At 37.8% G+C, this 72,089-nt stretch overlaps 1 protein-coding gene across 3 annotated transcripts; it reads right to left on the bottom strand.

Annotated features, from left to right (window-relative positions):
- Positions 1-30,007: 30,007 nt before the first annotated feature.
- On the bottom strand, positions 30,008-69,793 carry LOC132623739 (protein EI24 homolog). Of its 3 annotated transcripts, none has more exons than XM_060338543.1 (11): positions 69,514-69,793; positions 69,363-69,428; positions 57,584-57,734; positions 56,842-56,894; positions 36,754-36,888; positions 36,555-36,676; positions 36,354-36,439; positions 36,194-36,276; positions 35,266-35,342; positions 32,596-32,711; positions 30,008-30,284 (listed from the first exon to the last, which is right to left on the bottom strand). In XM_060338543.1, the coding sequence occupies exons 3-11, from the start codon at positions 57,682-57,684 to the stop codon at positions 30,218-30,220; spliced, it is 840 nt and encodes a 279-aa protein (XP_060194526.1). In that variant the 5' UTR covers positions 57,685-57,734; positions 69,363-69,428; positions 69,514-69,793; the 3' UTR covers positions 30,008-30,217. The 3 variants fall into 3 exon arrangements, with proteins under 3 accessions (XP_060194526.1, XP_060194524.1, XP_060194525.1); XM_060338541.1 differs by having other exon boundaries at positions 36,555-36,618; positions 69,514-69,790; XM_060338542.1 differs by lacking the exon at positions 36,754-36,888 and having other exon boundaries at positions 36,555-36,618; positions 69,514-69,791.
- Positions 69,794-72,089: the final 2,296 nt, after the last annotated feature.

Genomic DNA, 72,089 nt, shown 5'->3' with positions numbered 1-72,089 from the left:
CCGAGAGGTAGGTTTATTTCCTATCTCAAGGCAAGAAAGATGACTGCAAAGGGTTGTATTTATCATATAGTCCGAGTTCAAAATACAGAAGCATAACCACCGACCCTTCAGTCTATTCTAGTAGTTACTGAATTTCTAAATGAGCTTCTAGGCATCCCGCCAGAGTGGGAGATTGACTTTTCTATCCATGTACTACTAGATATTCACCCGATATCTATTCCTCCTTATAGAATGGCTCTTGCAGAACTATGGGAATTGAAAGAGAGATTGAAGGAATTGCTCGAGAAAGGCTTTATTAGACCTAGTACGTCACTATGGGGAGCACCAATGTTATTTTTAAGAAAGAAAGATGGATCCTTGTGAATGTGTATTGACTATAGGTAGTTGAATAAGGTGACGATAAAGAATAAGTGTCCGCTCCCGAGGATTGATGATTTATTTGATTAGTTAGGGTGCCAGATGTTTTTCGAAGATAGATCTGAGGTGAGGTTACCATCAGGTAGGGTCAAAGAGAAAGATATTCCGAAGACAGCTTTCAGAATTGGATATGGTCACTTCGAGTTTCGTGTCATGTCATTCGATTTAACTAATGCCTCAATAGTATTTATAAATTTGATGAATAACGCATTCAGGCCCTTCCTAGATCTGTTCGTGATTGTGTTTATTGATAATATCATAGTCTATTCTCGATCAGAGACTGAGCATACACATCATTTCCGTGTTGTACTCAGAGTTCTTCAGGATCAGAAGCTATATGTGAAGTTCTCGAAATGTGATTTCTGGTTGAACTCTGTGGCTTTTCGTGGTCACATTATTTCAGATGAGGGCATCAGGGTTGATATGCAGAAAACAGAGACCGTGAAGACTTGGCCTAGACCCACGACACCCACGGAGGTTCATAGTTTTCTAGGATTGGCAAGTTATTACAGGAGGTTCGTAGAGGGATTTTCTTCTTTTTCAGCACCACTGATGAAGCTGACTCAAAAAGCAGCTAAGTTCCAGTGGCTGAGGCTTGTGAGCGGAGCTTTCAGCAGTTGAAAGACAGACTGACTTTGGCGCCAGTTCTAACCCTCCTAGAGGGACCAGAGGGTTATGCTATTTATTATGGCACTTCGAGCGTAGGATTGGGTTGTGTGTTAATATAGCACATTGAGGTTATTGCTTATGCTTTGAGGCAGAGCACAAAAAAAATTATCCGACCCATGATCTAGAGTTGCCCATAGTGTTTCATGCGTTAAAGATGTAGAGGCATTACTTATATGGCGTTCATGCTGATATTTATATAGATCATAAGAACCTTCAGTACATCTTTAAGCAGAAGGAGTTGAATTGCGTTAGAGGCAATGGTTAGAGCTGTTGAAAGATTATGATGTTGATATTCTGTACCATCCAAGGAAGGCAAATGTAGTTGGAGATGCCCTTAGCCGCAGATCCATGGGTAGCCTACGTTATTTACGGCCAGAGAAAAGGAGTTAGCTCATGAGCTTTACCAGTTAGCTAGCCTAGGAGTCAGATTACTGGACTCAGGCGATGTAAGAGTTACCATTGAGGATTCAGCATCATCATCTTTAGTAGCTAAGATTAAGGAGCGCCAGAACAAGGATCCTATGTTAGTCCATTATAAAAATACATCTCCTTAGAAAGAGAAGACACCATTTGAGATTACTGGAGACAGAGTCCTCAGATATCGAGGCAGATTGTGTGTTCTTGATATTGCAGGGTTACGTCGTCAGATCATGGGTGAGGCTCATTACTCCTGCTATTCTATTCATCCAGGGACGACGAAGATGTATCATGATGTCAAAGAGGTGTATTGGTGGGATGGTATAAAGAAAGATATAGCCGAGTTCATAGCTCAGTGCCCTAATTATCAGCAGGTTAAGATGGAGCATCAAAATCCCGATGGTTTATTGCAGGCTATTGAGATTCCGACTTGGAAATGGGAAGCGATTAATATGGATTTTATTATAGGCTTTCCCCGTTCTCAACGTAAGTTCGATTCTATATGGGTGATTATTGACAAACTTATAAAATTAGCTCATTTTCTGCCTGTCAGGACTACTTATTTAGTAGAGGTTTATGCGAAGTTATACATTAAGGAGATAGTACGAGTTCATGGTGTTCCAGTATCTATCATCTCGGATAAGGGTGCACTATTCACAGCTAACTTCTAGAAGTCTTTCCAGAAGGGATTGGGGACACAGGTAAGTCTTAATACAACATTCTATCCCCAGACAGGCTGAGAGTACGATTCAGACGTTCGAGGATATGTGACGAGCATGTGTGATAGACTTCAGAGATAACTGGGATGATCATTTTCCGCTTATCGAGTTTGCGTATGATAATAGTTACCATTCCAGTATTCAGATAGCCCCGTATGAGGCTTTAAATAGCGAAAGTGTAGATCGCCTATCGGACGGTTCGAGGTTAGGAAATCTAAGTTAGTAGGGCCAGATTTGATTCAACTGGAAGTGGAGAAAGTTAAGCTTATTTAGGATAGATTATTGGCAACTCAGAGTTGTCAGAAGTCTTATGCAGATAATCATCGATGAGGTTTAGAGTTTCAGGTAGATGACTGGGTATTCCTAAAGGCATTGCCGATGAAAGTCGTTATGAGATTCGGCAAGAAGGGCAAGCTTAGCCCTCGGTACATTGGGCCTTACAAGATTATGCGTCGAGTGGGCCAGGTGGCCTATGAGTTAGGTTTACATTCAAACTTGGATTCTGTACGCCCAATCTTCCATGTGTCCATGCTCCATAAGTGCATCGGAGACCCTTCCAGAGTCGTACTTGTTGATAATGTTCAGGTTATAGAGAAACTATCGTATGAGGAAGTCCCTATTGCTATCTTAGATAGACAGGTTCGGAGATTGAGAACAAAGGATGTAGCCTCAGTTAAAGTACTTTGGAGGAACAAGAATGTCGAGGAGATGACTTGGGAAGCCGAGAAGGATATGAGATCCAGGTATCCTCACTTGTTTCCACTTCAAGAGGATATCCAGACTGAGAACCCATTGCCTTCAGGAGCGTAGTATCTCGTTACTTATGATTAGGGGTCATGTGAAGCCATTGTTGTTGTTGCTTGTTGTGGCCCTGTGCGGCATTGTATAGTTTGGGTTGCTGCGTGGCAGGTTGGTAGTAGTAAAGTTACAGAGAAGACTCTGTTGAAATTTTTGTAAGACCTTTGAGGGTTTAACATTCGTGGATAAATGTTCCTAAGGGAGGAAAGATGTTACACCTCGTAGTTTTGTATGTTGAGATTCGTCGTATGTTAGTCGTCCTAGTCTTGGACATCGGGATTATCTTCGAGGTTATACAATATTAGACATGCTTACTGTTACATCCCGTATTTTCATTCAACATATACACGACTTAGTTGATGTTGATGAATGCACATAAACGTGGGAAATGAGATTTGGGCAAATAAAAACGAGTTGCTTGCTTACCCGACGTTCCTGCTTCACCTACTTACTCTCCGTCCCACTTGCTTGAGCTACGTGATATGTATCTTAGCTACGAAGTTAGGATGAGACACGTCTTATATTCACCAGACCATCAAGTGACGCCTACTAATTAAGCAAGTAGGTGACAAGTAGGTGCATCACCTACTAGCTTAAAAAGGAAAGGACCAGATTTTATCTCAAATTTAAAAGGGAAAAAGCACCCTTTATATATCAGATTTGTATCTATATTCCCCCCCCCCCCCCCCACTTTATATCCATGACTCTTAGATATAAAGTTCTCCATAGAAGCTTCTCCAAGGCTGGCCACTCCAATCTCCCTCAAGATCTAAGTGATTTTCTCTTCTTTCCAAGTTCTAGTTGGAGGAAAACCTAAGAGTTGAAGAACCCAAATCAGGAGCAGAGTTATTCACCAAGTAAGGTGAGTATACTTCCCTATTTCATCCTCTTTTTCTGCTATAAAGGTGGGAAATCTATTCCATAAGAGTAAGAACTCGCGAAACGGTGACTGGAAGCCGTAAGTTGAAATTATTCGATTTGTAGTGAACTACTTTGTGGACTGTTTCGTGTTGTGTTTGATTTGTATCCTTTGCTATTGTTTCTATGGATTTTGAAGGAGAAAGGGCGTGGAGGAACGCCACATAATGGTAGGGTAGTGGGTTGGTCACTCGTTGTTACATTTCAGGTTGTTTGACACTAGTATAATTATCGTTTTGTGCAGAGTAAACTTTTAGGAGCTGCTCTTGTTGTGAATTATTTGAGGGCTGCTAATCAATGTAAGATTTTACTTCCTCTTTATGTATATGAGCTTTCGGAAGCTTTACGTATGTTGGTTTGTCAAGAACTTGTGAAACATCAACTAGAAATCGTAATCTAGTGTTGAATGTTGTTCTAATGGATTGTGAAGGTTGTTCTTGTATTATTGAGGGGCTGAATGGATGGGATTGGTTGTTGATATTGTTAATATTGTTGTTTGGTGCTTTTTGAATTCGGGGAAGTGCTGCCCAATAGTCCGTAAGAGCTACTAGCTTAAAAATGTGTTTTGAGTTCTTCCATGGCATTAACCATAGTTCTAATACCTTGATGTCGGTTGAAGTACTACGGGAAGTAGCTATTGAGTCGTTAGCAACAAAGGTATCTTAAGGTTATTCTCTTCCTTCTTTTGGCATGATCAGAATGAAACGAACATAAACGAACGATGTCCATAACAGCTCTACTCTTAGAAGTATTAGAAACTTATGTTCTTGTTCCAGTTTAATGGAATTCATGATATCTTATGATTCATTGATCCTTGAAAACGAATATTGATGATGTTAGTTCTATAATGTTAATCGGAGGTGCAACGATCTTACGTCACTCCAATAGGTTCAGATGGTCTCTTTATTATTCATGCATCTTATATATATATATATATATATAAGATGCATGACCTCACAGGCGTTATATACACGTATATTAAATGTATATGTGGAAGGTTATGTCCTTATATAAGCTCCACCACCTGATCAGCTGTTTACATGATAATGATTATGCCCACAGTGGCTGATATGATACGATGGGGTGTCCACAAAGGCTTGATGGCATTATATACACATTTATATATGTATGACCAGGCGTTAGATACGCACATGTATGATACTTATTCATATTGTTCCCTCAAAGGCTTTCAGATGTACATGTTGACTCTCTTTTGTCTCATATCACTTTCATGTCTCTATTATATTGTTTTCATGCCTTACTATTCGGTACATTATTTGTACTGACGTCCCTTTGCCTGGGGACACTGCGTTTCATCCCCGCAGGTTCATGTTGACAAGGAGACGGTCCGCACCAGTAGGTTGCCTGTTCAGCTGACATTGGAGCACTCCACTTGTTTCAGAGTTGCAGTCTAGTTTTGGTACGATGTTTTGATATACATATGGGTATGGCGCGGCCCTTTCCCGACCTTATTATGATACATACTCCGGTAGAGGCTTGTAAATAGTTTATGATACAGTCAGATGTTATGTGGCCTCTTCGGCCTTCATTTGTTGTATAGTCATCCATGGTAGCCTTGTCTCATACCTTCATGTTCAGTATGGTTATGTATATATATCTTTTGGACTTGCCCCTTTTACAGCTTATTGCCTTTGTCAGTCTGCAGGTTGTCTTATAGAGGGCCCTCGTGGCCCATCTTTAGGTATGACTATGTTATAGATGTATGTTTAGTGGTGCTCGGCAAGTAAGGCCCGGGCGCCCGTCATGTATCTCCGGTTTGGGTCGTGACACTTTATATGCTCATGCCTGTAATTGAATTCAACACATAATAGGATCAACCGAATACCAATGGTCTATAATAAAATGATATTGGTATGGATAACTTACATCAATGCAAATGGAAACCTGTACAGACATATTCTTGGTCCTGTAGTGGGGTCATTTTTGAATTGTTTAAACAATTTCAACATGCCCACCTTGTTCGTCAAGTAATCCAATGTCAGATTAAAGCATATATTTCCCCAGGGATATCTGTTAAAGCGCAACAACGAATCAACCAAGTTTATCCATTTCTTCTCAACTGTTTTAGACTTGTCATGTGACAATAAAATGCAATGAACAAACCACAGCAACGACACCTTAAGCTTGTCCAATTTGGTCAATGATTTGTTTCCAAGCTTTTCACGAGCAAATCCTGGGTAACACTTGAAACAACTTTTTTAAGTGTTTTAGTGAACTTGTCTCCTTTTGTATGGACCTTGAAACTTAACTCCTTTCCACTAGGGATGGCACCACAATTCAACCCAGTGACCAATGCAAACTCTCTTGGTCCAAAAAAACATGGCATATCCTCAATCAAAACCACATATCATTTTTTATCCTCAATGAACAAGCTTTCCATTAAATTTATCCCAATGTAACGGCAGGTCCAAGAAGTGGCTGAAACAAGTTTTACGAAACATATTTAGAAGTTTATTCTTTTGTGATTGAACTTTAAAGTCAAACCATGACTTCATAGAAGACCTTACTATGATACCGACTGGGAAATCAACACCTTCCAAAATCGGTAAGGTCAATCCAAGCCTTTCCAGCTTTTCTACGGCGATGGACTTGACATTTTCATGAACGGATAGGCGATCACTAGTGTCTTCCTCATCTTCCGGAACCTCGCATTCGCCAAATTTCTCTTATCTAGCACCACAATTGGCTACTTCTTCTTCTTCTTCTTCTTCTTCTTCTTCTTCTTCAAATCAAATTCATTAATCTCTTTGAGAATCTTATCAAGAGACGTCTCGTCTGCCTCTTCTTCATTATGGCTATTAATCACCTCATCTGGTTCTTTATGATAGCAACCGTGGAAGCTCAACTCCATTGAAGGACAAGGAAATTTTATGCCAGGGTCAATGGGATTCAATTAGCAATTAAAGAGTGTCTTGTGATGGAAGAATAAGTCCAGCCCAATCAAGATATTTTGCTCAATTCTTACACCTATTTAGAGGCCCAAATTAAAGTCCAAAGTGAGATGGAATGAGGCCCAAATTAGCCCCAAAAGAAGAAGTTTCCAGCAGCCCAAATATTAGTTTCTAGAATAAATATTTAATTATTATTTTAATCTATGTTAACTTGCATTGGTCCAAGAGTGGGTAGTCTTCTAGGTTGTTTTAATCTATGTTGACTGCATTGGTCCAAGTGTGGGAAGTCTTTCTATGCTTCTAGGGAAGGTAATTCCCATTTATTTCTATTTTGACTAGCTCCTTCCTTTACAACTTTATAAAGGGGTGATTATCCTTCATTGTAAATGAGAATTTGAAGAATATAATATAATTGAGAGTTCTTTTGAACCTTTGTGGAGAATTACTTTGGATTTATCTTTCGACCTAGCTAGTTCATTGTTCAAGGTAGTAAGATAACTTCTTTTTGACATCTTTGGTTTCTTCTTGGTATTCTTAGAAGGCAATTAGTACACATACTGATCGTTGTCTAACGTTACTCAGGAAGCGGTCAAGATCTGAATTCTAAGTTTGATTCGTTTCTCAAGTAAAGGCGTTTGGTTAATCCAATAACCAGTTCGTTGTTACTTGGATCTTTTCAATCATTAGAACTTGCGTTCTTGGAAGTTCTTGGAACTATTTCCCTAAATTTTTCATATCTTTATTTTTCAGATTATTTTCTATTTTTGCTTCCACACTTCTTATATTTTAATTCTAAATTTGGGATCTCCCTAACCTCGTTGTTATCACTTCATTTCGTCTAATAATCACATCATATGGTTCTTTATTTCGTCTATTAATCACCTCATCTGGTTCTTCATTTCGTCTATTATTTAACTATTCTTGTTTCTTTGGTCTATTATTTAACTTCTCTAGTTGTTTCTTTCCTCTATTATTTACTTCTTTGCTTGTTTCTTCTTTGGGGCTTCAGCTTCACCTATGTCGGAATCTAGGTCAATGACCTCTATTCATAACCTTTTTCTAGATGAACAAGGCCTGTTGTCAACTCTCCAAAGCGATCTGGAATGCCCTCTCGTCGTCAGCATGACTATGAACTCAAAGAATCAACAACTAAGATATGCAAAGCACAATGGAACTCAACCAACAAGACATGCAAACACAATGGAACTCAACAAAAAATCAGAATAAAAAGAAATTAGGGCTTCGCAATGACTGTAAAATAGGAATCAATAAACAATCGGAATCAATAAACAAGGGCTTCGCCATGACTGTAAACTTAGAACATCACTTTAAAAATACCATTTTAAACTCGAAAGAAATCAAAATAGGAAAAAAATTAGGGCTTCTGTAACCTGCAACTGCTCTTCAGCTGAAATAATTAAATATTGGCTCTTGAAATAGCTTTTTTCGATCCCAAAGTTGCATTCAAAGTTGTTTGGAGATGGAGGTGTGGAAAAATGTGAAGCTCAAGATCGGAGGAGTTGGAGGGAAAAAGAAGGAAAGTAAGAGGGCAAGAAAAAAAGGAACAACGAAGTTTCAAAAAATACACAAAGGCCCTCGAGTTTGCCAATCAGGTGATTAGTAATTTCTGGACCAAAAAAAAATGGAAAAGAAAACGGGGGCCCTACCACTTAGAAAAAAAGTCTTGGGATCCTGTCACCTAGTTACGTACTAGCTTTTATACTTTAGAGTTTAGTCCTTATATTTTTAAGTACAATTCGGGTCAATTGCGCATTGACCCCTCTTAATGTTTTGCATTTAACACTTTTAGTCTAAGGTCCTTTTTGGGAAGGTACACTCTATATGTACTGAGGTGAAGCTTCTTCTGGATTATGAATGAGAATCCCCAGTTCCTTTCCTTGTTCTGCATAGCTAGCTTATTTCATTCTGCAATTTCTGTTCCATTTCAATTTGTATCAGTGTAAATGTATAGTACTTCATTTGTTTGATTCCATACAGTAGTTCAACTTTTACAAAATGATGTACTGTTATTTCATTTGTTTCAATTTATATGACAAATTTGTGTAGAATTTAAGAAAGAAACAAAAAAAAAAATGATGGTCTTAAACATGTCATATCATTTGTGTGAAGTAATTTTTTTTTAAAACTTGTGGCCTTCAACATGTCATAACATTTGTGTCGTAATAAAAATTTCTTGTTAATGGTAAAATGAAAAGTGTGATAATAACGAGGTTAGGGGTGATTGTCATTCATTGTAAAGCAGATTTTGAAGAATATATTTTATTGAGAGTTCTTTTGAACCTTTGTGGCATTACTTTAGGATTTATCTTTCAACCTAACTAGTTCCTAGTTCAAGGTAGTAAGATAATTTCTTCCTTGATATCTTTGATTTCTTTTTGGTATTCTTTCGAAGGCGATTAGTTCTAAATACTAATTGTTGTCCTAAGTTACTCATAAAGCGGTCGGGATCCGAATCTACTGTTTTTGATTAGTTATCTCAAGTAAAGGCGTTAGATTTCTTCCTATAAATCTATACGTTGTTACTTGGATCTTGTCAAGACTTTAGAACTAACGTTCTTGGAAATTCGTGGATTGTTCCTTCGAATTTCCCATATCTTTTATTTTTTTAGTTTTTAGATTCTTTTCTATATTTGCTTCCGCACTTCTTATATTTTAATTATAAATTTGGGATCTCCCTAACCTCGTTATTATCAAGTGGTATCAGAGCGGTTCTATCAAGATTCCGTTCTTGATAATCTTGGGGAATTCTTGAAAAAAAAAAAAAAGAGCAAAAAAAAAAAAAAAAAGTACTGTAGCAGTGAACAGTGACGAAAAAAATTAGTGTTTGCTTTCAAGAAATTTCTTCCATCTTATTTGTTTTCTAAAGATTAAGATAGAAAACAAGAAGAGGGGATCCTAGATCTTTAAAGATAAGAAGCAATCAATTTTTTTTTCTTACTCCTTTTATCTTGTTTAAAAAAAAAAAAAAAAAAAAAGTCCTTTTGTTCGAGTCTTGTTTCAACTAAATTCTAATTCTTTCTAGGATTGGTTCTTCACTTTCTTTAGTGCCCCAAAATTCTTTATTTTACTACCAAGGGTTTGAATCTAGTGGGGTTTAATTATAAATCCATAAAGTGTTTTTCCAAAGGTTATTTGAGTGGAAAAAGGCAAGAGTGAGTGAGAACAATTGAGAAAAAAAAAAAGCCAAACTTTGAGTGATAAACTATTGTTTTTGAGATGACTAATACAGGTAGTAGTGATGATGAAAGGAGGGCTCGCCAAGAAGCCGAGATCCGAGGAAGAAATGACTTCACTCTACAAGCTATGCACCAACAATTCGAAAGATGGACCTTGCAATTTCAAGAGATCAAGGATGCCATTGCTGAACAAAATGAGACAATAGCTGAACTTAGGAGGGGAGGTCAACATGTTGTACAACCACAAAATAATCCTAGGCCTCAAAATAGAAGAAATATGCCCCATGGCCCCATTGTAAATCAAGAAAACCCTATAGATGATTTTGTTGATGATCTTGATGTAAATCTAGATAGGGTAGGGAGAGATAGGAGGGGACAACGAGGAAGAGTGGAAGATGATAACATCAATAGCATAAAGATGAAGATGCCAACTTTCAAGGGCACAAGAGATCCAGACTTGTACCTTGATTGGGAGCGGAAAGTTGAAGCCATTTTTGATTGTCACAACTATTCTGAAGCTAAGAAGGTAAAACTTGCCGTTGTTGAATTTTCTGACTATGCTTCTATTTGGTGGAAAAAGCTTACAAGGGATAGACAACAAGATGGAGAACCACCCATTGCTACTTGGGCTGAGATGAAGAGAGTCATGAAGAAGAGGTTCGTGCCTTCCCACTTTCAAAGAGACCTACAAATGCGTCTTCGAAGATTGGAGCAGGGATCTCCCTAACCTTGTTGTTATCAAAGTGTAAGTTAATTATTTTCAAATTTAAATATGTCATTCTTTTTTAAACGAACTAAAAAGAAAAGCATGTCATATAAACTGAAATAAAGTAAGTATTACAAAAAGGGAAAATGACCAAAAACGCCCCGTATCTATCAGCATTTTTTGTTAGTTAATTATTTTCAAATTTAAATGTGTGTCATTCTTTTTTAAACGAACTAAAAAAAATATATATGTCATTTAAATTGAAATAACGTAAGTATTACAAAAAGGGAAAATGACCAAAAACGTCCCTTAACCATCGGCCTTTTTTGGTTAGTTCTGAGAAGCAAATCTGAGAAAATTCTTCAACGATAAGGGTAAATTTGGGACAAACTTCAAATGGGGGGAAATTTGTTCTATTTCTCATAATTGAGGGGAAAATTTGAGCCAGTAAACTAACGATAAGGGCATTGTTATAAAAGAGAACATATTTTTAATAGTTAACTAGTTCCTGGACACGTGTGTCCCATAAATATTACAAACGATATAATCCTATTGACTTGATAATTGAATAGAAATGATTAATGGTTTACATTTAGATTTCATCAGTTACAAACATGTAAAGAAAAGATGAACATTAAGAAAAATTAAATACGAAATAATTATAGGTACAATATACGCTATAAACATATGCAGGTATCTAACAAAGAAAGCCTTATTCGTGAACTTTTCTCCCTTGTCCAAAGAAATAAAACCTTTTGAGAATTCAAATATATAAAAGCAGGAAGAACAAAAATGAAAACAAAATTTAGCATTACCAAGTTTAGGTATTGAACCAAACTGTGGAACTTACTTTTAAAATTGGTCAAAAGAATCTTAGAAAACTCAAGAGCCTCGTGAAAAAAAAAATCCTAAAAAATGCACAGCTTGTAAATCTCAAGGCTCTTTTTTTGCCTTTGACTTTCGGCATCGCCACCATCCATGATGGAAAGCTTCTTCAACCCTTAGGGTTCTTCTCCGTTGAAAACGTTTTGGCGACATCTCACCTTGTGACTTCAATTGACTTTCTTCGATATGCTGGCTCCTTCTTGACAGGCTTCTCTGCTTTTATACCCTGGACATGGATACATTAAAAAGGAAATTAGAGAACATAATGAGTTAATAACAACATGCTAATCCTGGAACAAACATTTTTCGCTAAAAGTTATCGTTTTAATCACATATTATATAGCGATAAAAATATGGTGTATCAGGGAAAAGTAAACATCGTTTTTAGCAAATCAATCAGAAACTACTGAGAAACAATTAATTACAAAGAGTAATTGAAATGCACCTTAGAAAGCTTCATATGCTAGGATCAGTGATTTGATTACATCAAATAACGTCAACAGTCGCACCTCCATTGCATCAACTAAACAAAATATCACCGGTTAGAATAACGAAAGAAAATGCTAATTAACCATCACCAAGGTGGCTATTAAGATTATATGCGTCCGTCATTCTCCATTAAGGCAGTGACCGGCTTCTTCGTTGCATTCTTCCAGTATTAATATACGAAAAGAGGAAGTCGAAGAATTTTGATTGCTTCAACTTAGACAACGGATATTAATTTATTTATTTATTTTACTCTAAGCATGACCCTCTTAATACAACGTATCAACTTCCTTGTAAGTGATATACATTGTTCTATATCCCCAATAAGTATTAAAGGAGAAAGTAGCCCCAAAATATTAAATAGACTACAATAAATGTGGTAGACACGTGAAGCTATACCACCGTTTCTCATCTACACAATTCAAAGTCGAACATGTGACATTGAGCTCTTTATTTAAGTAATGAATATAGTTCCCATCAGCAGGTGGAAGATGAAGGAAACAAATATTGAATCCACATATTAAAGATTAGTATTAACTGTAGGTGCAATTCTAAATTGAATGGATTATAATAAATGACATTAACTTTAGAAACAATGCATACGGTTAATTTTTCTTTGCAATAGGTAGTGAAAGATTAAAGCAATTCCAAATTGAATGGATTACAATAAATGGCATTTTAACTTTAGAAACATGAACAATCTGCATACAGTTCATCTTTCCCTTTATACTATCACTTTATTATTTTCTGACATGTAAATTACATTTTAGTATATAAATATTATATGAATAGGTTTGAAAATATTATATGAATAGGTTTGAAGTGAAGGGTAAAACGGTCATTCAATAATTTTATGGGCATTTTACTAATCTAACTTTACACTTTGGAGCTTCCCATTTTTAGTATAACTAGTATTCGTACCCGCGCGATGTGTAGTCTAACATATAAATTACTAATCGTAGTAAATTTTTACATATCAAGATATCAAATACATAAACTTATCACTATTAAACCTTCAAGCTCAACGATTCAATTGCCTGCAAGTCTTTAATTGATATTTTTAATGGTTTTTTATTAAAGTTGTATGCTAGTACAGGTGATTTGTCACGAAGAGTGCTTTATTCATTCTCATATACTTTCTCCGTTTCAATTAGCTTTGTCTTGTTTTTTTTTTTTTTAGTCCATTAAAAAAATAACGTTTTTTCTTTTCTTTTATGGCAACTCTTCAATTTCAACTTTTCATATGATATGTGTAAGACCACAAGATTAAAGGACATTTAGTACATTCTACATATATTTAGTTTAAGATCACATGATTCAAAAGTCTTATTTACTCTTCTGAACTCCGTGTCAAATCAAAATAAGAGAAATTAATTGAAACGGAGGGAGTAGCTATCAAGAAAAGAAATTGGCATCTGCATGTTAAATTCATATTCTAACTTATAGCTACTGTGTCCTTTGGCATAAGTAGTTTGCACTACTATGTCCTTTGGCATAAGTAGTTTGCAAATATAATTTTATCGTTCGTAGAACTTTTGGTTTAGGATGGAGAGCGTATTTATATATAGTGAGAAGATCATCTCCAAATGTAAGCCTTAATTTTCATACTGAACTTAAGCCTTATTCGTATACTTATCCCAATTTCTAGTTGCTCAATTTAATGTATTACACCATATACTACCATAGTAATAGTAATATAGGACACATACATCATATGCTGTTTTGAATTCATACAATTGTGGAATTACACACACCTAACTATTATTGCATCAAATAATGTATGAAGCTTATAAAAAAAAAAAAATCAATAAATCGTCAGAGCAACTTCATACCACTTCAATCAGCTAGCTCATGTCCTGTAGATAATAATGTATTGTACTTACTACTAATTAATATATTTACTACTATTATTATTTACTTACATAATTTTATTTTTAAATTAATTTAAAGTATAAATATTTTCACTTATCTCGATCTCCCTCTTCATAAAATTTATATCTAGAGATCAGATCTTAAATAGTCCTTTGTATTGCAAGGTAGGAACTCTATTAGCAAACTCTAATTAAGTTTTCAAATTCCAACTTAAATATGAGTAAATAAAGTATTTTGTGTCTTCTTTTTCCATTAAAAAGAGTTTTTATTGAAATTGTTTGGTTACTGACTTTGAATTAGGATAGTCGTTCAACAACAATGCATGTAGCCATTACCAAAAAAAGAGAGAAAGAAATCAGTAGCAATAACAAATCTCACAATCACTTTATTTTTTTTATGCCCCCAAATACTCAATGGGGTCGATCTAGTTATACTCCAAATATTTCACGACCAATATATGTGTTCTTCATGAAGTAATATACAACTACTTTTTGAGAAGAAAAAAAGTACGGAATATGTTATATCTTACTTATGTCAGTTGACAATGAGTCCAATCTGCTCGATTCCCTCGAATGCAACCGACAACAGCTTGAACAAAATTCTTTTTTCTGTCACAATATATTATATTACAATCCCAACAATTCACAATATACATAAACATGTTAAAATTTATCATCTACATTTACAGTAGTGCTAAGTATTGTCAAATGCATTTAAGGATTCAAAAAGCTGCATCATAGTTTGACAAAAGAAAAAGAAACAACTAAAATACTAAATGTGCATGTATGATAAAGCCAGGCTTCTTTTTACTTTTTTGGTAATATTATAGGAGAAGATATCTAAGCAGCAATATAACCTGCATTGAACTAAAAAATTTACAAAGAAGAGAACTTACTATATGAATTCTCCACAGATATTAATGAAAAGTTCATAACAGGAAAGTAACTTATGCAACAAAATAGCGGGAACAATGCAATTAGCTATAAAACGATACATCACATGATATAGTCGCATAAAATCATTCATTCAAAACGATCTAAAGATCCAGCAAAATTTCTCATTCAACCCATACAAAAAAGTCACGTCTTTATCGTTTCTCGTGACAATTGTCGCACTATGAAACACATCACCAAAAAAAAAAAAAAATCAAAAGATTGAAGACTCTTTTAACCAAAATACGGATACAATGATAGATCCTTCTATTAAAAGGGAAAGAGGGAGAAAACATAATTGTATGGAGTACTTATTTGAAAAATCTTGATAGGATTTGAAGATCCCATTTATCTGTATCCTACATTAAGGATTTTGGCTATATGAATAAGTTTACAAAAAAGTTGAATATCAATTAAAGGACATACGTTGAATAGCAATTGTGTAAACGGCTGGGAAGAAAACACTTTAATATGTCAGGAAACAGTAAATAAGAAAATATATTTTCTATTGAAACAAAAACTATTGTGTTATCTGTTTCTCGATCTGATTTCCTTTGTAATCCGGTCAAAATTCCTCTCAAAACTGGATCTAATAGATAAACAAAAGATCAAAATAATATAAGCATTAGTTTAATAAAATAATATGCAAAATATTAATAAAAGTTATCAATTAAAAAGCGACAACCCTACTAATTAAATTTTATTTTCAGGGGCAATATTTTGCATCTGCATACCGCAAAATTGATTACAAAGACTACAATAATTTTAAAAACTGATGAGCCAGTACAAATATTATCACCTACTTCATTCTTGCAAATGGATAACTTTATTTGTTCAGGCATCATCAAAGAACTAATTAAACGTATAATGCAAAATCAAATAGCAAAACCAAATGCCAAACTGCTGGACTTCATTGATATGCCAATTTATTTGAATTAATAATAATGGTGCAAAGAAAAACTTTTGGCTTTTTATGAAGTGAACACAACGTTTTAGGAGAAATGCAGAGACACATGCCAATAACCACAATTTAGATTATATGGTCATAATGCGATAATGGAGTTTGCCCCAAAATTAATGGGAGGAGACGTGTTTTCTTCCTATTTTAATTTTGTTTTGGAAAAGGAAGTTACCAAAATTTTAGGAACCCTCCACTGCACGGTTCGACTTAAATTTAAATGTAAAACTTACACAAATAACTATCTTTTAATAGGTTCTAACAATTTATAGCTACAAGTTGCAAAATTACAATTCGTAACTGCTTTTGTTGTATTTCTGGTCATTTTCGCGTTTTTGAAATACAACGAAATACAAAATCGTTGTTGAGTCTGGTCATTTTCGTGTTTTCGAAATACAGCGAAAATACAATGAAATACAAAATCGTTGTTGAGTCTGGTCATTTTCGTGTTTTCGAAATACAGCGAAAATACAATGAAATACAAAATCGTTGTTGAGTCTGGTCATTTTCGCGTTTTCGAAATACAGCGAAAATACAATGAAATACAAAATCGTTGTTGAGTCTGGTCATGTTTGCGTTTTCGAAATACAACGAAATACAAAATCGTTGTTAAGTAAAAAACGGTTGTATACACTGAAAATAGGTGTGAAAACGGCCGTATACACTGAAAATACACTTGGTGGACATGAAGCTAAAACAACAAAAACTTAGGGATTATGGGGCAACACATTTAATTAAAAAAGGTGGGGTAGTTATGAAATGTAAATTTTGAATAATATAGCTACTAAACTTAAATATTTAAAAAGGTAGTTACTATACATAATTAAGTCTTAGGAGTAGCTATGACAAGTAAAAATTCTTCATTTTTTGAATCAGTGTAGCCTACGTTTTCCTAGAAACATGGAGGCAAAAACTTGTTTTATTGGATTTTAAATATTGTAACTGTTGCCATTTTTTCTTCTTTTTTTTTTTCATTTTGTTGAAGTAGTTTGCTCCTTGATTTTATTTTATTTTTACTGTTGCAGCTTGCTTTTTTTTTTTCGTATTTCTAAATTTCAATTTTTCTGCTGATGACACTTGTCATTGTATACGGTAAAAACCGGAAGCGAGGCAAACTGGTGAAGCGAGGGGGCCGACTGATCTGCCTTCTTCGTCATTGGAACGACCAAGCCCGGTGACCCGAGCATTCGCGGCTGTTGGTCCGAGTAGCCGTTGGTCCGTGTGCCATTGGTCCGAGTAGCCGTTGGTCCGTGTGGCCGTTGGTCCGAGTAGCCGTTGGTCCGTGTGGCCGTTGGTCCGAGTAGCCGTTGGTCCGTGTGGCCGTTGGTCCGAGTGGCCGTTGGTCCGGGTGGCCGTTGCACGCGGGTCAAGCGCCAGTAACGTCCTGTCCTGGTCAACTACCCACCATGCGTGTGTCAGACGGCGCCGTCAGTCTAATCCCACCAAATCCGTGCAGAGTTATCCTTATTGCTATTATTTTATTAGCTCACATCATATGAGACCCATGGAGGTCACACTATAAATAGAGCACATCCCCCTCCTTTGTAAAGGTTGGCTCCCTGGGATCAACAACATTTTTGTACTAGAAGATATATACAAATCTCTCTCTCAATATTAGATTTTGGTCCGGAATCATTGTGTTCATCTCTATTACTTGTTCAAACAAATAATACTTATATGTTAGTAGATGTATAAATCCACAGTGGTCCTCTAAGCATCATCGTTTTCTTCACATCTTAACCATACGAATCTTGTATCCATCAAATATATCGAGATTCAAACACATATCCTATACCCACGTACACATTCAATTGATTTACCAAATTCGGGGTAAACAGTTTGGCGCCCACCGTGGGGCTAGGATAATAGTGGTCTTTGATCTTGATCTCTATCTTACCCATCAAAATCGGAAACATCTGTTGTCCGTCTCGGAAGAAACGGACCAAATGGCTAACAGTGGGCAATCTGGTCACGTCAACAACAACGAGATCGTGGCCGAAAATGAAGGCAGCGGGCCGTGAGGATTGCCAAACCCCACTGACCCTTTAAATACTAACAATTCGATTACTTTGTCCGGGACACAAGTTCGGAAAGAACCGGATACCCCGAATGATAATATTGACTTGCGTTTAATTTTTGAAATGTTGCAGGAACAGAGAGCGGCGATTGCTGAACAGGGAATCGCAATAGCCCGGTTTCAAAACGGAGGAGATGAAGCGACCCCGGGGAAGATGAAGGGTGTTGTCGAAATCGGAAGAAACGAGCCACGGATGGTCGAGAGTAACGGTTCCGGAGCCGGTTCCTCCACCGAGGTTCTAAAGATGCTCGAAACTTTGGCAAAACGGGTAGACTCGACCGAAAAGAGGGTCGAGACGTATAACTCTCGGGTGGATCAAATACCGGGGGCTCCACCTTTGCTAAAAGGGCCAAACTCGAAAAGGTACATTCAAAGGCCTTTTCCTCCGAGTGCGGCCCCGAAATTGATCCCGAAGAGGTTCAAAATGCCGGATATCCAAAAATATGACGGCACAACGGACCCTTGCGAACACGTGACCTCATACACCTATGCTATAAAAGGCAATGATATGGAAGAGGATGAAATCGAATCCGTGTTGCTGAAAAAATTCGGGGAAACTCTGGCAAAAGGAGCATTGACTTGGTACGATCATCTGCGCGAGCATTCAATCACTTCTTTCGAAACGCTCGCCGATGCCTTCATAAAAGCACACGCCGGAGCCAAAAAGGTGCAGGCTCGGAAGGCGGATATTTTCCGAATTGCCCAAAGAAACGATGAGTTACTGCGTGAATTTGTCAGCCGGTTCCAAAGGGAACGAATGGAGCTTCCCCCGGTTCCGGAGGAATGGGCTGCACAAGCTTTCACAAAAGGGCTCAATGTTCGGAGCTCGACGGCTTCGTTCAAATTAAAGGAAAGCTTGGTGGAATACGAGGCTGTGACATGGGCAGATGTCTATAACCGGTACGAGTCGAAGATTCGGGTGGAGGATGACCAACTCGAGCTTCCCCCGGGGCCCGTAAATATGAACAAAAGTCTGGAGAGACCAAGGAAGAATTACGAACCGGAGGCCAGATCGTCGAGGGAGAGGTACCGGCCATATTCTCATCCGGAGAAACCAAGCTTCAGGACGGACTAAGGTATGGACTCCTCGTGTTTTTCTATTGACCTCTTTCTTTTTTTGCAGGAAGTCAAGTACCGGATAAAGTTAGAATCTAGGTCTGAAAACACGTGTTGCACTCTTTTCCTTAGTACAGTTTTGTCCCAAAATGGGTTTTCCGACTAGGTTTTTAACGAGTCAACAAGTACAACGTGTTACTCAACAAAGATAAGGGACCAGCACCCGGAAACTCGAGGTCACACCCTCTGAAGTGGGGGCTTGATAGCACTCACCCGACCTCGCAGCTCGGATAAATACTAGGGGACTTATACCCACATCGAGGTTTACCCCGGTTAGTGGAAAACGGAGGGGCTCAACAAGTCAAGACCGGACCAAACGATCATAACGAATCGTGTCCCATTCAACATTTGCTACGGCAAAACTAAGGCCCGGCCACCAGCCACAGCCTCCGATGTAAGGACCAAACGATCATAATGAATCGTGTCCCATTCAACATTTGCTACGGCAAAACTACGGCCCGGCCACCGGCCATAGCCTCCGATGTAAGGACCAAACGATCATAATGAATCGTGTCCCATTTTTCATTTACTACAACAAGGCAGAGGGAATTAAAATTCTCATATGTACAAACATTTTGCAAACACAAAGTCATCAAAGGCTGGTATAACAAAATCTTGGGTGTCTTTCTGTTAAAAGGACTTCGCCCCGATGGTAACCGCCGTATTCCGGCACTGCCCCACTCACATACTCTATATCGAGGGTTGTGCCAGAAATTCGACAAAGGCAACAAGGTCACAATGACCCAAGCCAAAGCTCGGCAAATTCTCCCAAAACGGGGATTGCTACATCAAAAACTTTGCCAAGGTTGAAAAAATACCGACCCTGAAGAAAATGCCTATCGTAATTCGGAGACATCTGAACTTATGAAGCATCGGATAAGTCCCACGGGCACGGTGAATTAACGACTATGAGTCGACCTGTCCTAAAACGGACCAACGATCATGACCAAAATAATGGCAAACATTCAAAACGAAGAAATAAGAAGGTAACGACGAGCTGACAGGGCCACCGGTTTCGGAAGTTATCCACTCCCCGTTACTCCGATAGATCGGAGATCCGGGAAGTGTGGGGCTATCTGTATACGGTAAAAACCGGAAGCGAGGCAAACCGGTGAAGCGAGGGGGCCGACTGATCTGCCTTCTTCGTCATTGGAACGACCAAGCCCGGTGACCCGAGCATTCGCGGCTGTTGGTCCGAGTAGCCGTTGGTCCGTGTGTCGTTGGTCCGAGTAGCCGTTGGTCCGTGTGGCCGTTGGTCCGAGTAGCCGTTGGTCCGTATGGCCGTTGGTCCGAGTAGCCGTTGATCCGGGTGGCCGTTGCACGCGGGTCAAGCGCCAGTAACGTCCTGTCCTGGTCAACTACCCACCATGCGTGTGTCAGACGGCGCCGTCAGTCTAATCCCACCAAATCCGTGCAGAGTTGTCCTTATTGCTATTATTTTATTAGCTCACATCATATGAGACCCATGGAGGTCACACTATAAATAGAGCACATCCCCCTCCTTTGTAAAGGCTGGCTCCCTGGGATCAACAACATTTTTGTACTAGAAGATATATACAAATCTCTCTCTCAATATTAGATTTTGGTCCGGAATCATTGTGTTCATCTCTATTACTTGTTCAAACAAATAATACTTATATGTTAGTAGATGTATAAATCCACAGTGGTCCTCTAAGCATCATCGTTTTCTTCACATCTTAACCATACGAATCTTGTATCCATCAAATATATCGAGATTCAAACACATATCCTATACCCGCGTACAAATTCAATTGATTTACCAAATTCGGGATAAACAGTCATCACATCATGTTTTTGCCTCTCCTATTCTATATAGATAGATATGATGATTATGTTCTCAACACATACGTCTTCCTTTATGGGCGCTTGAATAGTTCACCGATACTAACAGGGACGGGGGTTTGAAGGGTTTATCTGAATTTTCTTATCAGAAGATTAGACTTTATAAAAATGGTAAACGACAAATTTTCTTGCATATATATAGTTTTAAAATTCCCTTGACGTAACAATTTTTTTTAGTATAGTAGCAAAGGGAGTCATGCCTCCACCACTACTTGGAGGGGGGGTTGATGAAGGTGCTGGAAAGGGAAATACAGTTGAATAACAGATACCTTAGACCTGAAACATCAGCGAAGCAGAATAATTAATTATAAGAATGGCAACGCTAATACGATTGAGACCTCATATATAAGTGATAGTATAATTCCCCATACACTACCATTGGTTTTAGCTCAAACTATTTATTCTTTGTTCCAACGATTTTGTATATAGATCTCGGTCCAGTTTTACCCCATTGGAAAGTAGTCTTCCTGCTGCCACATCAGGATATTACATTTGCCACTTTGTTGGACTGGTGTAGCTTCCTATTAGCTAAGAAAGCAACCAACTTTTTAATAATCAATAGCTTCCAGATACCCGAAAGTAGTTAAAAGTATTAGATATCAAATTTCTCAACATAGGAATACAAGGGAGCACCTTTTAACAAATACTTATAGTCTGTATGACAACATAAACTAATTAGTTATGACAAAATTAATGACACACCACTCACCTAAGTGAACCTTTTAATAACTTTGGATCATCTATACAGATTTGTTCAGATGAATGAATTTCCAAACCAATTACTATGTACATAATATGCAGAAAAGAACACCCAAGTTGCTATCTTCCATTTGTGATAGCAGCACATTTGGATCTACTTCTTGTTGTCACGACCCAAAACACCCGCTAGACGTGATTGACACCCAGCAAACACCACCCGCCAGGCGAACCATATATCATACTCTTAACTATTTACAAAAGCACTAAAAGAAAATAAGTGCAGGTCCAACAACGTTATTAATGATAAAATGTGAAATAGTCGTCAACCAAATCCATAATCGATTTATGAAAACCAATCAACGCTAAGGTAAAAAGAATCTCTAGCCCACATCCCACGCTAAGACCATGGAGCATCTAACAGAGTTACATGAGTTTGAGTGTCGGGCATGTAAACCCAAAACAAAAGAAATAACTAGAAATAAACTAGATAAAGCTGAAATGGCTGCCTCCACGAACAATGCGGTGGCTCACCTCAGCAACAGAATCCACTCACGAAGTCTTCAATTACCAGCCTCCTTCTCAACGACAGTATCTGCATGGACATGCAGGTAAGGAGTGAGTTATACATAAATATAACCCAGTAAGATCCTCGACCGCCACTTCAAATACCCCTGGAACAAGTGTTAGAAAATACAAACACACAAGAAGCACAAAAATATTATGCACATGAATATATCGTTATATAATAGCAACCAAGGTCCAAACCACTGTCTATCAAATATATTATATATCTCAACACAATTTACACTACGAACCGCCATAAGTGGCAGTTAAAGAATTAGACGACACTATGAATCCACGGCAACATACACAATGTGCCAAATATGTCCGGAAGCATACACAATGCTAAGGGAAGCATACACAATGCCCCAATATAATCAAGAAGCATACACAATGCTGAGGGAAGCATACACAATGCCCCAATATAATAAAAAAGCACACACAATGCTAAGGGAAGCATACACAATGCCCCAATATAATCAAGTAGCATACACAATGCTAAGGGAAGCATACACAATGCCCCAATATCATGGCTCACAGCTATATCACATCACAAAATAATTTATAAAGAGAGTTTTGGATTATTTGAAAATAAAGTATATGCGGCTGGCCTGAAGTACCACCGATTCTGCCAAGCACACGCTCGCCCCAACACATGGACCAGGCAGACAAAACATATTTTTAAAACGGGTTTTGAAAAGCAAGTACCCAAAGCTTAAAGTCTCACTTACCTCAAATTCACAATTCAAGCACACATCCCAATAATTCAAAATTGCATTCTCGAGTCTCCGGATTGCCTCAAACTACACAAAAACGGATTTAGAATGGTCAAAACCCTTAGGGTAAACCACTTCTATATTTTTAGAGGCTTAACCGGTTAAAGTCAAATTTTAAAGGACGAAAACGCCCTCTGGTCAATGTGTTCAAAACCCAACAAGACATATGTTTTCGGGAAGGCCTTAACGAGAGGATTCCAACGATATATATTAATCTAAAATCTGACAATATTTGCCCTTTCAAATCAATGATTTGATTGAAAAACCCTAGAGCTAAACTTTCTCAATTCCTCAAAATATCCCCATGTTTTCACCATAAAGATTCACCCATAATTATGTAACAAACTTAAATAAAAGATTAGAGTCATTACCTTGATGAGTTGGGTGGAAAATCTTTATTTTTATCCTCTCCCTTCCTCTCTTTTTCTCCCTTTCTTCTACTGCGTTTTTTTTTTTCCTCTTTTGCTTCTACGTTTTCTGCCTCTGCTACATTGGCTTCTTTTTTTTCTTTTAAAATCATTCTTCCCCTTTGTTTCAAATTGGGGCTTCAGCCCTTCCTTTTAATTTTTTTTCCTTTTCCTTTTTGGGCTTGGCCCACTAAATTCCTTCTTTTCTATTTTCTTTTTAATTCCTTTTTAGCAAAAATTACCAAACAAACCCTTATTTAAAAAAAATGAGTTATTACATTCTCCACCACTTAAAATAACGTTCGTCCTCGAACGTGTTCAAGAACTTTTCGAAATTGTCAGGATATGAATACTCAGTACGCATGTCCCACTCATACTATCAAAGTGATCTTTTTCTTGTAGATAGTCCTACTATAATACTTTGACCTCAGAATACTTGTTCATCCATAACCAACAAAGCCATATGTTCTAATACAGAATAACAACTTCCTACAAAAAGACGCAATTCGGATTTACCAGCACTATTTCAGTCCCAATAACATGGATCCGATCATAAATGTACTCTCGGAACGTATTCACATAATATAACATGTACCTCTTGCAGCATAGCAAGTCTCTTAGCTACCACCACAACCTATTGCCCATAATCTTATCGATAATACGCTTGCACCCCACAACTTATCCTTCTTTCAATATCTCACACAACACTGCTAACGGTAAAAGAAACCTCTAAAAGCAGTCACTCACTATAAATTTAAGTCATGAATTTTTTCTTGTTCGAAGAGAAAAGGAAACTTTACCTGCTCCAAGCTGTATTTTGGTCCAACCCAACCTTATCAGGGCCTATCACACTTGTTTTCTTAATAAAATAGCATTGTCTTCTCGAGCTCAAACAACTCAACTAGAGACGATATCGATATCCTAATAAAGCCTTAAAAAAAACATGATTTGCACACCATACTTCCACTTAAGAAACCTTGTTCGAGCTCAATTATCGCACTTGTCTTTACAATAGATATTGAACCTTCTTCGCAAGTCAAATTTTAATCTAGCTCCACTTTTTTTTTTGGACTAAATCATGGCTATCATTACGAACATATGATCTAAGCATGGACACGTGAAACACGAGATATGAACAACAGACCATCACAAAGGTAAAGCAAATTCACATGCACCAACCTGATTCGATCCTAATCCCACAAGAAACAATATACCTAAGATTTTGCCTGCCGTTCGACTGAATCTCATGACTCATTTCGTATTGAGAACTTTCAAATTACTCTCTTTCATAAGCTTCAAATCACAATCTTGTTTATCACTATAAGAGTTTTGTCTACTCTATGATATCTGAAATCGTTCCCGCATTCAATGCAACCTTCTTCAAGGCTTGCTAATCAAAGTCTAGACCCAACTACTCTGATTTAGAGTATTGAATCAACCAGATAGAGTAAGACTCCAACATTCGTATAAAACCTAAAACGACAAGATTTGCATAATGAGTTAGTAAACTAATATCATACACGAACTCGGTCAAAAGCAACTGATCATTAACCACTTATCAGGTAATATCCATCTTACTAGTGATAAGACTGGGCACCCAAGGATGGCACAATCCAAGTGCCACAACCACGATCCTATGGCGAAACATATCCACCATTCTTACATACGGTAGAGCTGAAACACCTCCAAGCACTCCTACATAATGCTCTCACGTACAACAATGTTAGAAATACATCCTTATGCTTCTACGTATCTCTCACATGTACAGTGGTGTTGGAACACATCCATACACTCCTACATAACACTTTCACATATAGCGATGCTGGAACACATCCACATGCTCCTACATAAACGTTCCATGCACTGTTACTCTTGTCAGACATGACAATATTGACATCTCATGCCATTGCATTTTCTCTGACACATAACACCATATAAGATAGTATGATATATAAAAAATAGTTCAGCTTAAATCAGGTACACAATCTCACTAAGTCAATCAATATCACCCAAGCTACAATCACGATTTTTCTGAATGAACATATAGACCAGCTACAACGTCTACATTGATCTATTTTTACTTTCTATCGGAGACAACCATGCATCGGAAATTTCGAGTCTCTAACACTCGTATTTAATATATTAACAATTTAAACACAAGAACAACATTTATGTACCCTAAATAACTTTTGTCAATTTTAACTCTCTTCCTGCGGCCCCAATGCATATTTGTGAATCTAAAAAGTAATAAATATAATAAACGTTGTATCTTTTTTAGTACAAATCTCCTTAAATCAACCACCATAGGTGTACACACATTTAACTCTTTAATTAGAATGTTCCCCTTTTTTTCCACTATCAAGTAGCCTCGTCTTTAGAGACTATCACTAATCCCCAATAAGGTCAAGACTCTCATATCGATCAACTGTGCATGTTCAAACAAAAACAATTGTAGCATAACACATGATAGAGCCTTAATGTGTGTATTAAACTCAACCTTCCATCCTTTTATTAAACACCACAAGGCTCATAACACCATGATGTAAAAAATAAACTTCACACTTTTAACCTCAGTTGTTTAATCAATATTATCCCGGCATCTTTTTCAACCACAACATATACTTCTATCGACTGAGAAGATATTCGTATATGTCATTAATAAACATAGCAAATAGAAAGCTAAGGAACATTTTTGAATACCTCAATCCTCTAGTGCATGACAATCACTAATGCATTCTCTATCCAAAAGATATCACCAGAAATTTACACTAACCAAAATAAGTCTTGGTACATGTCTTCAGATTATCCAACCCTTTCTCCTACTACTCAGCGTATCCTAATCACAAGTCTATTTTAGAATAGCATGTCACACCATGTAAACTGAAGCCACATATCATGTAATTTAGGAAAAGACATATACTTGCCCATCATATGATAAAAATTAAGTCATTTTTCTCTTAGTGATAAAAATCTGCATAGATTCAATGTTCTCCCCAACAGACAGAAATTAAGCACCTCCGGGCTCTATACTTAGTATAGTGACCTCTCAATCACGAAATCTTGTAACTTATAATTTACTTCCTTTGACTTTGCAGAGTCATTCTATAACTAAAAATAAAAAAATATACCAGATTAATGACAGCATATCAATACCCATGTTTTTAGTCGACATCCCCATTATATGGTATAATTAGTAGGTTCTCTAAAAGCATATTCAAAAACTTGGTAACCACTCACACTAACCCAATAGTTAGTTATTCAACTCTGATGCCCCGAGTTATAGTTAAATACGACCTATATCCTCCACTTATTATACAAAGAACTTTATCGACGAGGTTGCTTTATCTGCGGACATACCAAATGAATCCTTTAAACTCAATACAAACTCAATATTAGGCTCCACCGAAATGGAAAATGGAACGGTCTTTTTATGGCAATCAAAGCATAAGGCAAGACGAAGTCATTCAATCTGAATCAAAGATAACCTCAAGGTCAATAACGCCAAGGATTTTTTATTTTATTTTTACAGCACAAAAACGTATCATGACTCTGAACTGTGCCCACACATGTTCGATAGACCGGTCAATAATATTAGACTCCCCCACTTAGATCGAATCACAAATGGTTCATAAATACTCAAGTTCTCTCAGTATCTTCCTTTACACTATCACCTCATTAACGTGTTTCTCATATTACTCAAGCTTGTGCTTTACCGAAAACAACACATGTTAACAAAATTGTGTAAGCTGATTACTTTTCTCACGGATAGTCATGACGTTTTTCGTTACTCAAACTTCATTTATGGTTCATTTATTTTTCTGATGCGTGATAGTCTTAACATTCCACGTCTTTCCCTTCGACAACTAATCAAGTCACTATACACTGAGTTTTATGCTAAACATCTTACTATGTTGTTTCATAAATTCTTATAAAGTCTTATTCTCACTCACAACTTGGAATTCATCCAGGGACTTACTCCACGAACAAGCTATGCATCTCGTAGTGCCATTATCATGCTCATACTTAATACACTTAAATTATGCATTCTTACACCACAATCACACTTATGACATCACCATTACGACATTACCAATACTAGAAAATCACTTTAAGAGACATTAATCTAGAACCATACAAACACTTTGCTCAAAATATCTTTCACTATAAAGGCCAACAACCTAGGCGTGAGTATGCCATTAAACTTCACACTTTCCCGCTACCCTCTTTCTCTTTACCGATAAGACTCATAATATAGAGTCATACCAACAACCCCAAATTTGAATAGTCGCTCTTACATAAAAAAAAAAAATTATATCATTTGACCACTTTTTTCTTTTACTAGGGAACCCGCAACCGCTACCTTTCCATTCAACGATTTCTTAACGTTCAAAATTTTCACTAACTCCCGAACTTCTAAAAAAATATTTGGCAGAATTTTCTTTGTAAACAAAACTATCCCAAAGTGTACACCCGGTCCAATCTCAACTACAATCAATGCACACAACATTCCATGTACTCAGTATCACTCTCAGTTGCACATATAACGTTAAAAAAACTTTCGAATCAATCGTGACATCTAGCAGAGGAGGATATGCATGTCCTAGTCGTCTGCGGAATAAGTGTTACAACAATTAGACTAGATTCAACTCAACGCTCGAATAAGGAATGAAAGAAGGGGAACCATCCTAGATGTTCAGTAGCCTCAAGGTCATAAGTATGGGCGCCTACATACCCATGAACAAGACTCTACTAAACACTGCTCCATGACCCGGGACTTAAAGCCTAAGCTCTGATACCAACTTTGGTATCACGTCCCAAAACACCCGCTAAATGTGATTGGCACCCAGCAAACACCACCCGCCAGGCGAACCATATATCATACTCTTAACTATTTACAAAAGCACTAAAAGAAAATAAGTGCAGGTCCAACAATGTTATTAATGATAAAATGTGAAATAGTCGCCAACCAAATCTATAATCGATTTATGAAAACCAATCAACGCTAAGGTAAAAAGAATCTCTAGCCCACATCCCACGCTAAGACCATGGAGCATCTAACAGAGTTACATGAGTTTGAGTGTCGGGCATGTAAACCCAAAACAAAAGAAATAACTAGAAATAAACTAGATAAAGCTGAAATGGCTGCCTCCACGAACAATGCGGTGGCTCACCTCAGCAACAGAATCCACTCACGAAGTCTTCAATTACCAGCCTCCTTCTCAACGACAGTATCTGCATGGACATGCAGGTAAGGAGTGAGTTATACATAAATATAACCCAGTAAGATCCTCGACCGCCACTTCAAATACCCCTGGAACAAGTGTTAGAAAATACAAACACACAAGAAGCACAAAAATATTATGCACATGAATATATCGTTATATAATAGCAACCAAGGTCCAAACCACTGTCTATCAAATATATTATATATCTCAACACAATTTACATTACGAACCGCCATAAGTGGCAGTTAAAGAATTAGACGACACTATGAATCCACGGCAACATACACAATGTGCCAAATATGTCCGGAAGCATACACAATGCTAAGGGAAGCATACACAATGCCCCAATATAATCAAGAAACATACACAATGCTGAGGGAAGCATACACAATGCCCCAATATAATCAAAAAGCATACACAATGCTAAGGGAAGCATACACAATGCCCCAATATAATCAAGTAGCATACACAATGCTAAGGGAAGCATACACAATGCCCCAATATCATGGCTCACAGCTATATCACATCACAAAATAATTTATAAAGAGAGTTTTGGATTATTTGAAAATAAAGTATATGCAGCTAGCCTGAAGTATCACCGATTCTGCCAAGCACACGCTCGCCTCAACACATGGACCAGGCAGACAAAACATATTTTTAAAACGGGTTTTGAAAAGCAAGTACCCAAAGCTTAAAGTCTCACTTACCTCAAATTCACAATTCAAGCACACTTCCCAATAATTCAAAACTGCGTTCTCGAGTCTCCGGATTGCCTCAAACTACACAAAAACGAATTTAGAATGGTCAAAACCCTTAGGGTAAACCACTTCTATAGTTTTAGAGGCTTAACCGGTTAAAGTCAAATTTTAAAGGACGAAAACGCCCTCTGATCAATGTGTTCAAAACCCAACAAGACATATGTTTTCGGGAAGGCCTTAACAAGAGGATTCCAACGATATATATTAATCTAAAATCCGACAATATTTGCCCTTTCAAATCAATGATTTGATTGAAAAATCCTAGAGCTAAACTTTCTTAATTCCTCAAAATATCCCCATGTTTTCACCATAAAGATTCACCCATAATTATGTAACAAACTTAAATAAAAGATTAGAGTCATTACCTTGATGAGTTGGGTGAAAAATCTTTATTTTTATCCTCTCCCTTCTTCTCTTTTTCTCCCTTTCTTCTACTACGTTTTTTTTTTTCCTCTTTTGCTTCTACGTTTTCTGCCTCTGCTACAGTGACTTTTTTTTTTCTTTTAAAATCATTCTTCTCCTTTCTTTCAAATTGGGGCTTCAGCCCTTCCTTTTAATTTTTTTTCCTTTTCCTTTTTTGGGCTTGGCCCACTAAATTCCTTCTTTTCTATTTTCTTTTTAATTCCTTTTTAGCAAAAATTACCAAACAAACCCTTATTTAAAAAAAATGAGTTATTACACTTGCTCTCTTCCATAATGAATGATAAATTACAAGCACATGCTCATATTGTGATCATGGATTAGTGAGGAACATTGTTTGACCCACACGAATGCAAATTTCACAAAATAAAATACAGGTTATGCATGGTTATGGAGCGTTGGTAGTAGGTCAAACATGTTAGTTCTATTTCAGAGTGCCTTGTTCTCTTTCATTTGCTGGCGTGATTTCAGAGAAAAGAGTTTCAAGACTCGCATCCTGCAAAAGAAGACGAGCGAAAAAATTAGTACTAACGCATAAATGGGCAAACTGCGTGAGTCCGGCTGAAAGCAGAGTAGCTAGAAAAAGTTGGCATGAAAAAGTTATGCCATATAAGTCACGTTGTAGTATTAAGTGTATGACTGTAGGGGAGTATTGTATCTCGAGGGGTAAGCAGTAAAAAGACAAGACGATAATTTGATAAAGGGGAGATTCAATATAAGAGAGGAATTTCAGATAGGTTTAAGATATCATAGTAACACCCAGGAGGTTTATTCAGTGTGCTATGATGATTTTCAGTGGTACAATTGGTCAGATACTAAAGAATTAGGGTATAACCACTTCAAGCAAGTTTCTGGAAGGCTAGAAGAGAAGCTATGTCTTCATAAAGTTCAAGAGTGGCAGCAACAAGTAGGGCATGAAGAAAAGCCGTAGAGAATCCCACCAAGATAAGGTAAGGCTACAAGAATAACTAAATAAATGACAAAACTACATTGAACGAAAAATGTAGTTTAGGCACAACATTAAAAGACCCTTGCCGAGGGTCTTTCGGAAACAGTCGTCCTACCTTGGTAGGAGTAAGGTCTGCGTACACTCTACCCTCCCCAGACCCCACGATGTGGGATTTCACTGGGTTGTTGTTGTTGTTGTTGTATTAAAATTGTAGAAAACTAAAAATTAAATAACAAACATGTAGTAAAAGAACATAAGTTTCAAGCACAGTAACACTATAGTTACTTGTACTTTCGGCGTGTCCCTATTGAGAAGCACACTATAATTTCTATGTACTCTTAAAACTTGTGCCTAGTCGAAGTATGATACTGAAAATAGGATGAAGTGAGTATAAATACAAAATACAATTAAAGAAGTGGAAATTAAAAAGTAAACTTGGGGCACAATAGTAAGAAAACACTACTTACAGCATTAAAAAAAGGAATAGGTCCAAATTTGCCTTTGAACTTTGCAAAACAGTCCAAATTAATCCTCCAGTAATAGTTGGGGTCAAATCTACCCTTTTCGTTACAAAAGTAGGCAAGATTGCCCTTATTAACTAAGGGCGCAAGCTTTTCAACACGCACAGCCCTTTTTACAAGGGGAAGGATCAAATGTACGTTTGGACCATGCAAAATGGTTCATATTTTCCCCTGAGCTAAGCGAAATATTCCAGATCTGACCACTATCTTTCCCATCCCTTATCTCTCTAAATCATTCATCACCATAACATTGCTTCTCTCCACTCGAAGACCACCACTTCTCACTCCCACGACACTCACAAAAAGAACATCAAATTTTACATAAAAACCACCCAATTCAGGCGATCTCTCTCACACCTTCAACTTTGCCGCTTTCCCAAACACCATTTTACCTCCTCCTCAAGACCACTGGCCTTCGGCCACTATAACCCCACCTTGACTGCACCAATACTACTATAAATAATTTAGGAAGCTGAATTCTATGGAGCTCTAGCACCACTATTGGTGATCTGAGAAAATTGGTGATGGAGTTGCGTCGATGGAGTTCTGATAGAGCTGAAAATTCAACTTGGTAGTGCAACTTTAAAAAAAAAAAAAAAAAAAAAAAAATGGTAAATTGAGTTCCATTTGGGTTGATTTGAGGCTTGAGGGTGGTTATTTTGAGTTTAGTGGATAGAGACCTGTCCAGTAGAGGTTCTGGAGTGTTGAAGAAGACGGTGGTGCCGTCGCCAGAACAATGACCCTATTCTTCAAAGTTCATAAGCAAATCTGGACCATTTTGCATAGTTCAAGGACAAATTTGACCTTTTTTCCTCATAAAGGTCCACATGCTGAAAAACTACTGCCAATAAGGGAAAAATCTAACCTACTTTTGTATTGGAAAGGGTAAAGTTTACCCCAACTATAACGGAGGGCATATTTGGACCATTTCACAAAGTTTAAGAGCAAATTTGACCATTTTCCAAAGGTCAAAGAGAAATAAATATTCTCTAAGGGAAAATAATAAGAAAGGAAAATCCCTCACGCTCTTACTCTTACTCGGATATCCATTTTCCTTATTTTCTAAACTTTTCTTATTTTCTTCTCATTTCCTAAAATTTCCGTTTAGTTCTTCACTGAAGCAGAGAGGACAGGAAGAAGAAAACAAGAATGGCCTGTATGAGAAGTAGAGAAGTGGACTATGACTCCTCATGGATGTCTTCCAACAATGACGATGATAAGAACATGCTGAAAATAATAATGACAACCAAGCAAGCATTTATTATAATTTAAAGCTACAAAACCAAAACTAACAAACATATCCAAAACATCCAAAAGGCGAAGTCCAAAATACTTACGACATGTAATCAGCAATGAAAAATATTGGTACCCTTCCCAATCCAGCACCTTTCCATTTTCTTCTAGGTAAGGCAACAATTTTGTCAGCTTCCGAGCCTGTTGCAGTCAAAACAAACTACGGGACATAACAGTTAGCATGAGATAAGAAACAGCCTCAAAGTAGTACATCTGTCTATTAGCCATATTTGTATACAGACGGCAACAGAATTCAAGCACCGCAAAAGCCCTACAGGGAACAAGAATAACCATCACATCTGATATTAGCTTAGATTGTATATGAGCAGAGAATTTGCTCTAGCATGTACATATTCATGATAATTTGGGAGGAGTTAGAATCATGACATGAATTATACGCCGCCGAATGTAAACATATTTTGGAGCAAGTCTCTTCTGTATCATACTTGGAAAGAGGAAGAATGAATTGTTAGGAAAAGGGATACAATAAAGCTTTGACCATTTATCTTAATCAAGCTTGCTGGGATACAACAAGTTAATAATGAGCATGAAAAAAGAAAAATCCAACATAAAGACGCTTAAAAGCTTTATGATGCTTCCTATATTATTTTGCCATGGCTTCTTCAGTATCGTTTCTTCTGTTTTCCTAACTGCTTTGACTGTTTTTCCTTGAGCCAAGGGTCTATCGGAATCAGCCTCTCTACCTTCCAAGGTAGGGGTAAGGTCTGCGTACACTCTACCCTCCCCAGACCCCAATTTGTGGGATTACACTGGGTATGTTGTTGAAAGAAGCTTAAAAGAGAATATTTTCATCAACTTTAATAACCTTGATAAATGCTTTTAAGAAATTGAAAAGGTAATGCTTCTCAGCAAAATTAATTGGGCGACTCATTAAGGTTTCCCTTCTTTTCAAGCAGTACATCACATACAGGTCAAAAGCCTCAAGCCCACAAATGATCTATGACATCAAAAGTTCATGAAGTGCAACCTTGGAAAGAGCTACCTCTTCAACCTATTCGTGAAATTCACATTCAATAATTCAATTACCAGTTATGTTTAAATGGCTTCAAAAACCATGGATATCTAACTATTTTAGAATTCTTGATAAAACATTATTAATCTCCGGTCAATGTAGACGTCATTTGAAGTGATTCAAGAAATCTATTGACAATTATCATTCGACCACATCATAAGAATTCTTTTTGGATAACCGAGAAGTGGCGCACTGTTCGAAACTCGGTGGATAACCGGCCTGCCCGTCCGCCCTTCTCCACTTAAGAAATTATAAGAAATTGTAGAGTCCAAAGCCTCATTTTAAAAGTTACTCCAAAACTAAACCTTGGAGTGCAAGACTGAATACTTGGAGTGCAAGTTCAGTGACATAGCGCATGAGGTGGGCGTGGAAGTGAGGCTTGAGGCACAGGTCATCCAAAAGAGAGGAAGTTTTAAGTATCTTGGGTTCATTATTCAAGGAAATGGGGAGATTGATGATGATGTCACACACCGTATTGGGGCAGGGTGGATGAAATGAAGGCTCGCTTCCGGAGTCATATGTGATAAGAAAGTGCCACCAAAACTTAAAGGTAAGTTCTACAAAGTGGTGGTTAGACCAACTATGTTGTATGCGACCGAATGTTGGCCTGTCAAGAAATCTCACGTCCAGAAGATGGAAGTTGGGGAATGAGGATGTTACGATGGATGTGTGGGCATACTAGGAAGGATAGGATTAGAAATGAAGTTATCCGAGATAAGGTGGGAGTGGCTTCGGTGGAGGACAAGATGCGGGAAGTGAGGTTGAGATGGTTCCGACATGTGCAGAGGAGAGGCACAAAGGCCCCAGTGCGGAGGTGTGAGAGGTTGGCTAGGGATGGTTTCTGGAGAGGTAGAGGTAGGCCGAAGAAATATTGGGGAGAAGTGATTTAGACAGGACATGGCACAGTTGCAGCTCACCGAGGACATGACCTTAGATAGACGCTGTGGCGAACATGGATTAGGGTAGAAGGTTAATAGAAAGTGGAGCGTTGTCTCGCGGATCCTTCCATACTAGTAGGCGTAGCACTATCCTTGTAGCTTATTGCCTTTTGATTCCTGTCACTATTTGTTGTCTCTTGTACTTCGATTATCGTATCAATTTGCTGTCGTAACTGTTTCTTTTTACATTATGCTATGTTATGCTTTGTATGATATTATGCAATGATTTCTTTACTTCTATTAATTCTTATCTAACCTTTTTCCAAATGCCTTTTCTTGAGTCGGGGGTCTATCGGAAACAGCCTCCCTAGAATATACTGGGTGTGTTGTTGTTGTTAATCCAAAACTAAGACTTGTTATATGATCCATTTTGCTGCATGCTGCACAATTGGGACTATCTTCAGACAGCTAAACCAAAAGCTATGGTCCCTCAACAAGCACTGTAAGAAGCAATTTTGGATGCACTTTTCTCGTATGTGTTGAGAGGTTTCTAGCAGTTCTTCAGAATTTTTATTTCTATTTCCTTCGCAGTAAAAGGCAAAGCACACAAGGATTTTGCGTGCATCATCTCCTATGATGACGTGATGCAATAAGATTCATGCAAAAATGTAGAAAGTTGTGAGAAGACACAGAAACAGTAAAAAGAGCAAATAACAGCTTACAATTTTGACCATCATCATGCAAACCTTGTTATAAACAAAATAACTAGACAAGTAATCACAGAAATAAGAACTTGTATTTACCAGTGGAAACAATATAGCCATAACCCCACAGCTCACTAGCGGAGAGAATAAAAATATTGCCAGGACACAGGGATTTCCTGGAAAATTAAGAGACAGATTAACATTTGCAAGAAAGATCATCCACGTAACTTAAAAGAAAATGCTCAAAATGTTCAACACTAATTGGTGTTGAAATAGAAAAACGCCTCAGAAGATCTCGAAGAAATTATACAGAAACTCTAAATCACAATGTGACCACAGGACCTTCAAATTGTTGATTCGACTTTCAAAAATCTCTTGTGAGTCTCCTTTTGGATTATAATCGATGGAATCCACCATTTCGGTACATAAAGAATATTCGATTTGAACATGCCGTAAGAACTGAAATGTCACAATGTATTTAGACACATGTAAAAGTGATGGAAAACAATGAATATCTTTTTCATACCCGCCAAGTTTATCAACTTCTTGGAAAATGATAAACAGAAGGATACCTTTATTATTGTCACTCCCCACTAATCCAATCCACAAGGATGTACCAGAAAATACAACATTTTTTTTACTTGACCAGCCATCAGGAGAAGCAAATACAACAGGTATGCTAATCAATAAGATTCAAAAAGTAGCAATTAATGCAAAAACAGTCAATTGGAAAGCAAGAGTCATGCTTTTAATCCTCCAAGCTACCAACAAATGAACTTCTGTTTTAAAATGTTTACTAATGATCTAAACAGAAGCTGACAATTACCAGCAGGACACCAATGGGTCAATTTTGTACTCATGGATTTACAAGCAGTTTGGCTTCAGATATCAATCTGAGGAAAATAATGTCAAAACTAGTGAATAACTAAGAGTGCTCATGAGGTTTCTAAGACAACTACATCATATCTTTGCACATAACTGATGAACAAACATTAGAATGGAAATTGATTTGAAGGAAATATAGTACCAAAACCAGCAAAAAATGCCCAGTTTGATTCAAAGAAGTCCAGCCTCTTGTCTAAGCTTAGTCCAGACAGATTCCACTTATACCTAGAAAGTTATGCAATTTTTAATGAATATCCATATCAACACTAACTAGCAATATCGAGCTAAAAAGCAGCACTTACTCAAAACAATAGTATGCATACAACCATGACAGAAGCATAAAATTTAGAGCTTTCCCGATGTAAGGGATAAATCCAGTAACATAAACCTGCACAGTATTGAGAACCAATGGCATTTGAAGACAGGATTCGAGGAAAGGGATTAGCAAAGATATGTACAAAAAGTAGTTCACCTCCTTGGAAAAGAAATGAAAAGAAGTTCACCTCCACAAAGAAAAAAGTCAGTAAGAGGACCGAATAAAGTTGCTCTGCTATACTGATCATAACCCTACATAAAATAAGAAACAAAATAAAACTCACAACTGGTGAGTAGCAGGAACATAGCTCTGCATGGAACATATGTCTGAAGTTAGAAAATATTGCTGCTGTGTACACCATTAACCAGAGAAAAGCAGAACAATACCCTTCAAGATCAGTTGATTTTTCCCTATGAACTGTGTTTTGCGAAGTTTGGAACTCCTTTTGATCAGATAACTTTTTATCATGAGCCCCATAATTCTCCAAAGCAAAAAAACCATGTTTAGCAATGTCATTGTACCTGAGTTACAACACCCGAGGAATAAATCGTTTCAAGCATAGAAGATCTAGATTCTAGAAACTGTCCTAAGTGAGAATGTATGCATTGTAAACATAGATGTTGATGTATGCTTTCCATGGTGGTGATCACATATTGATACATATATGTGCTCACTCATGACTATTGGTTTTTTTCTTTTGCACACAAAAGGATATTGTACAATTGATGTCTTACCCTTGACAAGCTACAGAGAAGAGGGTTTCCAGTTTTGTAACAGATGTAGTCTTTGCAAAGAGAAGGAAGAGGATAACAACCATTTGTTACTCCATTGCAACTTCACAGTTATGCTATGGGGTTTGTCACCATCATGGACTAAAGTGGTGCATTCTTGGTTCCACTAATCCACTCTACAGCTCCTTCAAGGATGGCACAGAAATAATATTCAAAAGACCGCACACACCCTCTGGAACACAATTCCAGCTATGATTTGGTGGGTCGTTTGGAAGGAAAGGCAGAACAAAGAAGACTATACTTAACATCAAGAATAATTGTATATTTTTGCTTTAGCATCTTGGTGCAACATGGCTCTCCTAGATGTAAATGATAGTTCTGCCATTTGTTGACTTTATTAGCTCATTACATAGCTTGTAATGACTACTTTTTGGTAGTAACTTCTCCCAGCATGCCCTTTATGATGGTTTATGAATAAAAGTCCCACTTTACTCATCAAAAAAGGTAATCAGACACTGCTTATAGCTGTGTTAGATCTTCAACTCAAAATCGCAAAGAAATAATGTTAGGTAGGACTAGGGGTAAATTTGAGGGGAAGAACAAAGCACAGTTGGTTGGTAGTTAGTGATAAGTAATGTCAAGAAGAAAGAAACAGGGCTAGTATTTCCATAACAAGCAAAAAGTTTCTATATTCTGGTCTTTATAAACAACCGTCTTGAATAACAATGTTCCCATTTTTCCATGTTCTCAAAGTCTCTATTACCCAAAAATGAATAATTTGTATGTATGTTCTCTATCCTTTATTGATCAAATAAAGATGCTTCTCATAAGATTGGTTCGTTTTCTCCATATTAGGACAGACAACTATTTTTGAAGTGTGCCACCTTCTCGTTATAAGGTTTTGACCCATTAATAATGCAAGGATTCCCCACAGCGGTGGTCGAATATCTGTTTTTTTATTTGCTTATTTTTCTAAAGTATGGTCACTGCGGCATGAGGGTCTGTGCTGGAGGTATTCTTTACTAGTTTCAGGTTTTGGCATACTCAGTGTAAAAGAATGGTTCCACATTGCTAACAGTCAGTCCCTTTTTTTTTTTTTTTTATGAAAAGGTAACACTTGTATTTTTATCCAAAAATCAGACCTGCCACAAACAGTTACAGGTCTCATAGTTACAAAGGAGTATTCAGAAGATCTTCAATCCTATAACAAAAACTTACATAGAACCTAAGACATCCATAAATGATTCTAGATCTTCCATATACTCCTCTTTACACCAAAAGTAGAATAAAGCAAGACAGTTCATTTTCATCTTCTGTAAAGAATTACACTTATTTTCAAAACATCTAAGGTTCCTTTCACTCCACACAGACCACCAGATGCAAGCTGGTATAATTCTCCCTTTGTGGCCAGAAAGGTTGGCATAACTATTCCACGTCTCACATTATCCATGTTAACCCTTTCAAATTGATGAATAAACTCCATATCTGAAAGGTAGTCTTACCGTGAATAAAGAGGTGACTAACAGTCTCTGCTTCTTCACCGCAAAAGAAACACCTTGGACTAAAATTAAAACCCCTTTTCATGAGATTTTCCTGAGTTAGTACCCTGCTTAGCTAGCAGACAGACAAAACAAGAAACTTTGTAAGGGATCTTAACTTTCCATGGCCAGTGGTCAATCTAGTTTCTGTAAATGTTAAAAGTCTTGTATGCCTGCTTGACAGAAAACTTGCCTAGTTTGTGATTCTGCCAGATTAGGCAGTCTTTATCACCAGATGGTCCCTTAAATTGCTCCAAAGTCTTGTAGAAATCTGCTAGTCTCTAAATCTCCCAGTCATTTAGTAGTCTTCTAAAACTCGAATTCCACCCCTGACTAGACCATACCTCTGCCACAGAGGCATTTTGTTGCTGGTTGAGGATGTATATATCTGGGAATAAGAGTTTCAAATTACCTTTTTCTAACCAATTGTCTTCCCAGAAGGATATCTTCATGCCATTTCCTGCCTTTAGTTTGTAATTTCCCTTGAGATTTGGCCATTGATTCCTGATAGCTCTCCATAAACTTGTTCCATGAGTAGTAGTTACAGGTTTCATTGTCCAGTTGTTTTCCCTTTCATATTTCAAACTTATCACCTCTTTCCACAAGGATTGTTCATTGGAAGCAAATCTCCAAAGCCATTTCATCACAAGGCTTTGGTTTTGAGCTTTCAAATTCCTGATTCCCAGGCCCCCTGCCATTTTGCTTCCTATTAGAGCCTCCCATTTAACCAGGTGGATCATCATAGTGTCACTGTTACCCTCCCAAACAAGAGATCCAATCTCTCAATAACACTCTTAGGAATAGGGAATAGGGACATCATGTATGTGGGCATGGCATCCAAAACACCATTGATCAGTGTTAATCTCCCCCACAAGAATAGATATTGGCTCTTCCAGTTCACTAGCCTTTTTTCACATTTCTCAACCACCTCATTCCATATTCCTATGGACCTGCTTTTAGCACCAAGGGGCATGCCCAAATAAACAGTTGGCAATTCCCCAGATCTTCCTCCCAGCACCTCAATCAAGGAGGACAAATTAGTTACCTCATTTACTGGATATAAGAAGCTTTTATTCTAGTTAATGTGTAAACCTGAAACTGCTTCAAAAAGGATAAAGATCACCCTAAGAATATTTAGTTGCTCCCTGTCAGCATCACAAAAGATCAGAGTATCATCAGCATATTGGAGATGAGTAATCTCCATATCTTCCCCTACTCTGTTAGAAACTTTGAAACCCTTAATCCACAAATTTTCTTGAGCAGTTCTTAGCATATCATTGAGGCCTTCCATAGCAATGATAAATAGGAAAGGAGATAGAGGGTCACCCTGTCTTGAGCCTCTCTGAGAGGGGAAGAAACCTGTTGGAGATCCATTAATGAGGATAGAAAACTTCACTGAATTGATGCAAAATTTTATCCACCTAATCCATCTAGAACCAAAACCTCTCTTAGCATTTTAGAATAAAATTCCAGTTGAGATGATCATAGGCTTTCTGTATATCCAGCTTGCATATAAAATACCTGGCTCACTGCTCCTCAGTCTTGAGTCCACACACTCATTTGCCATAAGAATAGCATCCATTATCTGTCTTTCTTTGATGAAGGCTAGTTGATGGTTATCTCCCAATTTGTGCATTACCTTCTTAAGTCTTTCAATCAATAATTTGGAAATGATTTTGTAGATGCTACCTATCAGGCTGATAGGTCTGAAATCTGTCAGCTCCTTAGCTCCCATCTCTTTTGGAATCAAAGCCACATAAGTGGCATTAAAACTTTTCTCAAAGAAGCATCTATCATGAAAGTTTTTTACTGCAGCAATGACCTCCTCAGCTACCACTTCCCAGCAATGAACAAAAAAAGCCATTGTATACTCAATGCGGGTCGAAGCATCTGGTTGCCGGGTTGGTTAAATGTTTTACCTATTAGAAAGAAAAGAACTTAAATAAAAATACTTAAAAGCATGGCGATACATTTATACAAAACTTCTATCCTGAGCACACGCAATGGAACCGTAGACAGTCAAGTGAAATCCAAACTCATCAGGTCCAGGAGCTTTGTCTCCAGCACATAGTTTGACACAATTCAAGATTTCCTGGTTTTCAAATTCCTTTTGCAACATCTGGTTCTCTTCTTCTATAATTCTGAGGCCATCTCTAATACCACCAGTTGGTGTCCATGATTCAGTTTCAGAATATAGTTTCTGGTAGAATTCAACAATTTCCTTCAGGATTTTTGATAGTCTGTCCATCAACATTCAGTTCATCAATGTTGTTGAATCTTCTGTGTGAATTAGCAGTTTTACGAAAGAACTTAGTGTTCTTGTCCCCCTCCTCCAACCACAAAGCCCTTGATCTTTGTCTCCATGCCACCTCATTCTCCTTAGCAATTTCCTCAAATTCAAAAAGTAAAGCAGTTTTTGAATAGATTTCCTCTTCATTCAGGGCCCTATGTTCATGAATTGCTTCTAGTTCTGCAAGCTGGTTAAGGATGGATTGTTTCTGCAAAGCAAGATTACCTTGAGTAGTTTTATTCCACTCTCTCCGTTTGTCTTTGAGTGCTCTCATCTTGAAGGCTAAAGTGAAATCTGGCCTCCCTTCACATACAAAAGAGCACCACCATTCTTTGATTTTCTCCACAAACCCTTCGGTGAGTAGCCAGCAATTTTCAAAATTAAAGTAGGATTTCACAGGTTCCCAATTTCCACTTTGGAGCGTAATAGGTGTGTGATCAAATGTTACTCTACTAAGGACTGATGGTCTGATGTTCATGAACCCCTCATCCCATTCATCAGAAAAAAGAAATCTATCTAATCTGGCTGCTATATCATAACCATCTCCCTTTCTCCAGCTAAAATTGCCCCCTATTAAGTGAGGTTCTAGCAACCCCATATCTTTAATGAAATCAGAAAACTCAGTCATTACTCTGGTGATTCTGATACAATTCTTCTCTGAGGGGAATCTAACAATATTAAAATCCCCACAAACCACCCAAGGCCCTTTGAATAAACCTCTGGCAGACCCAACTTCCAACCATACTTCTTCTCCTTCCCCTCTATCATTAGGAGCACAGATAGCAGTTAGCTACCAAATATGTTTTTGGTTCTTACCAATAAATTTACAAGTTAGAGAATAAGCCCCCACACTACTGATATCACCTAACCAGACTCTCCCATCCCATAACATGAGAATTCCACCCCTGGTACCACTAGCTTCCAGTTGACAATTTAGCCCATCTGTTATCCCACAAATCTTTGACAAACTCCTTTATATCACCTTCAATGTCTCTTGAAAGCAATAAATATCAACCTTGAGGTTTCTCTTGCTAGTTTGGTTAAGCCCCCTCACATTCCAGTAAACAATGTTGACTGTCATTGATCACCAGGATAGTTGTATCCCCCTCTGCTCCTTGTACTATTGCTCCTTATATCCAAATTTTTTAATTCTTTGAATCCCTTAACAGTTGGAGTTGATATCAGCTTTGTTTCTGTTTTTTCAACAAAATTCTGCCTCATGCTATCAATTTTCATAAATAGCATCAAAGCTTCCTTCTTGCACCCCGATATGTCCACCTTAAATTCCTCGCTGAATTTGATGATACTTTGTTGAATCCAAATTGGGATGGCAGAATCCGACTCTTTTCCTTCCTCAGGACTCTGCTGGTCTAAAGGGACAGCATCTTCAATAGTGATCAGATGAAGATTCCCCATCACTTCTCAGTAAATTGTTCTTTTGCATGTGAGTCTTCTCCAATGGAGAAGGAACTATTGAACAATCTACAGCCCTTTCTGTTTCTTCTTGTCCATCTTGTGTTTCCCGTTCCTCGTCTTGTATAATCTCTTGGTATTGATCCATCACTTTTTCTCCTACATCATTCCTTGTTGGTGTGAGAGACGTCATTATATCCAATTCTGGAGAATTTCTGCTTAATGGTAAAGAACAAGAAGAAGAAGCAGGAAGAGTATTTTCCTTTTGCTTGCTGGTCACTCCTTCCCAAGTCGCAAAGCTCTCTAGAAATCTGGAAGCAATTTCTTTCAAATTAACAGGTATTTGTCAGGATTGGCTACTGGGAAGGTTCCTGTGGGATTAAATAATTCTGAAGGGGTCGCACGTGACCCCTCACGTGGACCACTTAAGTTTGGGTCACTTTATTTCTCTTATTGGGCCAAACAATTAAATCGGTTTGGGCCCAAAATTATATCCTTCGCCAATCCACCCAGGTACACTCCCTTATCTTTATTTGAATTAACCCCTAGCCCACGTGCCCTAGCTGGACCACGTGCAAAGTCAGTGAGGTCTGACTTTCTCTGAAAAGCTGCTCCCGTACTTTTTCCCGGTGACTTCGATAACTGCTGGATATTAGCAAACTTCTCCTCTTCTTATCCGACGGTAAGTTTCGCCAGAGACTACCCAAACTTGAAGAGTAAAGAGACATCTGCCTTGCTTCAGAGTCACACTTCTTTAGGGATCTCGCTACCATCACCTCTGATTCTGATTCTGATTCTAGCCCATTTGAGATGATTCCGAAGTTGGGTCTCTTCTTATGTCTCCACCCAGCCTCCACAATAGTCCCCAATAACTTTAAATACTTCAGATGACCAGCGGCACACCCACAACCCTAATCCATACAGAGTTTGGTAAATTTTCTTGATCGATGACCCCCGATAGAGGGGACCACCATTGGAAACTGATGTGGGATCTTTTCCAGTACCACTCTCCTTTCAGAACTTGCTCAGCAGCATCTTTGGAGGCAAACTCAAAGATAAATCCCCTTTATGCCCATCTCACAGTACGATTTTTAAGTTATCAATTGAACAGGAAAAAGACACTGTCAGATTGTTGCGTGCACATCCAGCTCTGGGTTGATTACCGTCCATTATTCGAGATGAGAGAACATAATGGCTGGAATTAGGATGAGCCACCACCTTTTTCATGTTGTAATGTTAGGACCACAAGAAAGAATGTTGAAGTCTAAATAACTTCAGGTTGCATACCCAATCTTCACCTGGCAAGTGCTCTTGAAACGGAAAAGACGGATTTCGGGGGAGTTCTGTCTCTGGGAAATACAGATATCAGCAAGGGTGTTTGATCACAAACTAAGACTTCTGATAATGTGAATCTCTAGAAGCACATCATTGAAGAATGGCTTAATTCTGAAAATATAATAAGTTAATGTGGGGAATAAAACAGGACATTAAGCTTTTGTTAGACATTTAGTAGGTCAATGGTCCTACTAAAGATCATTTTTCTCCTTATTTGCGTCAACATCCTCTGCCAATTTTCCAGTGTACTCTTTTAGTGTCATGCTCTAGCCTCTATGAATAAAGTGCTCTTGTGACTTGTACCCTGCTCTATGAATAGAGTGCTGTTGTGACTTGTGAGATGTGTCATGCTCTATGAATAGAGTGCTGTTGTGACTTGTGTCGTGCTCTATGAATAGAGTGCTGTGGTGACTTGCTACAGAGTTCAATAAAATGAATTAATCTGACTAAGGCATTTACTAAGATTGCATAAAGGAATATCTGATGGGTATCACAGATAATCCTGCAGACTTTCTTACTTATCCTATGACTTTCAAAGTTTAGACCACCATTTTGTCTGTCTTCCACTAGTGTGTTATGTCTCCTTGGTGCTATGTATATCCAGAAAGTTACTTAACCCCGTCACCCCAAAAAAGAAAAAAGAAAAGAAAAGAACTGTATAAAGGAATTTTTGACATTTATGTATGAATAAAAGTTTTTTGATTCTTTGATTTGGGGCTGAAATGGACGGCCACGACTATGTATGATAGATATTAATTCCTAGGGCGGATTACATATGAAAGATATTATTCCCTTGGGTGTTAAGAGGACCTTTAAGATGTATATGAATTTCTCGTCATTAATCCTGCCTTTAAGTGCAATTTTAGTGTGAAATTTCTTAACTACCGAAAAGACAAAGGCTGATCCTCCTTAAGTATTTCTATAGTAAAGAAGAAGTAACTTCATCAACTAATAAGGAACTTAATACCAGGCTCACAATGTTGGCAGAATCATAATCTGCTCATGGTTCATGCATATCACTTGCAAATAAAATCTAAATATGGTATGATGCTGGGCATATTTTATATATTTCATGTCATTTCCCCGATGCTTTTGCCATACATCATGATGTGATTGCGAATTAAAAATTCCCAACTTAGCTAATATATTGATTTTATGTGAATGGGTGTCGTTTGATGATTCAGGGACATTGTGGAGCAAAAATGAGAAGGAAAAAATTCGCCGAGGCTTAGAGTGCTGGAAACAAGGTGCACGCCAGGTACATGCTTCGCACCAACTCAGCGCTGGATGCTTGTATTGCTAAAATTAATCTGATGCCAAGTCCATGCCGAGCACCAAGATAGCCTCAAAGGCATGGTGCTCTGAAAACCCACGCATGCCAGCTGCAGCTAGGCGCAGACATAGCACCAATACCTGGTAGTTTTGGAGCAGCCACACGAAGCGTGCGTTGACGCGCTAATTCCTGGAACCTGACACAGTATTTTTGTCCTACAACATATATATATATATATATATATAATAAGCATAATGCAGAGGTTGGAGGAGATTATGCAACTTTGGAGACAAGATATGTACGAGAAGCAAAGGCTATTAAATTTGGCGACGAGTTCTACTTTTCTCCCATTCTCTTTCTTAGTTTATGAGTTCTTATTTTTGTTCTGAGATGAACGTTATGAGTAGCTAAATTCATTAGTTCTGGGGTGTGGAAAACCATGAATATTAACGTTTGACAATATTTCTGTCTTAATACGAATTGTCAAGTTAGGTTGTTTCTTTAATTCTGTGCCTACTTGTTTAATTGTTTGGCCAACAGTTAGGTTCTAATTTTTTATTTTTATTTTTTTTGACAATTAGGTTCTATTTATTATCTAAGATATGCTTGGGAAAGCCGTTCTTAGATTAGAGAAGAATTAAAGATGACTTGATCTAAACCTTAGGTTAGAACACAGATTTGTGGCTATGATAGGGATATACCTAGACACCTTGTTCAACTATATGTCGTGTAAACTCATTGCATTCTTAATAGATTAACTCCATAGATTAGGCGTTAATTTATTCTGAATAGGCGCGTAATAATTCGGGAGACTACTACGAGTAATTCTAATCCGATTAATTTGCAATCAAAGACAATTCGGGTTAAGGAGGAATAATTCGATAACTCAATAGGATTGGTGAACCAACCACAACCCTGAAACATTTATCTCTACTGGATTTTGAATTCGTAACAACAATTCTTCTTGGTATAATCGCAGTCTGTTATTTTATTTATTGCAAATGTAGCTAACAAATTAATCTCAATTTGGTGAACTTGATTAGATAACAAGCTCTAGTTTAATTTAGTGAACAGTTAATCACAAAGTCTCTGTGGGTCCAATACTCTATTTCATCACATTATTACTTGGTGACCATGCACCCTTGCATGTGCGTTTGGGAGCAACATGGTACAAGTGGATCATTTTCAGGCTAGGATCATCCTACTATTTTTGCAAAAATTACAGTTTTCCTTGTCCTCACTTTATTGCTTTGAACTCTAGCTCATTTACAACAAAATACAAATACAAACATATTACATCATAGATAAACATATTAGTATATACATAAGCATCACGTACCTCATTACTAATATTTTTCTTATGCTACTCAGACATTGAATAATAAATTTTTCTTCCCAGTTCAAATCTTCTAAATGATAACAACATTATATAGAAACTTTCAGAGATCCTTATTCATTATATTCATTTTTAAAATTGTGAGACTAACAATGTTTTGTGGGAATGAATTTTGGGCCTAATATATCCACAAGATGACTTTCCTGAAATTGTAGATATTAACATGGATTCGACAATCAGAACTGATAGAGGATGCAAGTATTTTCTATAATTAGAAACAACTTAGCTTTAAACTTCTCATTTTACTCTTAATGAGATGATTTATATATATATATGGGGCTTATTTTAGACCAAAAGTTTCAAAAGTCTTTCATTCTTTTTAAAACTCTGTATGCAGTCAGAAGTGTCGTCACTTAAACTGGGACGGGGGAAGTATGTCCTAATAATGGAGTAAATGCAAAAGACAAAGATACAAATCAGATTTTTTTGAACAGTAGTAATCAGATATATTAGTAGTTAATAATTCGAATATTGTTCACGATAAGATTAGTGTTTTAAAAATGGATTACTTTTTTTCTTTTAACCTTTTCAAAACACTATTAGATTAGTGTTCACGATAAGGTAGACCTAAAATCAGGGGAGGAAAGCGACCCACGAGACCTACAAGCTTTACAAATCCTTGTGGGCTTAGCTAAAATAGAACACACGGGAAGCAAAGAATTCATATATGCAATACCAACTAGCTAGAATCAAAATTTAGTAATTGCTATACTTGCATTAGGTTAAGCATTCATCAAGAGTCCTTTTGTTTTGGGTTAGATACTTGTATTTTCATGCAACCATTAACGGTGAGATTTAGAGAAATCCTATTTGCTTCACAACACAAAACTATTTATTATTGAAATAAATTGGATTTGAATAGAATAGGATGGATAACCCTGATACTTGTCCGTCCGGCAAATTAGGGGGATACAAGGTGGAGAGAATTTTTGGAATTTGAAATTTAGAAGGGACTTCCACGATTGGGAGGTGACTTAGTTTCAAAGACTTTTGGCCCTTCTACATAGGCAAGTCAATCCAGTCGATAACCCTGATACTTCGTGGTGGGGTTTGGGGAAAAATGGAGTTCTCTCTGTTAAATCTTTCTATGAGAAACTTTTGGTTAGGGAGGAGGCTGCGTTTCCATGTGATGCAATATGGATACCACAGGTGTCGAGGAAGGTGTGTTTTTTCTCTTGGCTAGTTCCTAGAGGGGTGATCTTGACGGCAGAAAATCTTAGGAAGCGGAACTGCTGTCTACAATGTGTCAATTTTCTATATCTTTTATAGTGACTCCACACTAATAAAAAAATGCTCCCAGGCCCAGATCCCGAGGTAAGCCCCAAAAACCCTATCCCAACTTTCTCTCTCTTCTAAACCTCTCTCCGATCATCTCTCCCACTGCTCCGATATGACCTTGCACCTTTTCCGACCTACCTGCACCTTTTTCCTACCTCTCTTCTCAGTTATGAACTAGATTTTATATCCAAGCATCCAGAACCTTCTCCAAATCTCTCTTCTTTCCAATCTGACCCAGTAACTTTTCCGGCCACCCAGAACTCTTTCCTATCTTCTCTCCTTCTCTATAAGCTTTTCCAACCTCACTTCCCACACCTGCGAGTTCTAGTACCCACAATTCTATCCCTTTCTTCATCTCTCCCAGCTACCACACTCTGTGGTAGCTCTTTTCCTCTTCTTCTTCTTGAGTTTTAATCCTTCTATTCTCTGCTTGGTTGAGTTTGTCTGACATAGGAGAAAACAGAATATATTTCAACGGGTTCAAGTCTTTTGACATTACTAGATGGTCAGTTGGCAGAGACACCTGGTTCAAATGAGTTGAAAGAAGCCGCAATATGATGAGAACATCCACCATGAGTATGATGACTATGAGTTGGATCTATAACATCCTCAAGGAAGCCTCCAAGGATGGGAAGAATTCAATCAGGAGGTGGAAAACCAAGGAAAAACTGACAGAACTCTTCTGTACTAGAAAATTCAATGAACATGGCAGATATATGAGTATTCTCTCACTTCATGGAATGGAAAGATCAGTTATTATAATCCCTGAGCTGGCCTTAAATGCAGGGTGGAGTGAGATAGCATTTAAGATAGAAAGGTTCATTAAATGCTCTAAACAAGTGATGATTGAAGAGCCTCCCAGAGCATTTAAGGAGGACTATCCAATTGTCAAAGCAGTTCCACTCTGTCAGACATCAGGAATCAGGAAGTGGTCCTCTATCACATGGAAGACAGTGATTGGGATCAATATCTATGAGATGGCCGGGAATATGTTCTTGTTCGAGTTCCCAAACAGAAACAAGGCGGAACAGATCATTCAGAAGGAGTGGCGATGGAAAAATCCAAGTTTCATCTTCAATGGTGGAACCCCATTGTCGGATGTGCACCATCATCACAGAACACAACCACCACTTGCATTCGAGCATTAGGTATCCCTCTTCAGCTTTGATCACAGAAGATTTTCACTGAAATTGGGAATCTTTGTGGTGGATGGGTCTCCACTGAGGAAGAAACAGAGCTGAAAAACCATCTAAAGTGGGCAAGAATTCAAGTTTTCGGTGATGGTCAGAATTGCCCCAACAAAGTGACAATAGAAAGAGAAGGGATCAAGTTCTACATCCCTATTTGGGCTGAAAAGAAGGTTCGTTTTGAACCAGTGGCACTGGCAATGGTGAACTTTATCGAAGAAACTGCTGGATTTGGGGATTCTTCAGACCTTAAGGTAAAAGCTTTACATGTTGAAGGAAAAGGACAGGGGAGCAGGTTTATATCAGATGAAGTACCAAAAGAGCACGTGCGGTGCTCAGAGACAGCTGTTCAAAATTTTAATTGGGATTTAAAGGCCCGGGCAAAGGAGGCTATTAAGGGTTTAATTCGGCTATTGGGCCACGAAAATAGGCCCAAAGTAATTCAAAAATGGTCTAGAATAGATAGAGCAGCCCAAGTCATTTTTAATGACTTAACTGCTACACGTATAGAAGGTTTTTTTGATCCTTTGGCAGTAGAACCACAAAACCTCAATATTCAGGAGGTGTTTCCAGAGACGAGGGACTTGACACATGCATGATTCAATAATTATGGGGAAAAGTATCAGTCGAAGAAGACATGCAAAATAACATGTCTACATCTTTGACTGAACAAATTCTGCAGAAGGGGCACAAAATCCTGAGGAGCAGCACATCACGGTGATTGATCAAGATGTAGTAGGAACTGAAGAATGGGTGGTGGAAGATGCAGAACCAATCCAAGATGATCAGAGTTTAATTCTTCAAAAAGAGAAGGCTACATCAACATGAGTGCGACAAAACATGACTAAAATGGGGAAAAATTTTGGGGCCGACTTCCGAGAGCATGAGGAGGAAGCACGGGAATTACTGATGCAAATAGATAGCTGCAGACAAGCAAGGCTCATGGAGACAGAGGCATCTATCAAGAGGCGTAGATACAAAGTGATACAAGAACTTAAGGGGCTCACCTCTTTTGATATTAATTTCAAAAGTGATGGGAAGAGTCGGGACAAAAGATGGAAACTTTTTACAATGAATCTCAAATTGGTATCATGGAATGTAAGGGGATTAAACAACAGGGATAAAAGAAGAATTGTGAAGAGTCTTATGTACAATTGGAATGCTGATATCATGTCTTCAGGAGTCTAAACTGGAGGGGGATGTAAAAGAGATTGTCAAAGAATTATGGGAAGGGAGATGGGTGAAATTTGCATGTTTACAAGCCAGTGGCACTAGAGGGGGAATTTTGATGTTGTGGGATAGTAGACCTTGGAGAGGTGATATTCTGGAAATTGGATCATATACTCTAACCTGCAAGTTTGTGGCACTTCTTCAAGATTTTGACTGCCACATAACTGGAGTATACGCTCCAAATTGCAGATTTGAGAGGGAGCATGTGTAGGAGGGAGTAGGAGCTGTTAGGGGTATGTTTAATGGTCCATGGGCTGTCTGTGGTGACTTTAATGTCACAAGATTTCCATCTGAGAAAAGGAATTGCATAAGAAGAACCCCTGCAATGGAGGAATTTTCAGATTTTATAGAAGACATGGAACTTTTGGATCTTCAACTAGAAGGAGGATGTTTAACTTGGCTAAAGGGAGATACTAGTAGAATTGCTTCTAGAATTGACAGGATTCTAATCTCTCAAGAGTGGGATGACAGGTTCAGGAATATTAAGCAGTCTGTATTGCAGAGACTGGAGTCTGATCATTTCCCTATCTCACTACAATGTGGAATCTGGGAACATAACAGGTCATATTTTAAATTTGAAAATTGGTGGCTGAATACAGAAGGATTTGTGGAAAGAATCAGCGACTGGTGGAATTCTTTTATTTTCACAAGCAAACCCGACTATATTTTAGCTTGCAAAGTTAAAGCATTAAAAGTCAAGCTAAAAGAATGGGGTAAAACTTGTCAAGGAAATCTGGGAATGCAAAAGGCTCAACTTTTGAGTCAATTGGCTACCTTTGATGTAATACAGGAGAATAGAGTGTTATCAGAAGAGGAATCAGTTTTGAAAGCTTCTCTTTTGATGGAATATGATGAACACATTAAAAATGAGGAAATCTCATGGAGACAACAATCTAGGGCTTTATGGCTCAAAGAGGGGGACAAGAATACCAGTTTCTTCCACAAAGTGGCCAATGCACATAAGAGAAGTAACAATATTGACCAGCTTGTGATCCAAGATGAAGTTGTGGAAGATCCAGCAAGAATCAAGGGGTAAATTGTTGATTTCTATCATAAACTGTACTATGAGACTTATGAATGGAGGCCATCATTTAATTTGAACAATTGTCCTATCATCACTGAAGAGGAAAATGCTGTTTTACAAGGTGAACTTAGTGAACAAGAGATGTTGTCATGTCTAAAGATGTGTGCCATGGACAAAGCCCCTGGCCCAGATGGCTTCACAATGGGCTTCCTCATCAAATGTTGGGATGTTTTGAAGCATGATATCATGGAAACTTTCAAAAAAATTCACACATGGAGTTTTTGAGAAAAGCTATAATGCAACCGATATAAGCTTGATCCAAAAAAAGAATGGAGCTAAGGAGTTGAGAGACTTTAGACCCATTAGCCTTATAGGCAGTGTCTACAAGTTGATCTCAAAGGTGTTAACAGAGAGGCTGAAAAGAGTAATAAGCAAGCTGGTGGATGGATGTCCAACAGATGGCTTTTATTAAAGAGAGACAAATAATGGATGCTATTTTAATTGCTAATGAAGTTGTGGATTCCAGAATCAAACAAGGAAAGCCAGGAATTCTTTGCAAATTAGACATTGAAAAAGCATATAATCATGTCAATTGGGGTTTTCTATTGAAGATTCTGTCACGTATGGGCTTTGGAGAAAAATGGATAAAGTGGATAAGATTTTGCATCTCAACTGTCAAGTTTTCCATCCTAATCAATGGCTCACCTGAAGGTTTTTTCTCATCTCAAAGAGGATTGAGGCAGGGTGACCCTTTGTCTCCTTTCTTGTTCATTCTAGTCATGGAGGGCCTGAGCAATATAATTAAGGTGGCAAGAAACAATGAATGGATCAGAGGTTTTGAGGTGGCCACAAATTTAAATTCAATTGCCAACATGGAAGTCACACATCTCCAATATGCATATGAAACCTTAATTTTCTGTGACTGATAAAAATCATCTGAAGATATTGAGATTAATCCTGGTGCTATTTGAAGGAGTTTCTGGCTTACACATTAATTAGAGAAAGTCACATGTAACCAATCAATGTAGTGCCTAATATGGAGGAGTTGACTGGGATTTTAGGTGGAGAAGTTGGATCATTGCCGACCACTTATTTGGGAATGCCCTTAGGTGCTAAACCAAAGTCTATGAGGATTTGGAATTATGTGATTGAATAGTGTGAAAAGAAGTTGACTAGATGGAAATCACAATATATTTCTCTGGGAGGCAGTCACTCTCATCAACTCTGTGTTAGATGCACTGCCAACTTACATTCCCATTCCAGTGGAGATCATCCAAAGGCTTGACAAGATTAGGAGAGATTTTCTGTGGCAAGGAAATCAAGACAAAAAGGTATTCTATCTAGTCAAATGGTCTGATGTTATGTTGGGGAAGAAACAAAGTGGATTAGGCATCAGGAATATCAAATAACAGAGTAAAGCTCTTAAACTAAAGTGGATTAGGCATCAGGAATCTCAAATTGCAGAGTAAAGCTGTTAAACTAAAGTGGTTGTGGAGGTATGCTCAAGATAATCAATCTTACTGGGGAAGCATCATCAAGACAAAAGTATGGTGAAGAAAGCAAATGGATGACCAAAGAGGTGTACACTCCTTATGGAGTTAGTTTGTGGAGATCCATAAGAGTATTATGGCCTTTCTTGAGGAATCATGCAACAGTAAAGGTAAACAATGGAGATAAAACATCTGGGGAAGCATCATCAAGACAAAAGTATGGTGAAGAAAGCAAATGGATGACCAAAGAGGTGAACACTCCTTATGGAGTTAGTTTGTGGAGATCCATAAGAGTATTATGGCCGTTCTTGAGGAATCATGCAACAGTAAAGGTAAACAATGGAGATAAAACATCATTTTGGGAGGACAAATGGTTGGGCAATAGAAGTTTAAAGGACCTCTTTCCTAACATTTATGGTCTGGTTGTGTACATCAACAAAAGACTGTAGCTGAAACATGGACTCCTCAAGGATGGAACACTCGGTTTAGGAGGAATTTTAATGACTGGGAAAGTGACACACTGACTGAATTCTTTAGAAAGCTGGAAGAATTCAAAGGCATTCATGATGGAGTAGATAAACTATGGTGGAAAGAAGACAGTAAAGGCATATTTAAAGTGAATTCAGCATACAAATTTTTGAACGAAGATAATCAACAGGTGCAACATTGGCCTTGGAAGCATATATGGAAAGTGAAAATACCATACAAAGTAGCATACTTCGCTTGGTTGCTGGCAAGGGAAGCTGTTTTGACCCAAGAAAATCTTAAAAAGAGGAAGTTCTCTCTTTGTTCCAGATGCTATCTATGTGGTGAAGAGGCTAAAACAGTCAGCCATCTGTTTTTACAATGCAAGATAACAGACCAGCTTTGGAGGATTTTTGTTAACCTTAGGGGCTTGGCTTGGGTAATGCCTAAGAAGATTACTCAAGTACTATATAGCTGGGAGGAGGCAGGATTATGAGCTGCAGACAGAGATAGATGGAGGGTTGTTCTAGCCTGTATATGGTGGACAATTCGGAAAGAGAGAAATTCAAGGTGTTTTGAGGACACCAGTAATGAAGCACAAAAGATCAAACTGAACAGCATTAGACTTTTTTGTTTTTGGTGTAAGCAGATATATCCAGAAGATACTGAGTCCATTGTAGATATTCTAGGATCTTGTAAGAATGTTGGATTAGTTGTTTTCTTTTGCCTGATGTAAATATGGTTTTCAGCACAACCTATGTGCTGGTTTAGTCTATACATACAACTGTTACCTTCTCAAAAAAAAATCTTAGGAAGCGCAAGGTTCTTTGTGTCCGATGGTGTTACATGTGCAAGGAGACGGGCGAGGACTTGAATCATCTTCTTCTACATTGTGGTTTTACCAAGAGGTTATGGTGGGATATACTTCGGTGGTTCGAAACTTCTCGGGCTATGCCAAAAACTGTAGAAGATTTGATGTTTTGTTGAAGGAGCGGGAGTAGGAGGAGGAAACGTAAGTTCCTCTTGCTATGATGTGGGTAGTTTGGAGAGAGAAAAATAGGAGAGCGTTTGAGGGAGTAGAGTCGAGTTTTACTCAGTTGAGGAGTAGCCTTCGATCTCTTATTTTCTTTTGGTGCACTCATAAAGTTCCTAGTTGTATAGAAGAATGGGTGGATTTTGTAGAGAATCATATTTTGTAGATTCTTTACCTTTTGGTATACCCCTGTATACGGTCTGTTTTGTGGCCATGTTTATAAATGAAATACCTGATTTTTTTTTTTTAAAAAGAAAAGATGGATACAGAGGATTCTTATAACTAACAACATACCCAGTGAAATCCCACAATGTGGGGTCTGAGGAGGGTAAAGTATACGCAGACCTTAACCCTATCTCGGAAGATAGGGAGGCTGTTTCCGGAAGACCCTCGGCTCAAGAGAAAACACGACAAGAAAAGGTCGGATAAGCACAAGCAGTTCAAAGCAAAATGAAAATGAAACTAAAGAAAGCGAACAAGTCATGATAGAGCAGTCTGAGAAAAGGAAGCAGTAGCTACCACAGATAGATAAGATAATCGAAGTACAAGAAATAACATATAGTAGCAAGAATCAAAGGGCAGTAGACTATATATCAAAACTGCGACTACCTACGAGCCTTTTACCCTAATCTGAGTCCTCCATAACCTCCTATCTAAGGTCATGTCCTTGGTAAGCTGGAACTGCGACATGTCCTGTCATGTCGCTGTCTAAGCACCTCTCTCCAATACTTCTTCGACCTATCTCCAGTGTTATCAAAAGCGAAAAGCGCAAAAAAGTTCTAAGGTCAGTTGGGGCTTTAAGCGCAAAGCGCAAAAAAAGCATGGGCTTTAATGAAAAAAAGCGCAATGGTACAATAACATAAATATATATACGTTTAGTCCAAGATTAATAATAATAAGCATGAATAACAAATATAAGGACAAAGAAATTGTAAAAATATTATGATAAAGTGAAATATCAATCATCCAGTGTCACCTCATCAAGAGAGGCTCATTGGCAAGGAAAAGTATGTCTTAGAGCCTTGATGACGACACTGAAGCGCACATAAAGCGAGGCGAAGCGCTCAACATGTTTTGAGCCTCGCTTTAGGGCTTAAGCGCGCTTAAAGCGCGCCTTTGATAACACTGCCTATCTCTACCTCTTCTGAAACCATCCATAGCTAACCTCTCACACCTCCGCACTGGGGCGTCTGTGTCTCTCCTCCTCACATGCCCAAACCATCTCAGTCTCGCTTCCCGCATCTTGTCCCCCACTGATGCCACTCCCACCTTATCTCAGATATCTTCATTCCTAATCCTATCTCGCCTGGTCCCACACATCCATCGCAACATTCTCATTTCCGCAACTTTCATCTTTTGGACGTGAGAGTTCTTGACTGCCCAACACTCTGCCCCGTACAACAAAGTCGGTCTCACAACCACTTTGTAGAACCTACCTTTAAGTTTTTGTGGCACCTTCTTATCACACAACACTCCTGAAGCGAGCCTCCATTTCATCCACCCTGCACCAATACGATGTGAGACATCACCATCAATATCCCCATTTCCTTGTATAATAGACCCAAGATATTTGAAACTTTCTTTCTTTTGGACGGCCTGGGTACCAAGCCTCACTTCCACGCCAGCCTCATTGGTCACGTCACTGAACTTACACTCCAAGTACTTTGTCTTGGTCCTACTCAACTTGAACTCTTTAGACTCCAGAGTTTGTCTCTAAACCTCCAGCTTAGCGTTCACTCCGTTGCGTGTCTCGTCAATCAAAACTATATCATCCGCGAATAAGATACCCATGGCACCTCACCTTGAATTTGCCACGTCAAACAATCCATCACTAAGGCAAATAAAAATGGGCTAAGAACTGATCCCTGGTGCAACCCCATCTCCACTGGGAAATGCTCCGAGTCTCCTCCCACTGTCCTTTCCCTGGTCTTGGCTCCCTCATACATGTCCTTGATCGCCCTAATGTACGTTACAGGTACACCTCTAGCCTCCAAGCATCTCCAAAAAACCTCTCTTGGTACTTTGTCGTAGGCTTTTTCTAGGTTGATGAAAACCATGTGCAAGTCCTTCCTCCTCTCCCTATACTGCTCCACCAGTCTCCTAACAAGGTGAATGGCTTCTGTAGTCGAGCGCCCCGGTATGAATCTGAACTGGTTCTCTGAAATAGACACGCCTCTTCTCACCCTCATCTCCACCACCCTTTCCCACACTTTCATAGTGTGGCTTAGCAGCTTGATCCCTCTATAGATGTTGCAACTTTGGATATCACCCTTGTTCTTGTACAAAGGAACCATCATACTCCACCTCCATTCCTCAGGCATCTTCGCCGTCCTAAAAATAACATTAAACAACCCAGTCAACCACTCCAAACCTGCCCTGCCCGCACTCTTCCAAAACTTATAACTGTTCTTATAACTAACTCCAGTATTTTGAATTGAGGACCAATTGATTGATTGGAATCTACAGTTTTGCTTACGAGATTGGAAGAACCCAATACCTTTTCTCCAGACCCTGTATTTGTGTTAAAAGTCCACTTAATATGTATAAATAATCTATCCAGAACCCAGTGGACCGTCTTTTGTAAACTCCATAACCCATATACTTAATATCCTGGCTCAGCCTCTGTCGAAGGCAGATTAAGCCTATGATAAATCATAGCGTAACATACTTTTTCTGAATATTTCATGCAAAGTGATTGTGGTAGTATTGATCCAAAATGGGAAGCTATATATATATATATATATATATATATATATATATTATTTTTCTGAAAAATAAGGGAACCTATTACCAGATATTGCTGAGAATAAGGCTGAATATGTACAATGGGTAGAACCAGAAAACCTGCAAGGAACCATGAAACAAACAAATTTGGCAAAAATCAACAATAATGGAGATGCAACATTAAAAACACGGTTTTGTATAAATTAGGTAGCCAAAATCTATAAACTAAAGATCAAGGAAACACTAATAATAAATCTAATCAGAATGCTCTAGATGGAGCATGTTTCCTTCGCAAATATCTCCACAATCTGATCTTCACAACAGAAAAAAAGAAACATAAAACAACAAAAAATGTGCATGTTCCCCACTACAAAAACTATTTCCAACTATATTTACACCTCGGCAGCTGCTTAAAGCCTTCCGAGGACTGGTTATCACTTATACACTGCTATTAAAATGTTTAGATTTCCCTGAGAAAATACACAGTAAGTTTCTTTCTTGCACTCAAACCACATGCATCTAAATTCTGTAGTGAAATTTAGTACGTAAAGGATGCCCTTTCCATCTAATCCATCCAATCTGCACTTTTATAGCACAGATATCAGTAAACACAATAAGAAACAAATGTTTTTTTCTCTAAGTACAGACTTAGGATTAGTTAAGCATCTGTTAAACTCAATTAGTGTCTCTACAAAAGTAGACTACTACATTTTCACCAAAAAAATGATCTATAAAAAAAGAATGCACGTTGATCATATGATTAACGAAGAGGTCACCACTTAGCCCCATATGGAAAAGGGTATACTCACATAAAAAAGTTGTACGAGTCCAGCATGTAAGAATCGATAGAACTCCAAAATATTGCTAAATGAACATGACTCCTGCAAATTGATTTGTGGGCAATGACCATGTAATATCCATTCCAATGCAGGGATGATAACTGATTTCAGAACAAAGATACTGCACATGGAAAATATATCATAAATCAAAAGGAAAATACTAAACTGGGCATCCTAAATTGAGTATTATAGAACTATAAGATGATGTAAAAAATGATGCCATTCATTCTCATATCAGAGCATACTCAAAATGTCAGGGTTGGATGCACATTGAGCTATGTGGTGCCGTCCGAAACCACTTTGTCGAAATTTTTTATTATATGTACATATGTAAACAATATGTGAGGAAAAATATATAATATCAAATGGCACCACTTGGCAGTGTATAATCCTAGTCCAGCTATCAAGCTGTTTGTTACTTAAAGAGAGGTGACAGGCCCGAACCTCCTATGTGGATTTCTTCAATGCTTCTTTTTGTTTTTTTAACAATTGCGTATTCTTTGATAACCCTCTTTTAACAATTGAGTTTGAAAACAACATTTCAAAGCTCATTTGGTAATTTAGTTGAAAATCTAATAATAAACATTTAGTATGTCAAATATCCCTGCTTTTTTTTTCGATCAAGTAGATTTAGTTTTATTTTTCATTGAAAAAGCATCAAGTATGCAGGAATTAACAGATAATAAAAAAGAACAGCTCCAGTACAGTGATTCCAATATGTGTTCTAAGGAGATGACAAAGTAAATAAATTGGTTGAAACTATCTACAGTATGAAGCCTACTCCAGCAAAAAAAGGCTAGAACGGCATCTAGTTTTAAGTACATGTAATTGTGTTAACAATCCATCAAAGCAACTGCAGTTCTTTTCTGTCCGTAAACACCAAAAAATACAAGCTGGCACCATCTGCCATATCTTCTGGATAGTTTTCCTGACTTCCTTTTGATCCCAACTCTTGTAGGCTTCCTTGATGCTGTAGGGCAATACCCACTGTACCCCAAAAAGGCAGTAGAACATGGACCAAATCTGTACATCCACTTTAAAACCTTGACTGGGATGGCGAATAGGGACATGTACTATGAGCCCGTTTGGATTGGCTTATAAGTTGCTTATAAGCTGTTTTCAGTTTTTTTGAGTGTTTGGCTGGCCAGCTTAAAGTCATTTTATGCTTAAAATAAGCTCAAAAAAATAATTGGGCTCATTTGACTTAACTTATCTAAAACAGCTTATAAGCCTAAAAAAAATAAGTTAGACTACTCCAACTTATTTTTTTTAACTTATAAGCTGTTTGCAGCTTATAGGCATAAGCCCATCCAAACAGGCTCTATGTTGGTATGCCATCCAACACACTATTTATTAAAGCCAACCTCCCCATGGACAAATATTGTCATTGCCAGGTGACCAATCTTTGCTCAAATATCTCCACTTTGCCCTGCCACATCTGTGTAGACTTGAATTTAACGCCTAGTGGTAGGCCAAGATAGTGGTAGAAAATGTACCAACTGCAACTATAAATTTCAGCAAGCTCCCGGGAGGACTTCATTCACAGGATATATTATGTCCTTCCCCATACTAATACTAGTCTCACGAGGCAAGTGCTAAGCCCGGGCCCAACTCCAGATATAAAATGTAATATTTTAATTAAAGAAATATAATTTATATTGGTAATAATTAGACTTCAAATAAGTATATTTTCAATATATAAAAGCAAAACTTTCATTTCACTCCTTTAATATCTTAACTTACATTTTGATGAAATTATTTACTTCAAATTAGATGCGGAGCCATAACTTGAAATATATGAGTTTCGAATCCTAATTTTTTAAGTTATTTAGTTCTAAATTATTAATTTATACATATTTAATGAACTTTTAAGACAAATATAGAATTTGAACCAAAGTGCTACCGAATCCTATCAAATCGGTAGCTGACACTTCAATTCCGCCCTACTTCAAACTCATTTTGTGTTTAAAAGATTAATTTTAGTTAACCAAACACGAGATTTTAAATAACCCCATCTTGATGATAATATTGTCTTTATTTTCAACATTATATGGCATCATTTAATAATTTTTAAAACTATCTGAAAATCATTTTTGTACTAATCTTGGTAAACACATATGAGCTCATTAAAGTATAAATATAAAGTAAAAGAAATGCCTACATATGAGTAAAAGAATTTTCTCAAATTCTCAAATTTCATAATACAAATATAAAGTAAAAGAAATGCTTACATGTAACAATCTTAATAAGCAACAAACGAAAAGAAAGAAAACAAACGGCAACAAGAAGCAAGAATATCTAGCGAAGAAATGACTATTTTTTAGGTTAATAGATAAGATCAATAGAAGAAAGCACAGGGAAAATAAAGTGCAACGGATGGGGTTGTTCCTTCCTTAATCAGGGGTCTCGGGTTCGAGCCTGAGTATGAAAAAATCCTCGGTAGGGAGTGCTTCCCCCGATTGGGCCCTATGCGACGCGAATCTGGATTAAGCGAGCTCCAACGCGGGTACTGGATACCAGATAGAAAATAGGTAAATAAGGCAGAATGTTCGATAGCTTTTAAAAAGTAAGCCATAAGAACAAAAAAAAAATGACTTTAAAAAATAAATTAAGACCTAAAAGTAATTAATTGAAAAGTTTAATATTTTTTGGGAAAGTTTTGTGAGGACTACAAAAGCCCTTTTGTAGTCCCTTATATATATAATAGTAATGCAGTACCGATAGTGCTTCAAAGATGATGTTATGGATCTTGCGCCTAACTCGACCCTAAGAGCTACTCCTGAGGGGAGGATTGTCTGATACCATATAAAGAGTCCATGTACCCTAAAGTCCACCGACGTGGGACTCAACACCCCCCACACGCCCAGGATTGGACATCTAGAGCATGGACAATATAAGATCGACAACCCAACATCAGATGAAACAATGAATTGGGTTGGGTCTGGCTCTGATACCATGTTAAAGAAATGGATCTTGGACCTAACTCAACCCCATAAGCTAACCGAGTAGGTGAGGATTGCCCAAGCCATGTTAAAGAGACCACCCATCCCTTAAAGGGCCAATGTGAAACTCTTCATAACCCCCTTCCCCTGCCCAGAGCTGGACATCTGGTGCGTGGACAATTTGATATGAGGGCGCAACATCAGAAATGAGAATTGGATTGATCCTGGCTCTACTATCATGTTATGATCTTAGGCCTAACTCTACCCCAGAAACTAGCTCATGGTGGAGGATTCCCCAATAGTATATGAGGAGTCCATGTACCCTAAAGCCCACTGATGTGGGACCCAACATATGAGAAGGATCACTCTTAGGTATAGGACTTGGCTATGTTCTGCTTCGCAAAAATTCAAAATATCATCTGTATAAAGTAAGTGAGTAGCATTGATTAAACAATCATTCTTGTTGCCAATGCTAAAACCCTTCATCCATTGCATTTGTACTGCCATTTCTGGTAGTTTATTTAGTCCTTCCATAACTAGTATAAACAGGAAAGGGAATAAAGGGTTTCCTTGTCTAATATATTGTTTTTTTTTTTTTGATGAAGTAGATGTTTCATTAGAAAAGCATCAAGTAGATGCATAATTACAGGGGCGTAATTACAGATAGGCAAAAAAACAAAAGAATTGCAGGCCCCTATACATTGGTTCCTTCTAAAGTTAGAGTACTAATAAAATCTAAGAAATGTTCAGTATTAGATACTGGGGACAACATTGTCCAGCAAAAAAGATTAACTAAGCATTTGGCTTTAAGAGCTTGAATAGGAATTGAGGTATCATGAAAACATCTCTTGTTCCTCTCAGTCCAAATACACCAAAAAATTGCAGCAGGAATCATATTCCAGACCTTCCTGATGGTCTTATCAACTATCCATAAACTCCAAGACATGTGGGCTTCTCTCAAACTTTGTGGCATCACCCAGCTTAACTGAAAAATACACAGGAACATATTCCAAAGGCCATAAGCTAGTGGGCAATGCAGAAAGAGTTAACGCTCTTGCAGAAATAACATATGTTCTCCAACTGGAAGCATTTTCTATTCAGATTGTCCAGAGTAAGACATGCATTCTTTAGTATAACCCAGCTGAAACATTTAATCTTCATAGGCAGTTTAGTCCTTCCATACTAGCTTCCATGGCCATATATCAGGCAGTTGATTATGAGAACATAGCTGCCTATAGCATTCTTTCACTGTGAATGTGCCTTTGTTTCCCTATCTCAACTTGTCTGGTGCACTTTCATCAATGTAGTGAGCTTCCACCTTTGCTAACATTTCCATCAGACTCCCAAGTTCCCAATCCTGTACAAACCTTCTGAGATGCACATCCCAACTGTTGTTGATCCTGTTTTGAGCAATTGAGGAATCCATGTCTCTGGCAATGTTGAAGAGGCTGGGGTATTCCTCCATGAGAGATGTATTGTTGAGCCATCTATCCTTCCAAAACTTAATATGAACACCATCACTAGGCTTGAAGTGGATTTCATGAGAAAACTCAGAACCCAGCTTACTGATATACTTCCATGGCCCAACTCCATAAGGTAAAAGTACAGTGTTAGAGCTCCAGTTGTCCTTTTTACCATGTCTAGCTATGATCACCTTCTTCCAGAGACTTTTATCATCATCTGAGCCAAACCTCCAAAGCCATTTCATGAGTAAGGAATTGTTATGAATTGCCAAATCTTTGACTCCTAGGCCTCCATTGCACTTTGGGAACAATACTTTGTCCCATTTTACCAAATGAAATTTGTGTGTGCTGCTATTCCCTTCCCATAGAAAATTTCTCCTGATCTTGTCCAGCTTATCTAGCACCTTTTTGGGAATGGGGAATAAGGACATGAGATAGGTTGGTATACTATCAAGAACACTACTGATAAGTGTGAGCCTTCCACCCAATGAGAGATACTGAATTTGCCATTTGGATAACCTTTTTTCAAATTTCTCCACCACCCCATTCCATATATCACGACACTTGAATTTGGTACCCAAAGGTAGGCCCAAATAAGTGCTAGGAAATGATCCTATATTGCACCCCAAAATACCTGCCAGCTCCTCCATGTTAAGAACATCATTAACTGGATAAATTATACTTTTCAACATGTTGATGTGCAATCCTGATAATGCTTCAAAAAGCATTAGTGTAACATTCAGATAAATGATTTGAGACTTCTCTGCTTCACAAAATATCAGTGTGTTATCAGCATACAATAAATGTGAGATAGTCATTGTGTTTCCTGTATTTGTGCCCACACTAAATCCCTGTATCCATTGCAGCTGTCTAGCTTTTTCCAGCATCTTGCTTAGAGCTTCCATAGCCAAGATGAACAAGAAAGGTGAATGTGGATCTCCTTGCCTGATTCCTTTCTGTGGAGAGAAAAAACCCACGGGCCCTTTGTTTATCAGAATTGAATATTTGACTGTAGAGATGCAATTTTGATCCATTTAAGCCATTTTACCCCAAATCCCATTTTCTTCATAATAGAGGTCAGGTAAGACCAATTGATCTTGTCAAAAGCCTTCTCCAAATCAAGTTTGCACATGATCCCAGGGGTTCCTATTTTAATCCTCCAATCCAAAACTTCATTAACAATTAAGGCTGCATCAGTTATCTGTCTTCCCTTGATGAAAGCATTTTGGTGACTGGAAACCAGCTTCCCAATTACCTTCTTCAACCATTCTGCTAAAAGTTTGGCAACTATTTTATAAACACTACCAATGAGAGTTATTGGCCTGAAGTCCCTCATTTCCATAGCACCAATCTTTTTAGGGATCAAGGAGATGAATGTGGCATTGCATGATCTCACCATATAATTGTGTTGGTGAAAGTGACTGATAGCACCCATGATTTCTGGCTTTATGAACTCCCAGGATTTTTGAAAGAATGCCATTGTGAAGCCATCTAGCCCTGGAGCTTTATCCGGTGCAAAAGACTGAATGACTGCATGAACTTCTTCTTCCTCAAAGGCAACTTCTAGTCCCTTACTGTCTTCCACAGAAAGTCTAGCCACGTCCTCAAAGTTGGCGGTTGGCCTCCATTCTTCAGTTTCTTTGTATAACTCTTGGTAATAGTTCAGTATTTCCCCCTTGATCAAATCTTTGTCCTCTGTAATAACATTGCCAATTTTGAGCTTATTAATAGAGTTGAACCTCTTATGTGAGTTGGCCAGAGAGTGAAAATACTTGGTATTTTTGTCCCCATCTTTCAACCAAAGGCATCTTGATTTTTGTCTCCAGCAGGTTTCTTCAGCTTTGGCAATCACTTCCAACTCAAGTTTCAGGCTAGTAAGCTTTTGTTTTTCTAGCTGAGATGGAACCGTGGTTTCTGTTGCTTGCTCTAAGATAGCTAGTTCTTCAAGTGCCTTGCATCTCCTTGTTTCAAATCTGCCATAAACCTCTTTATTCCACTTGGAAAGATCTTTCTTCAAGTTTCTCAATTTTTGAGTTAGCACAAAATCTGGGGTGCCATTAACTGAATAATTCTGCCACCATCCTCTCATTATGTCAAGGAACCCCTCATGTTGAAACCACATATTTTGAAATTTAAATTAAGAAGGTGGTGCATCCCATTCCCCATTCTCTAGTAGTATAGGATTGTAATCTGAGATGACTCTTGGTAGTACTATTTGTTTGATGACTTTGAAACTCTCATTCCACTCTGAAGAGACTAGAAGTCTGTCTATTCTAGAGGCTTGTAGCAAAGTTTCACCTCTAGACCATGTGAATTGTGCCCCTTCCAATGGTAGATCTATAAGTTGAAGATCTTCAATTATCTCCGAAAAGCATCTCATAGACTTAGATCTTCTGGTACAATTTAGTCTTTCGGTTATATATCTACGCACATTGAAATCCCCCCCTACAACCCAGTTGTCACTCCATAGACCCCTGATTCCCCCAAGTTCATTCCAGAATTCCTCCCTCTTGATGTTAGTGTGAGGGTCATATACACCTGTAAATCCCCATCTGAAGTCCTCTAGAAGGATCTCAAAAAAACAAGTAATTGAGAAGCAACCTTGGTGGAAATCAATGCATTTCCACATTCTCTTATCCCACAAGATAATAATGCCACCTCTTGTTCCACTGGCTTTCAATTCTTGTCATTCTGCCCATCTGTTTCCCCAAATTTGATAGATCAAGTCAGTGCTCAAGTTTTCCATTTTGGTTTCCTGAATACATACAACATCTGCTTTCCATTTTTTTACCAGAGAGGATATGGTACTACTTTTACCCATTTCATTAAGACCCCTGATGTTCCAGCTCAATACCTTCACTTTCATCTAGAAAAGCTATGGTGATGCCTGCCTCTACCTTTTTTGTTGCTCCCTTCATAGTTGATCCCGCAAATTAAGTTTTGGACTTCAATCTCCCCTTTCTTCTTCCCTTGTCTCTTCTTGTTGGGTGTATCAGAAGAATTTTTCCTTTGCAGTTATAATTGTCTGTTTTTGTCCATTCTCATAATTAATTCAAAGATTTCATGCTTAAATCCTTCACAATTGATCCCAAAGGCTTTGCATGCCTTCCCCATAGTCAGCTTTGTCCATTTGGAAATCTCTACTAAATTTGGCTCTTGAATTTTTGTCTCCAATTGATCATCATGATGCCAAAGCAGTGGAAGTGAATCACTATGTGAGTTCATATCAGAACAAACGATGGCAGAAGAAGTAGAAACTGGCCAACCCAGCCTTTGAGAAAGAAATCTGAGATTATTAATGAATGTTTCTGCCTCCTCTGCTTCATCGTCAGCCTCCGAAGTTGACCCCATAACTTCTGCATGTGGGAGAGAGACAGTACTTGTGGTGTTGGGGTGGAGCTGCTGTGGTAAAGAAGCAATAGGAGAGGAGGTTGTATCTTCGAGCATACTCCGTTCGTGAATATTCCCATTTGGACGCCACTTCTGAGCCTTTAACTTTCCTCTAGAATAGGCCTTTCTTTTTGGATTTCTGTTGTAATAATGAGTGAAATTTGAATGGCCCATTTTATCTTCTTTGTAATTTCTAAAGCCGCTTGCCCCATTGGGCCCATTCTGATTAAAAGCCCACTTGTTGATACGGTTAGGTAGAGGACCCGATACTTTAAATATGAATGAAAGGGTTTTTTGTCTAGGTGTCCACGCACGTGCTTCGAGTAGACCCTACCATCGGCTTCTTTCCCCAAATCAATCTCCGGGGTACTGGAACTCTGAACTTTAAGCCTTGCTCTGACCCCTGTTTCTCGAATCGGCTTTGGCGTAGCAGCTACATCCTTCAAAATCAAGATTTCAAATCTCCAATTTTCAACATCAAGATCTAGCTTATCTGGGGGCTCCATCATGGAGTTTTTAATACCGATTTTGGCCCAAGAATAGTGACTTCGATTCTTAGTGTCTTCATCGATGTCAACAAATCCTCCGCAAATATCCCTGATAGATTTGAATGTATCAAACCTCCACGCATTAATTGGGATTCCAAAAGCCTTGATCCACTTTTGACCTGACCTTGGAGTTGCTAATTCTATGCTGGTGACCGGAGACCACCACTCCAGTGATAAGTGACGACCATTCCAGAACTAATCTCCGGCATGAACTCTCATAGCTTCCTGTCTCGAAGGCAGTTCAAAAAGAAATTGGTTGTGGGCCATAGGAATTACTTTCATGCCGGCACAGATTTTCCACCTATTCAAAAACCATTTTTGAATCACCTCGTTGTTTGGACTGAAGTTGAAAGGATCATTGAAGGTTTTGACCAAGCATCTTGAAAGGAACTGGTGACTTTCATCTTCTGTCACTATGTTGTTTTCCCTTGTAAGAGGTGCAGTGGGTTTTGAAATCTCCGACCAATGAGGAAGTTTTGCTGTATCAACATAGGTGTTTAGCTGGTGTGTATTGGTGTGCTTGAATCTGAAAGAAGTTTGCTTCCCCAAGAATTTGATAATTTTTTCTGCGATATCTCCCTATCCAGCATTATGCACAATTTCTGGAATGATGACTGCATTCATCCTATCCCCCATTCATGACTCAATGCGTATGAAACGACCATAGCTATTAAAGTTTGCAAAAACCCTGTAATAGTAGGCTTGAGATTTCCATCCCCATTTTCTGTAAAAAATTCCTGGTCGTTTGGAGGCTTGTCTGAGAGCCTCACACACTCGTCGGAAGTTTTCTTCTTCTATTTTGACTTTTGAAGAGAATCTTTTCCCCCTTTCAATCAGAAGAAACCACCCGTCGCCGGAATCTATAATCTCAAAAGATTTCTCCCTAGAAATGACCAGCTAAGATGGCCAAATGTCTTTCTAATATCCAGCTTACATATCACTCTTTTTCCCGTTTACAGTCTTGAATCCAAGATTTCATTTGCTATGAAAGCAGAATTTGTGATTTGTCTTCCATGAACTAAGGCATTTTGGTAACCGGAAGCCAATTTATTTATTGTTGTCTTCCTCCCTTCGGCAAGTACCTTAGTTAAGATCTTATATAAACTTCCAATTAGACTTATAGGCCTGAAATATTTTACTTCGGTTGCCCTTTCTTCTTTGGCAACATTGTAAAAGAAGCATTAGTGCTTTTAATCATCTGGCAGCACTGATGGAAGTGTTCTTTTTTCTTTTCTTTTTTTCTTTTTTTCTTTTATAAGGTAAGATGTCTAGCTGGGGAATTGAGCTTTGATGGAAGTGGTCTAGGGCTCTCAGGATCTCTCTTTTTATTATATGCCACAATTTAGAGAAAAATGACATTGTAAGCCGTTCAGACCGGAGGCTATGGCTGGGCACCGGAATTGATCACCTTCAAACGGTGTCTCCAACCAGTCCTTTCCTCTTCAGTGATACCAAGTTACTAACCAGTCCCTCCTCCAGATTGGCAGTTGGTCTCCATGGTTCACTTTTTGTGTATAACAGCTGATTGAAGGTAGGAATTGCATTTTCTATGTTGTTCTCGTCTTCTATAATTTCCACTTTCACCATTAATTTGCTGATGTGGCTGTTTCTTTTGGGAGCGCCGGCCATTCTTTGAAAGAACTTCATGTCATTGTCCACTTCTTTCAACCAAAAGCATGTAGAATTTTGTATCCACAATGTTTCTTCTGCTTTGGCCAATTCATGAAGCTCAAAGGAAAGTTTAAATTTCTCATGTTTCTCATGTTGTGCTAGTGGCCTATTTTCAGCATTACTGTCAATTAAAATATTCCTCAAAATTTCCTCCTTTCTTGTTTTTAGAAACGTAACGATATACTATTAATTCAGCACAAAGGTAGTATTAAAGCAATATTTATAGTTCGAAGAAAGCACCAAACATAATCCTTTATTTTTTCAATTCTACCAATTATCCCCTTATTCCAAACCTTGATATCCCTTTTTAAAAGTTTGAGCTTCTGCATTAACATATAGTCAAGACTGCCATTTACATTAGAAATCTCTCACCACTGTTCTACTTTATCAATAAAACCATCTACTTGCAACAACATATTTTTAAATTTGATGAAATATGATTTGGTTGTCTCACAAATCACATTCCAGCAAGATGGGCCTCGGATCTGATAAAGCTTTGAGCAGGGCTGTTTGTTTATTGTTTTTTTATATTGTTAGGGCTGTTTGTTTTATTGTTCTGAAGGCTTCGTTCCATTCCCACAATGTGATAAATCTGTCAATTCAAAAGGGTTGGTCAATGTTCTTGCCCCTTTTGATTTCTCCCCTTACCGTTTGTACATTGCAAGCACACAACTTTTCTAAACTGAAACCTTAAAAGTATTTTGTTCAGTATTAGCATGTTAGCCAACGTCATACTTCAGTAAATCAGCAGCATACATTTCAACCCCAAATTAGATTGACTCGGCTATTGAAATAGCCTGCGTCCATTCAGGTCCACTTCATTTTAATATAAACCCAGGTAGCAGACTACTTTTAATGTATTTACTAAAACTCACATATTAAGTTCATGCCTAATACTTTTAATAAATAGTGTAGCTCTTTAGACTTGCACAAAATCTTTATATATTTATCTCATGGTGCACAATGTAGCTGGAAACCCATCTTCTTCTTTTTTTTCAATAATAATGGTGTCGTGACGATTCCACTGAGTACCTAACAACCCACCACACCAAGTTCTAGATAGTCACGAACAAATCACCCTTCGTCTATATCAATATGAATCATGGTCTCCCTTGGTCTTCACTTCTTATTCATAGACCATTAGACCATTAGAAACCTATCATTCAATTAATAACGGGTCATTTGCACTTTTGCCCCTATTTTGTGTTGGTCTTTATTATTTGCCCATCAATGCAATCAACTTTTTCGCGGGGCATAAGCTTATATTTTTGCATCTTAATATACCACAAGTTATGCCCCGCGCGCTTTAAGAACTTATGCCTACAGCATAAGTTCTAGTTCGATTTTGAAGGGCAAAGATTAAAGACCAACCCATTTGAAGGGAAAATCATGCAATTATTTCATTAATAACCGCTTCCCCAACCCAAAACAGGAGTACAATAGATTATAAATACTTCCTCCGTTTCAAATTATTTGCTTACTTTCCTTTTTAGTGTTTCAAAAGAATGCCTTTTTTCCTTTTATGGAAACTCTTTAATACCAACTTTTCACATTGCAAGTCTAAAACCACAAAATTAAAGGACATTGTAGTATTTCTACATATATTTAGTTTAAGACAGCAAGATTCAAAAAAATTATTTACTTTCTTAAAGTCCGCGGGAGGTCAAAATAAGACAAACAAATCGAAACAGAAGGAGTATAAAAGAGACAATAGAGAGAGAGAGAGAGAGAGAACCTTCCTAAGAAGATGAATCCATTCAACAGAAAACACTGACCCGTACGGATGGCAAGCTGTTTTGACCTTCAAAATAAGCAAAATTTCTGCATGAATTGAATTGGGGCGAAAAAGGAATAATAATATGATGAAGAGTATTTTAGAAGGGAACCTGAGAGAGTAGATGATGACACGGTGGAGACAGCAAGCCTCTCTTACGCCGTCAAGCCACAAGAGCAACGCTTGCTTTGACTTGCTTCTCACCAATTGGCCCATGCTTTCCATCAACACAAGAGAACTGATCGACGACACCAAAGTTGTTATTTTCCTTGACAGGAAAGTAGACAAGCTGACGAGTCCGGCGCCTCAGCTTTTTCAACTAAAAATTCCAAAAGGGGGTCTTTGGCTCACTGTAAATCAAAATGAGTTTATCCTCTAGCCTTACGCGATTTACTTGCACTCATGAACCTAATATTTGGATGTACTATATTATTTATGGTACAGTATAACTTTGTAAGTTTACTAAAATATTATTAACTTTTAATTAGAAATTAATTTATATATATTAATAAAATTCAGATAAAAAATAAAAAAGAACTTTAAAAAATAAATAGATAGTGAGTGGGGTGGGTGGTATGAGGTGGGTGACTGTGAGATGAGGGTGGGGTTAGTGGGTAGTAGAGTGGGGGTGAGTGGTTCTGGGGGTGGGTTTAGGTGGTGGTGAGGGTTAGTGGGTGGGGTGGTGGAGGGGTGGGTGGTTGTGGGATGAGGGTGAGGGTGAGTTGTTGTGGGGTGGGGTTAGGCGATGGTGAGGGGTAGTGGGTGATGGTTGGGGTGGTGGGGATGGGTGGCAGAAGAGTGGGGTAGTTGGGGTGGGGTGAGTGGTAGGGTGGGGCAGAGGTGGGGTGAGGTGAGTGGTAGGGTGGGGTGGATGGTAGATGGTGGAGGGTGGGTATAATGGAGAAATGAAATACCTAACCACAGAAAAATCACCAAATTCGTGGTTACAAAAATTGAGACTTTTAATGGTTATATAACCCTGGAGTGAACCACGGGTTTATAACACCATACCACATAATTTTAAGAACAATGGAAACAAACATAGTTTCATAGAAAACCATACATTAATGAATCATGGAAAACACCATCCAAACAGGGGGTTAAATTTTAGTAGGGCCACGTCTGTTCCATCTCCATTTTAAATTTAAAAAAAAAAATTGGCTGCAAGTCGCGAACCTACACGATTTGCAAATCAATTTTTTTTTAACTACTAGCAAATCGGGTAGAAGTACACGATTTGTAAAAAAATCTTTTTAGTAATTTTTTTAAAATTTTCATCGGCTCTATTTATATCATGCGCCTATGCACATTTTGCCCTAAATCTTTCATTTAACTTCATCTTCCTCCGCCTCCATCCACATCTTCATGTTGCCCAGCCCAAATAATCATCCTAAACCCTTTTTTTTTTTTCAAAAATTTGATACTCCGAATCTCTTTGAAGTGTTTTCTTCATCAGAAAACAAATATATCTTGAGGTATTTTCTCTAACCCAAATTATTTTTTATTTTTCACATATATAATATTATTTTGTTATGTTAGATGATATATGATAGAGCCATATGTCTTGAACCTGTTCTTTTGAAAATTATCTTAACTGGTTTTGTAGTTCATGATTATTTTTTATGATTAGAGGTTATATTTGCACAAAGATTTGATTTTTATTTGGAAAAATAGTTTGAGATAGTAGTAATTGTTTGTTCTATGTTGTGGATTTGAATTAGGATTTTTATTCGGTTTGAACTATTCATCCAATCCGCCTAGTTACCTACAGGCGGTATTGAAATCAAAGTATATTTCTGTTTATTTTATGTCACAACTTTATGAGTAGCTTGTTAGTCCTTGGCGTACTATTTGAAAATTTTGCAGTATATTCAATGTTATTAATGCCTAGCTTCATTTCTTTATTCTAGCGGTGAATGGAAAAAGAAATATTCTTTTGTTACCACACAACATCAGAGTGGACATGCATCTATTTTTTGGCTTAGGTATATAGCAAAAGAGTGGGTTAACGTGATAAAAAATAAGACATGAGCATGCGCTATTGTAGAAAACAATGAGAGGTTAATTAAAATTTAATTATAGAAGGGAAAAGCTTCAAATATACTCATGTATTATATATTTTTACGAGTTCGGTGCCTAAATGACACCTTTTTTAACCAAAAATTCCAAAAGGTTAGTATTTTAATGTGACTAATTTTTAGTTTGGTAATCCTAAAAGGTTTTGTAGGTTCAATTTTCTACTACCTGTTATTTCTATTTATAAAGTTTTGACATGATAAATCATTCCAATCCGGCGAAATTTATGAAAAATTTAATAAGATAGGTAGTATCTAGATAACAATATATATCATTTGTCTCATAAACATTTTATTTTATTGGTAGAAGTAATTATTTCTCCTTTCTCAATTTATTTGATGGGGTTCCAAAATTAGCATTTAATTACTCACTAATCAAGATTTAATCTTAATAGAAAAATATAAATAATTTAATTTTTGTTGTTGTCCGGAATGACGCCAATGTTATCGTATTCATCCTCCTCATCGTTGGCATCGTCATCTTCATCCCCGCCACCATCCGTCTCATCTTCACTGTCAAGTGAACAATTCCCTCCCTCCCATCCAAGAGCGTCGTAGTCCAAGCCCCAAATTTCGCATTGTTCACTTTGTTCATCGCTGTCAAATGTCCATT

Source organism: Lycium barbarum, chromosome 12, assembly GCF_019175385.1.
Source record: "Lycium barbarum isolate Lr01 chromosome 12, ASM1917538v2, whole genome shotgun sequence".
Lineage (NCBI taxonomy): Eukaryota > Viridiplantae > Streptophyta > Magnoliopsida > Solanales > Solanaceae > Lycium > Lycium barbarum.
This window is presented reverse-complemented; position numbering and strand designations above follow the sequence as displayed.

Bases quoted from the DNA above. Each gene is read 5' to 3' on its own strand.
- LOC132623739 (XM_060338541.1), bottom strand. From the start codon at position 69,626: ATGGAAAGCATGGGCCAATTGGTGAGAAGCAAGTCAAAGCAAGCGTTG. The intron at 56,895-57,583 runs GTGAGTATACCC...GGTTCCTTGCAG, and splicing joins GACTCGTACAACTTTTTTAT to GTTTTCTGGTTCTACCCATT. The intron at 32,712-35,265 runs GTAAATACAAGT...TATGTCCCGTAG, and splicing joins TGGCTATATTGTTTCCACTG to TTTGTTTTGACTGCAACAGG.